The sequence below is a fragment of the Bufo gargarizans genome, chromosome 10 (assembly GCF_014858855.1).
Source record: "Bufo gargarizans isolate SCDJY-AF-19 chromosome 10, ASM1485885v1, whole genome shotgun sequence".
Classification (NCBI taxonomy): Eukaryota; Metazoa; Chordata; class Amphibia; order Anura; family Bufonidae; genus Bufo; species Bufo gargarizans.
The window spans coordinates 22,452,546-22,524,634 of NC_058089.1; the positions used below are offsets into that span (position 1 = coordinate 22,452,546).

General features: G+C 43.8%; 1 protein-coding gene across 2 annotated transcripts; it reads right to left on the bottom strand.

Moving 5' to 3' along the window:
- Positions 1-9,362: 9,362 nt before the first annotated feature.
- On the bottom strand, positions 9,363-59,633 carry LOC122920946 (PRKC apoptosis WT1 regulator protein-like). Of its 2 annotated transcripts, none has more exons than XM_044270786.1 (7): positions 59,515-59,633; positions 28,717-29,103; positions 24,822-24,890; positions 13,304-13,338; positions 11,279-11,369; positions 10,502-10,606; positions 9,363-10,274 (listed from the first exon to the last, which is right to left on the bottom strand). In XM_044270786.1, exons 2-7 carry the CDS (start codon positions 29,092-29,094, stop codon positions 10,170-10,172), a joined length of 783 nt encoding a protein of 260 aa, XP_044126721.1. In that variant the 5' UTR covers positions 29,095-29,103; positions 59,515-59,633; the 3' UTR covers positions 9,363-10,169. The 2 variants fall into 2 exon arrangements, with proteins under 2 accessions (XP_044126721.1, XP_044126720.1); XM_044270785.1 differs by lacking the exon at positions 59,515-59,633 and adding an exon at positions 46,229-46,365.
- Between the last annotated feature and the right edge of the window lie 12,456 nt (positions 59,634-72,089).

Sequence of the window (72,089 nt, forward strand, 5' to 3'; positions counted from 1 at the left end):
CCATGAACAAAAAAAACAAAAAGGATGTTAGAAAATTGTATAATGAAGCAGTGGCAGATTTTGTCCGTTTGAACATACCCTGACATGAATGACACCTTCAGTTCATCCAGACACCACATAAAGCTCACTCTTGGCAGCAGAACAGAAAACTGGCGCATGCACGGTGTGTGCGCTTGTGTGAACAGAGCAATCACTTTGCCCATGCTCCTCTCCCAAAATCACTTTTTTTCCTTATGTTTTATTCAGTATTTTTCTTTTGTTTATTTTTCATTGTTATGTTTTCTTATCTTTTTATCTAGTTGTGTCAATCTACTTACTTGTTATATCTTCCATACCTGTTCTTAAAAATAAAATACCAAACTAATATATATTATTTAAATATATTGTAATTATGATAGAACTTCACCACTAGGAATATTCTGCATTTGGAGGGAAGTATTTTACATCAATCACATTAACCCTTTAGTCCCCCATTTATCATGCCTTCAACACGGAATTCTGACTTCAAAAAGTAGCAAAATGGAACTTTTGAGACTTTTTGGGCTCACTTGCGAAAAACAATTTGTGACCTTTTGCATTTTTATACCACTCACTCCAGTTTTGAAATGTGGGCGGGCGTGGTTTGTTATGTTAATTACTCCAGTAAGGGTACTTTCACACTAACGTTAGAAGAATCCGGCAGGCAGTTCCGTTGCCTGCCGGATCCGGAAATCCATATGCAAATGGTTATTTTTTGTTTCTAGATCTGGATGCGGATCCGTCTGACAAATGCATTGCAATACCGGATCTGTCTCTCCGTGTCATCCGGAAAAAAGGATCCGGTATTTATCATTTTCACAGATTTAAAGGTCTGCGCATGCGCAGACTAGGAAAACAGATCAGTTTTTCCAGAACACCTGGTATCGGATCCGGCATTAATACATTTCAATAGAAATTGATGCCGGATCCGGCAATCCAGCAAGTGTTCCTGAATTTTGAAATACCGCAGCATGCTGCGGTATTTTCTCCGGCCGAATACCGTAAAAGGGACTGAACTGAGGACATCCTGATGCAGTCTGAACGGATGGCTTTCCATTTAGAATGCATTAGGGACAAAACTGAAGTATATTTTCTCGATATTGAGCCCCTATGACCAAACTCAATACCGGAAAACTTTAACGCTAGTGGGAAAGTACCCTTAAAGGGTGGATTTGTAAAACTGTAGTAGCTTTTCTAGACAAAAGTGTTTAAGGGTTTGCAGGATAAGATAAATATATCAAACATGCAACATTTGATAAATGTGGCATAAAGTAGGTCAATGCAGACTCAAGCAAAACTGACTGCAAATATTTCCCTCATGATAAATCCCCTCAATGTCTGCTTCTTTTATGTATATTCAGTCCTTAGTTTCATAAATCTGAAAAAATTCAGCATCCAGTGTCAACAATCTTAAGCAAGTATGATTACATGTACAGGTAAAACTCGAAAAATTAGAATATCGTGCAAAGTTACTTTATTTCAGTAATGCAACTTAAAAGGTGAAACTAACACATGAGACTCATTACAGGCAAAGCGAGATATTTCAAGCCTTTGTTATAATTTGGATGATTATGGCTTACAGCTTATGAAAACCCCAAAGTCACAATCTCAGGTCCCCTTTGCTCAGGGGGTATGGATTAGCTGACTAGAGTGTGACACTTTGAGCCTAGAATATTGAACCTTTTCATAATATTCTAATTTTAAGTTGCATTATTGAAATAAATGAACTTTTGCACGATATTCTAATTTTTCGAGTTTCACCTGTAGTTATTACTCACAGCTCAGGGCTAAGGAACGGCTACATTTAGCTCAAAATGTATGACGGGTGTTCTCTCCCTGCAATGGATTTTAACTGGTATCAATAAAGCCTAAGAAGTTTCTATTTATGTTGGATGCTAGATTTTTTCTGTGAGAAGGTGCCTGAACAATAGGTTCTAGTATTCCTGCAGAAGTGTGCTAATTCCTTTTCTATGAGATTTGACCCTTTGCTGCCTGAGAAGACTCCTGACAGACTTTTGTATTGATATGGTGCTGCCTGCCATGACCCTGAGCCACATTTTCGGAAATAATTCGCTTTGCCTGCCTTGATTTCAGCTTGTTCGAGGACTATGGTTTTTCCTGATCTCTTGGTGCTCTACACTGGTGTCTCTTGACCCCTGTGGGTCAGCAGCCACTGAACTGAGACTACTCTAGGAGGTAGCATATTGGTGGTTCCCTGCAGCAGAGCCCAGATCCCTGACCAGGGGTTAAAGGATGAAAACCAGGGGGCTGTCAGGGTAACACTCTCAAGAGTAGTCCCAAGCCAAATCAGTGGCACAGCAGACCTACTGTACATTCGCTTCCATAGAACATAAGAGGACACCAGTATTACAAAAGCCAAAGGTAATAGGACATAGGAGCTTTAAGTTTTTTGTCTGGTTTTATAATTATTATTCAAAAATGCAGTAACAGACTGAAAAACTACACTGAGCAGAAACAAGCTGCTCCCCTAGTCTAAATACTATATAAAATCCTCATGGAACTGGTATTATAAGGGAGGGGTGACATCTATACAGCATCTTACTCATCACTAATTTAGGAAAAACTTGGAACCGCCAGCATCAATTATGCAACTACTAATTGTTAATTACAGGTACTTCCACATAATTGAACATTTATTTTCATACATAATTATAACATATTAATACATAAACTAATAAAAAGTTCCGCAACTTTCTAATATACTTAGGGGCACATTTATTAAGACCAGCGTTTAGGTGCCAGTCTGAATAAACCACTAAGCTGGGGGTAGTTCCGCCTAAGGCTATTTTAACACCTGCGCTTTCCCTTTCCGTTATTAAGATCCGTAACACACAAAAGCGCGGCAAGCAGCTTTTCTGAGGGCATCCTGGGATGCGGAGAAACACAGATCCATCATGACTCACATGTCTCTGACACAAAAGAAAACGGATCTGTCCCCCATTGACTTACAATGGTTTTAGAGATGGATCCGTCATGGCTATTTTAGAGATAAAACAACTGGATTCGTTCAGAACCGATGCAGACGGTTGTATTATTAGGACGGAAGCGTTTTTGCTGATCCATGACGGATCTAGCAAAAACGCAGATGTGAAAGTAGCCTAAGGTGAGTCCTCCACCAGTTCTAAATGTAAGACTGCTTCCGAGCTGTCTTACATTTTGACCTTTTTCTAAGCCTGAAACAGGCGTAGAAAATGGTAAATGAGACGGGCCTACTGGCGCGTCCCCTTCCCCGCCCTCGCTACACCCACTTTTTTAGACTTGGCGTGAGCAGGGAAGAACTAATATAGGCGTATTTCAGCGTCATAAATGATCCCCTTAGTTTTAATTGTGCACAATTTCAGTATCTCAGTTTACTGGCAGTGAATGAGAAGTTCCCTGTTTACATAAAGTACATACCTAGCACTATGTAAAAGATACTTTGTTACAATTGTATCCAGTCCAGTAACTCGTCTGAATACATTTTACCTTAGGCTAGTTTCACACTAGCGGCAGGGAACTCCGGCAGGCTGTTCGGGCGGGTGAACAGCCTGTCGGATCCGTGCTGCCGCTAGTGCACGCGTACCTCCGGACTACCGCTTCAGCCCCATTGACTATAATGGGGGCGGAGTTCCGGCGGCAGCAAGGCAAACATGCCAAGAGGCGGACGGAATAAAACTACGATATGCACACGTGCACTAGCGGCAGCACGGATCCGACAGGTTGTTCACCCGCTGGAACAGCCTGCCGGAGTTCCCTGCCGCTAGTGTGAAAGTATCCTTAGATGTTCACTTTATGGCAATTAATTGCAAAGTTTCTTGGACATCCCATGTCTGTATGGCACATTAGGCACTGGGTCTCCTCTATGAGCCACAGTGAAGAAACACCCAGGACACCCAATACATAGGTTAATGGGGATTCCCAGGAGTTCAGTCTGGATGATCTATCCTCAGGAAGGGTCATTAGGTATCTGATCAGTGGGGGTCTTACTCCCAGCACTCTCACTCAGCTGTTTGAAGAGACTGTGGTGCTCCTAAGTGTCTCTTCTTAGGCCAGTGATGCTACGTTTATCAGTCACATGGCCTATTTTCAGCTCTGCTCCATTCAAGTGAATGGACCTGGGCTGCAATACCAAGCACAGCCACTATACAATAGATGGCGCTGTGCTTGGTTTGCTTTGAGGAGGCTCACCAAAGCATCGCATCCTCCTCTAACAGCTGATTGGTGGGGATGCTGGGAGCCAGACCTCCATCAGATATTAATGACCTATCCTGAGATTATTATTATCATTATTGTTATTTTGCTCACTTATATAGCGCTGACAAATTCTGCAGAGCTTTACAGACATTATTATCACTCACTGTCTCCTATGGGGCTCACAATCTAAGGTCCCTATCAGTATGTCTATGGAGGAAACCGGAGAACCCGGAGGAAACCCATGCAAACACGAGGAGAACATAAAAACTCCATGCACATGTTGTCCAAGGCACCATTGCTAACCAATGAGCCACCATGCTGTCCAGGCCATCAATATTAAACTTTAAGAAAACCCCTTTTATGACTGTACATATCAGGAAATGACTGTATATTACATATGATCGAACACTGAAATTGCATCAAAATCCTCCAGAACGATGCGTCTGCTCCTTGCCTTTGCTACTTAGGACCTGTAGTAGACGGCATCTTTGAGACCAACAGATCGATGAATTCTGAAGTCCACCCGCAAAATGGTAGAGTATTATTGGTGGACCTGGCCCATCTATGATACTACATTTCCCGCAACTGCTGGACGGAACGTTGAGAGAAATAGGCAAAGTTTACCTCCAACCCCATAACCAAGGTGTGGCATGCCCATACATATATTTAGCTAATATTCGCCAAGGAAGAATAGACTTCTTTCCCAGCAAATATTACCATTCATATGAGAAACTAACTATATTTTATATAACTCATTGGTAGAGCCACGGAGGTATTGTGCTGTGGTACTGAAGTAGCCAGGAGCGTAGCTAAAGGCTCATGGGCCCTGGTGCAAGAGTCAAGCTTGGACCCCCCTTCCCTCAGTGCTTTGTGGCCAGGGGCAGGGAAGCACATAGCCTTCATGTTGCCTGGGGCAAAAACTGAAACGACCCCCCCTCCCCCCCATGTCAAATAATTCTCAACCTAACATCTTCCCTCCAACCAGAGGTGTAACTTGACCAGCATGCACTTTCTATAATACTGGTGTCTTCGTATGCGGCACAAGGGTCTTTGGCTCCTGGCTACCTCCGCACCCCCTATAGCTACACCCCTGTAAGTAGCTATATGACAATTTTTCGGTAAACATAACGTTTTTAGTGACTGAGAAGAGTGAACAATCAGGCGCATTAATAGTCTTTAAGGCCGTAACAGCGGCTCAGAACCCTCTACTCTATGAGACTCATTTAGGTCTAGTAATGGACACCATCTGAAGCTACCAGTAGAGTAGAGTAGATTACTTTTTACTCCATTAGCAGCTGTCAACACTCACATTAGGTGGTCTCACTGTATCTGCACGATGGTGACACTAATCCGTACCCTAGGACCGCTGTTTGCTTGCTGTGTAGACATATGAAACATGCTTACAGGGCAACAAGGCAATAAGAATATGTTCATTCTAGTTAGGTTTTGAGATATAGTCAAATATTTTATTGCCTATTAGGAATTAGGGTATGTCCACGAGGGATATAAAATACACAATGGCATAGGCAGCAGCAAAAACCACCACAATAAAAAACATGAACTGCATGTACTTTTTGCTGCAAAAAAAGTCTAGGTAAAATCCATGGAGGAGTTTCAAATCCGCTCCGGAGGTCAATTTACACTGCTGATTTTTTACTCAGCGTGTGGATGAGATCCTCTACAGCATCCATAGTGTATCCATCCACCCTTATACATGCACCCATATGTAGGTCAGCACTCAATGCATTTCTGAGAAAAGGGAATCAAAACAACCTATTTTACTAGATAAAAAAAATGGGTGAATTGTTTTCTGTATATAATTTTTTTTAATCACTCCATATCTACTAATGTATTCTGCACTCCAAAAGACGCGTCTTATAGAGCGAATACTAAGAGAGCTACCATTATGGAAGAACTCATTAGTACAGTAGGACTGGGGGGCGGTGAATACAGCGCCCCTGCTGCTGGCTTTACTCAGCACTCCCTTGTCTTCTGCTGGCGCCACGGTTTGTCTTGACTACGTAAAGAGTCAGGACGTAGTGTGCGTAAGGACACTGTGCAAGGTCAGGTCACAGTGCAGGGCTGCAGGGACAGCATGCTGGATCTCCCAAGGTGGTGCTGTCCGGAGCAGGAAAGGTAAGTTCCTTTATTTATTTTATGTCTGATCTAAGGTCTGATGAAGATTGTGGGTCTGATGTGGGTGTCTGATCTTAGGTAGGATAAGGATTGAGGATCTGATTTTGGGGTCTGATGATAACTGGTCGTCTGATTTTAGATCTATGATTTTAATTTTTTTTCTCTTTTCCTCCTCTAAGTTCCTATTATGGTCGGGTGCATCTTATAGAGTGAAAAAATACAGTAGTTCCTGTCTATAGTTTATAACTTCATGTTTGTCTGGACAGAGAGACTCACTGAACACTTTGTCAGACCATCAGTCAGACCAAAGATGAGTAAGAGGTGGTGACTCAGTTAGAGCACCCTACCTCGCTTATGCTATCCCAGTGGTGTGACTGGTCAAGGCTTCTCACATTACACTTATTTATGCACTGCTCCTCTGTTAGGCCTATCAGGAGCAGAATAGAGCTATCATACTATCAGTCATTACACGTCTTCACCTACTACTGTAATGAACTAAACAGCTAAAAAATTCTAGCAAATATACACTCACCTAAAGAATTATTAGGAACACCTGTTCTATTTCTCATTAATGCGATTATCTAGTCAACCAATCACATGGCAGTTGCTTCAATGCATGTAGGGTTGTGGTCCTGGTCAAGACAATCTCCTGAACTCCATCCACTCCAACTGAATGTCAGAATGGGAAAGAAAGATGGGCTACAACAGCAGAAGACCCCACCGGGTACCACTCATCTCCACTACAAATAGGAAAAAGAGGCTACAATTTGCACGAGCTCACCAAAATTGACTGTTGAAGACTGGAAAAATGTTGCCTGGTCTGATGAGTCTCGATTTCTGTTAAGACATTCAAATGGTAGAGTCCGAATTTGGCGTAAACAGAATGAGAACATGTATCCATCATGCCTTGTTACCACTGTGCAGGCTGGTGGTGGTGGTGTAATGGTGTGGGGCATGTTTTCTGGGCACACTTTAGGCCCCTTAGTGCCAATTGGCCATCGTTTAAATGCCACAGGCTACCTGAGCATTGTTTCCGACCATGTCCATCCCTTCATGACCACCATGTACCCATCCTCTGATGGCTACTTCCAGCAGGATAATGCACCATGTCACAAAGCTTGAATCATTTCAAATTGGTTTCTTGAACATGACAATGAGTTCACTGTACTAAAATGGCCCCACAGTCACCAGATCTCAACCCAATAGAGCATCTTTGGGATGTGGTGGAACGGGAGCTTCGTGCCCTGGATGTGCATCCCTCAAATCTCCATCAACTGCAAGATGCTATCCTATCAATATGGGCTAACATTTCTAAAGAATGCTATCAGCACCTTGTTGAAGCAATGCCATGTAGAATTAAGGCAGTTCTGAAGGCAAAAGGGGGTCCAACACCGTATTAGTATGGTGTTCCTAATAATTCTTTAGCTGAGTGCATATTCTACATATATTTGGGCTCATGTATGAAAGACCAAAGTTATATGCCTATCTTTGATATCCACCACAACATAGGAGGATGTGCTTAATTTATGACGAGGCAGAGGCTGTGTGTCTAGACTGAAATAAACTCCAGCTATTAGCTGGAGATGACTTCAATTATCATTTACACCAATAAACTGGCCTAAGTGGTGTGACACCATGGTCCTGCCACTCTTTCTATTCAGAAGGTGATGTAGAAATGGCTACTAAACTTAGATGCAATGGCATAGGGGGGTCATAATAAATAAACCCCATTGAGTTAAAAAAAAAATGTCCTTGAAATCCAACAAAGACTTTCTCTGCTAAAACCTCTATTTTTCCTGCACCAAAGTACGGTAGTAGACACAATAAAGCACTTGGCTCATCCTAAGTGCAATGTTCCATCTTTCCTGACAGTGGCGCCACAGTCCCAGTGTAATACTACAGTTGTACAACTACGGTGTAGAAGTTGGATACCCATATGCAAAATGTTTGAAGTCCCCTGATATTTACTAGCGCTTCCCTCTACACTTGCCAAGTAACAATTAAAAAACTATGCACAAGCGTGACAAGATGCCAAATCCATCAGATCCACTAAAATGTTTGCTATTCTAATAAACGGTCTTGGGTCATTTGAGGGACATGATTACTTTCAGAACTTTTTCAAGTACCCTATTAAATATGTCTGCCGCGAGTTCATATTTCAAATTGTGACTTATAACAGGCTCACCTTCTGTTTCCATTCAATTTTCTGCATTGTATGACTTTTCATATTAAACAAGACAGACCTGCAGGAATAGACATAGTCCCCCACACATCAACACTATTGTGGAGGTAGGATATTTATAAAGAACATTGGGCCGTCGAAAGCGTCAAATTAGGACCGGCCTTGTTTGCTATTTTAAGTCAGTTTTCAGTCCAAATGAAAACTATAGTGTCAAGACAATATTGCCATACATACACGCCACATGTACCTATGACACTGGTTGACTATGTGCCCTTGGCATCAGAAGGCATCTGTGTTGGTCCCATATTCATATTTGCCCGCATTGCTGATAAAAATTATATTTTAATATATGCAAACGAGACTCTAGGAGCAATGGGGGCGTTACTGTTACACCTAGAGGCTCTTCTCTCTACTGCTGCGCCCTCTGTACTTTGATTGACAGGGCCAGGCAGTGTATGTGTGTTCACGCTTGCTTAGCGCTGTAAAGCAAATTTGAAGAGGACGTGACAGTTGCAGAGAGAGCAGAGCCTCTAGGTGTAATGGCAACGCCCCCGTTGCTCCTAGAGGCTCATTTGCATATATTACAACTTCATTTTTCTCAGTAATGCGGGCACATATGAACATGGGACCAACACAGATGGCTTCAGCTGCCAAGTGCACATGTAACAGGTCAGCCAGTGTCATAGGGACAAATCTACTGACAGATGCCCCTAAGTCCAGTAGAGCTCTCCAAACTAATAGATGGTAATTCTCCTACTAGGGTATTAGGAATTTTAGATCATTGGGCGCAAGAAAACCCCTTTAAGCCCTAAACCTCTCTTACAATTACAGGCAAAATTAGCCTTTTAATCATCAGTGAAGGTGAAAGACTACATGAAGACACAACTCATACTATATGCTTAAGCAGCCAAGCATGCACAGTAATTCCAGAGTCCTAGGTTAATAAATACAAACTAAGAGCGGTGTGGAGCAGTATTTTAAAGTTTACAAAAAAATGCATTTAAGTGGTATTCCCTTCTTGTAATGTTACAGCATATCACTAGGATGGTATGCTACTAACATTATGATTGGTGGGATCTGGCTTCTGAAACCTTTGCCAATCACAACAACTAAGGGCCCAGGGTCCCTTCGGCTAATTCACTACACAGTGGCTCTCTCTGTCACCTGCTGTGCAAAGAACTGCAACACTGCCTTATTCAAGTGAATGGAGATGCTTTGTCGTTCTCTTCATAGCGGGTGGCCGGGAGCGGACAATCTGTGAAGGAGCACCAGCGCCTTTAACTTTGAGGATTGAGAGGGTCCCAGCAGTCATATTCTCTCCAATACGTTAGTGAGGGCATATCCTAATAATATGCCATCAGTTAGTAATTGTGGGAATACCCCTTTAACTTTGCATCCTCATTCACATATTACTCACACCTACATGGACCAGAAATGTTCCAATCTTCTCCTTCATCACATTTAAAACCTGTTTCTTACCCCAGCTTCTAGCTTCATCATTGTGTTACAGTCCCTGGTAAATGGCTTTGTAGCAAGTAACTTGTGGATAAATAACTTATTAATCAGTCAATAATTTAACCGATTATTTTAGTGAGAAAATATCAGTCAATTGATGAGAAAGCATCAAGAAGTTGAGTAGCTATGATAGTCTTGAGTCTTGGCTGCTCAACTGGCCCATCATCTTCAGCAGCATCTGGTTCTCATCCTTCAGCCTCTTGTTTTCATCTTCAGCTCTCTTCATTTTCTGCAACAGACATCAGAAGATCATCAGAAAATGTTCCTGATGAGTACTTCTCCAAAATTTGTCTATAGTTCCTCATGACTGATCATCACAGGTTCTTGACCATAAAGAAGACAAAGCTACAGAGTGGGCAATATCTACTGTATCTATCAGATGTGAAGTGCCCTCTTCATATGTTAATGACATCTTCAAACTATGTTCCAACACTTACCCTTGTGTGTAAGACTTACCTGATTTAAGGTCTTCATCTCCTTTTGGTGTAGTAGCATAGACCCCTCCTTGTCATTGAGTTGAATGGTCAGTTTGTGATTGTCTTGTCTCTTTTCTCTAACTGCCTAATAAAAACACAAATACAGTTCACAGTACCAATCACCAGTACCATCAAGCACTTGGAGAGTCCTTTTCTATACTTGGAGTTGACTTGCCTGTAGGCTTTGGCGCTTAGGTCAATGGTGTATCATAATTACTAAATCACGATTAAAGCTGGCATACATTTGATGTATGTCAGCCGAACAGATTTTGGTGGGACTGGCAGACCATTTAATGTGTAGTGGGACCTCCTGACTCTCCAGGAGAGAGTCAGGATTTCAACATGCCTGATCCTTTTGTTCTCTGAAAAATGACCGTCAGAGGAGTCTAGTGGCTATCTAATCTCCCCTTCTTACTGTATGCTCAGCCAAGTCGAGCATGCTGGAGAGATAATGCAGTTGTCAGGTGAACAACCATTTTCCAGCAGCTTTCTTAACGGGTCTAAAGGCGGCCATAAACATTCAATAGCGATAGTTCGTCCAACAGCTATCTCTCCTGACTCCCTTATACACAAATGTGTACGGGTGTTCAATGGGAAGAGGAAAGAAAGCTGCTGCCAGACATTTCTGGAAACTTATCTCCTGATTCTTCTCTCCCCTGACATCATCTCTCAGGGAATATTCGGCAGCCCCCCATACACATTATTGGCCAGTCTTAGTATTGTCCAAGTTAAGACAGCTGTCCAGCAGTGGCCTTACCTTTTGAAGTTCTTCCATCCATGATTGCCTTGTTTTCAAGCTTCCATCCGTACTTTCTGAAGTAGAATCATTCAAATGGGCCTCCGAATTTCTGTAAAGTAATGAAAAATACAAAAAAGGGATATGCACGCACCCTTTTGTAACCATGCTTTGCATTGCTCTAATGCAGGGATGCCCAACTTGCAGCCCTCCAGCTGTTGCCAAACTACAACTTCCATCATGCTCTGCTGTAGGCTGGCAGCTGTAGGCTGTCTGGGCATGCTGGGAGTTGTAGTTTGGCAACAGCTGGAGGGCCGCAGGTTGAGCATCACTACTCTGATGCATATAAAACAAAAAATAAAGTATCCTTGTAAATGGTCTATATAAAAAAAAAATACACAACTTTCATTTACAGATCTTTTGCAAATGTATTTGTCTCCATGGTTACAGACTACAACTAAACCCTGTGTTGTCTGATTCTGCAGTCATACTCCTTTCCACCTGTCCCCTAAATTTTTTGCATTCAGTAGGTTAGCAAGATGTACAGGGCAAATGGGAGGTGTAGACACAAAATACTAGGAAGTTTTAGAACAAGGCTAATTGCAAAATTGTTTCTTCCAGTAAAAGACGTTAAAAACCTGAAATGAAAAATTCACTGAGAAGCTCAACCCAAAAGATAGGCTTTAAAACAGCAGGTCGTCAGACAGGAGAAGCATTACTTACCTCACTATTCCACTGCCGTGGCCTTTCAAATGCTTTCTGGGTCCCCACTAATCTCTGTTCCTGGTCCCATCTCAAAATTTAGGAAATGGCAGGAGATGCCTGCTCAGCCAATCAGTGGCCGCAGCGGTAATCTCCAAGCAAAGTAAGGGTCGGAACAGCAGCAGCTGGAGATCAGTGAGGTGAGTAATGTTTCTTTTTACTAACCGATTATTTTCCTTATACTGCTGGAAAACCACTTTAAGCAGGAGCGCAGCTATAGTGGAAGCAGAGGGGCCCGAACTTAGAAGTGTCATGGCCCCCTCTACAGTATTATAACAATGACATACAGTATATACATGTAGGAAAAAGGACGGAGCGGCTGCCGGGCATGGTCTGAGAGAACAATCTCGACTAGCCACAGGAGTGGGGGTTGCACGGGAAGAGGGAGTTGTCAAGAAGTTGCTGGGGGGGGGGGGGGGGTTAAAAATTAGCTGTGGGGCTCAGTCATTTCTAATTACACCACTGGCTTTAAAGAGGTTGTCTTATTTTGGACATTGGCACTAGGATATGCCCCCAGTGCCTGATAGGTGTGGATACCACCTCTTGGACCTGCACGTATCCTTAGAACGGAGCCTGGTGACAGAATGCACACCACACATGCGCAGCTGCCCTCCACTTATTTCTTTGGGAGTGCCAAAAGTAGCCGAAGTGCTTGTCTCAGTTATTTCGGTAAGCCCTATAGAAATTAATGGAGCGGTGGGCGCACTTGTGCTGTGCACTTCCCATTCATTTCAATGGGACTTCCGAAAATAGCCGAGCGTGGTTTGCTCGGCTATTTTCGGCACTCCCATAATAAATGGAGGGCAGCCGTGCATGCGTGGCGCACCCTCCGTCACTTTGCGGGCTCAGTTTTAAGTAGAGATGCGGGTTCCAGAGGTAGGATCCAATACCTATCAGACATTGGGGGCTTATCCTAGCCATATGACCCCAATCGTTAAGATGAGACACCCTCTTTAAGCATGGATCAGGAGAAGTCACACAATCCATTATGTGTATGATGTTTCTGTGATGATGACTGATAATAATAATCTTTATTCATATAGCTCTGATATTTTCTGCGGCACTTGACAACTCAAATTCAAAGGGAACATGTGGAGACAAAATCTTACATAATGCAGTAACAAACTAATAAACAATTCAAACAAGATGCATGAGGGCCCTGCTCGCGAGAGCTATACTACCACATTTACTTTAGGATCCTTTACAACTACCCTGTGGGCCACTTTGAGAGACACGAATGTGCAAATTTTACAGAGAAAGCATAAAACCTAAAGTAATACAAACCGGTTGGTGCAAGGTCCATCTGATATCCACTTTTCCTGCAAGGCAAAAGACATATTGAGAAAAACCAAGAGGCAAATCATGTAAAGTTCTTGTAAATTCATTAATTTATCATGTGAAACCACTGACTACCGGTATATTGTGAGGGGTACATGTATCACGCATTCTGGGGAAGGGGGCATCCTAGGAGGAAGCAATGTATGGGAGGCATTCCTGGAACATACGACTGGTACTCCATGCGGCATCTCTGTGTCCTCTAGAGAGGCATTAGAGGCTGAAACACTGCATGGGAGCCTCTGGTACCCACTTATTGAGCTGGCACATACCGTTAAATGAGGCTACTTTCACATCTGCATTTTTGCTGGATCCGACAGGGTTCATCATAAGCGCTTCCGTTAGGATAATACAACCGGCTGCATCCGTTCTGAACGGATCTGGTTGTATTATCTCTAAAATGTCCAAGACGGATCTGGCACTAAAACCATTGTAAGTCAATGGGCGCCGGTTGCGTTTTCTTTTGTGTCCAAGAAAACAGATCCGGCAACATTGACTTACATTGTGTTTCATGCCGGATCCGTCTTGCTCCGTATGCCATGACGCACTCAGAAACACTGCTTGCAGCGTTTTTGTTTGCGTCATGGGAACGCAACGGAACCCATTGCATTCCGGTACACTCCGTTCCGTTCAGTTTTGTCTCCATTGACAATGAATGGGGACAAAACTGAAGCGTTTTCCTCCGGTTTTGAGACCCTGTGACAGATTTCAATACCGGAAAGGGAAACGCTGATGCGAAAGTAGCCTGAGTTATCCAGCTTGGTAAAATTGATGGCCTCTCCTTAATAACGGCCATGAGCATTAGATCAGTTACAACTCTCGGCACCCCCACTATCAACCATTTGAAGCACTGGGTCACTTGTTCAAGTGCTGCAGCCTCTTCAGTGATCTCATCAGGTTGCTGATTGGTTGGCACCCGGAGCGTGCGTTCCAAGTGTCACAGCCTTTTCCCATTCACTTGAATAGGCTAACCATATTCTTTTGTAAAAAATGGCATATACATCTTATGACCTGGCTCTGGTTGTTTATTAGAGGTTTTCCAGGAATCTCATATTCATGGCCCATCCTCAGGAAAGGTCATTAATATGACATTGGCGGTGGTCCGACTCCCCGCATCCCTGCCGAACAGTTGTTTGAGGAAGTCGGAGCCCTGGTTAGGCGCCACGGCCTCCTTGCAGCTTGCCAAGCACAGCACTGTACAGTTGATAGTGGCTGTGCTTGGCATCACAGCTCAGCACATTCACTTTTAAGGGTCTGAGCAGCGCCCAGACCAGGTGACAAGCTACTGCGAGCTCCGTGGCCTTCTCAGACAGCTGATCAGGAGGGGTCCCGGGTGTCGGACCCCCACCAATGAGATTCTGATGACCTATCCAAAGGATAGATCATCAGTAATAAAAAGGCGGACAACCCTTAAAATTTTTCGTGGGTATATATCTAAGCAGCGTACTTAGGGTACGTAGGGTTACTTAGGGTACTTAGGGTTACTTAGGGTACTTAGGGTTACTTAAGGGTTACTTAGGGTTACTTAAGGGTTACTTAGGGTTACTTAAGGTTACTTAGGGTACTAAGGTCAAATTTCATTGTGATATAGGTGAGCCACTCATGTTTCTATTAGGCCAGGTTCACATCATCGTTTTATTTTCCATTCTTTAATCCTGTGATGGCCAACCTCCGGCACTCCAGCTGTGGTAAAACTACAACTCCCAAGATGCACACTTGTTTGGCTGTTCTCAGAACTCCATAGAAATGAATGGAGCATGCTGGGAGTCGAAGTTTCACCACAGCTGGAGTGCCGGAGGTTAGCCCAAAAATGTTTTTTAAAAATCTTAACCATCAAAAGAACAGAAAACAACAATAAAAGAATCCTGTATTTTAGGCATACATTATGCTCAGGCACATTTTGCATCCGTTTTATTAGCCTTTTCCGTCTGACATCCTATATTTTAGACGGAAAAAAGTCACAGAATATTTTTTTTTCCTTCTAAAATAACGGATCTCAGACAGAAATGGCTAAAACGGATGCAAAATGTGCCTAACTGAGCAAAACGTATGCTTAAAATACAGGATCCGTTTTTTTTTTGTGTGTGTGTTTTCTGTTCTTCTGACGGATCAGAGGAGTGGAAAATGAAACAGTGATGTGAACCCGGCCTTATTTAGCATTATGGAAAAATATCTGCAGGCCGCATAACTTGTCGTTTTATATTTTAGTGCTCCAGTGCTATATTTGGTATGCAACTCAACAGTGGCGTTGCTGGGCATGCTACCAGACGTACAGCATCTCCTGGCGGATGTGGCATTAGGTTTTACTATGTTATTGTATTAACGTCAGATGAACTTCAAATCTTGCCCTCCCTGACTGCATTTAGCAGCAGAAGCAGTTTAAAGGGATACTTCCATCCAAAAAAATATTCAGGTTTGGAAGCCAAAATCAGGAGTGGATTATAAAAGGAGAGAAATTATACAGGACAGATACGACTTGTGAAGCCGAAACTGCATCAGGAAACCTGTTTGGCCGTACACTTAGGTTCACACGTTACATCTGCCGCATTTCTGCCTCTAATCTGCAGCAGAAAAAAGTCACCAAATGTGTGTGCACACGCTGCGGATTTTGTTGCAGAAAACCTGCAGATTAGACGCAATGTCATTCTTTGCATTGAAAAGGGTGGAATCCGCAATGAAATCTGCTGCATAGATTGACATGCTATCACAAAATTGTGGAACGGATGAGGACTCATTCATACGGTCGTGTGAATGTAGCTTTAGGATACGGCCACGCAGAGTTGTTTAAAGGATGTCTTGAGGCAGATCTGCATGCAGAATTTTCAGCCAAAGCCAGAAGTGGATCCACCAGGAAGGAGAAGTATAAATCTTTTCTTTATATTTCCTTTCCTATATATTTCTTTCAAATGCACTTCTGACTTCAGCAAAAAATCCAGCAGGAAGACCTCCTCAAAAAACTCTGTGGTAGATTTATCAATTTGTGGTGCGTCAAAGTAGGACCCCTATATATGAAACAACCTGATCTCAGCTAACCAAACCTCCAACCACCCCATATCCTACTCCATTGGTATTCATTTTCCCTCTGTCTATATAGAATTTTTTCATAGTTCTTTACTTTATCAATTAAATTTATCCATGTGTTTATGTCTGGAGTGGATCGGGCAAACCAAGTCCGGCTGATCAAAACTCTAGCCAGCATCAATATTCTGCTCAGAAAAATCTTTTGATGGTTATGGTTTTTTAGTTTGGAGAGATCATTAAGAACAAATACTTGTGGTTCAAAAGGAATTCGAATTTTTAGTTTACAGATAATACAGTTATTGATACCATTCCAGTAGTTTATAAGTTCTGGACAGGTCCATATCATATGGAGGAAATCTGCTCCAACAGTATCACATTTGGGACAGTTGGACGTGTCTCTTAACCCACATTTATTCATCCATAATGGAGTAATATATAATCTGTTGCAGATATAAAATTGTATTAGAACATGGTTAAAGTTCTGGGATAGTGAAGTTAAATTCCCAAAAATATTCTCCCACCCTTCTATTTGTAAATTCGGACAATCCACCTCCCACAATTTTTGTCCTGGTGAGTGTATATCACTAAACCGTACCTTAAGTAATAACTTATATATATTTGAAATTTTTATTCTAGAAAGTGTACCCCCTACCCAATCATTCACAAAGGATAAATTATCTATATGCAACATCCGCTTATCATCCAAACTTGATAATACAGAACGCAATTGGAAATACCTAAACCATGAAAAAAATTTATATTTTGTGTCATTTCTATATAAGGTTTAATTTCTCTATCTTTAACTACCTGTGAAATATATAAAATTTTATTTTTCTGCCAAAATGTGTCGGCTGCAATTTCATCCAGCCTTTGTAAATACAAATTATGCCAAAGAGGCGTAAATGTGAGTGAACCCCTAACCTTCAACCATGTCCTAGTTGTAGCCCACACCTTAAGGAGTAGTTTTATAGTCTCTCTATAGCCTTGCTCATAACTCTTCAATAGGCCAGATTCCAACAAGGAAAAAATATTATTGTGAGCGTGGCTAGTTACCAACTTCCCCAGTAGTGCACTATGCTCTGATTCGTAGCATCTCAATAGCTGGGCTGCAATAAAGTACCCCTTAAAATAGGGGAGATTTAAACCCCCGCACTCCACTGATCTATACAGGTACTCCAGCTTAATTCGAACTCGCTTTCTTCCCCATATTAGATCATTAATTAGTCTCTCCATAAGTTTAAAATGTTTATCTTGTATCCAAATAGGTGTATTCCTGAGCACATAAAGAAATTGTGGTAGTATCACCATTTTAACTAGTGAAACTCGATCAGCTCTAGATAAGGGAAGTTTCAACCAGATTCCTATTTTAGCTCTGATCTTTACCATTATGGGGATCAGATTGAGTTCTACAAAATTTTCGACCCGAGGCGATATAGTCAAACCCAAATATTGAAAAGTATCAACAATATCCAACTGTGTAGCAGGAACCTCTTTCTGTGGCAGGGGGTCTATTGGGAGCAAGCTGGTCTTAGCCCAGTTTATAAGAAGACCAGACACCTCACCAAATAATTTAACCATTTGAATAATCCTAGGGAGAGTGGTTTCCGTATGATCTATAAAAAACAGAACATCATCTGCATATAATGAGATACGGTCTTGTGTTCCTAGCGTACCAAATCCTTTGACCTGATCGTCCTGCCTGATGGCCATCGCAAGGGGTTCGATATATATATCAAATAATAAGGGAGATAATGGGCAACCCTGACGGGTGCCTCTGTTTAACTCGATACTACCACTCAAGATTCCATTAAGACTCAATTTAGCCCGGTGGAATCTGATTGGTTGCTATGGGCAACTAAGCCAGTTTTCCTTTACACCAGTTTGAACAATCTCCCCCTCTGTGTAGTTACACCCTTAGGCCTCTTGCACATGGCCGTAGCTCGGCCGTTCAGTGCATTGCAGACCAAAAATACAGTTGTGTGAATTCCCCCTTAGGCCTAATGCACATGGCCGTGGAACACAGCCGTGAGCGGTCCGTGGTATCCCGGCCTAACATCCTGCTGACAGCAGGAGCACACGGCTTCATTGGTTGCTATGACGCCGTGCGCTTCATGCCGCCGCTGCACTACAGTAATACACTCGTATGATCTTAACAAGTGTATTACTGTAGTGCAGCGGCGGCATGAAGCGCACGGCGTCATAGCAACCAATGAAGCCGTGTGCTCCTGCTGTCAGCAGGATGTTAGGCCGGGATACCACGGACCGCTCACGGCTGTGTTCAACGGACGTGTGCATTCGGCCTTAGGCTGAGGTTAGACCTGGACTTTTTTTATCATGCTACAGAAAATCGCTGTGAAATTACTGGGGGTAGATTTATCAAAACTGATATAAAGGAAAACTGGTTTAGATGCGCATAGCAACCAATCCGATTCCAGATTTCATTTTTCAGAGCTTCTTTGGAAAATGAAAGCCGAAATCTGATTGGTTGCTATGGACAACAAAGCCAGTTTTCCTTGGCATCAGTTCGAGAAATCTCCCCCACTGTCCGTAGGGAACACATTGTGGCACATTTGTTAAGCTCACCTGTGGCTTTAAAAGTAGACAGGCGTATTTCATTCGTCTTTCTTTTGCTGAGTATTTTTTTAAAGTCAGACAGCTGTTCATGAAGTAGACTTTATGACAGAGATTTATCAAAACTGGTGCAAAAGAAAACTGGCTTAGTTGCTTATGGCAACCAATCAGATTCCATCTTTCATTTTCATATGCAGCTCTGAACAATGGAAGGTGGAATCTGATTGGCTGCTGTGGGCAACTGAGCCAGTTTTCATTTGCACTAGTTCTGATAAATCTCCCTTGGTATATTTTTATTAATTTGACCTCTGGTGGTTGTCTTTCAGTTAGACAAGTTCATAGCGACTTAGGGGGTCATTTATCAAACTGGTGTAAAGTAAAACTGGCTTAGTTGCCCATAGCAACCAATCAGTTTCCACCTTTCATTTTGGACAGCTCCTTTGGAAAATGAAAGGAGGAATCTGATTGGTTTCTGTGGGCAACTAGGCCAGTTCTACTTTACACCAGTTTGATAAATGACCCCCTTTCACATGTCTCCTGGAAAGTGCTACTATTAATGCTCAAAAAGTTGCACTTCAACACTGAAAACAGACAAAGAAAAGTATGTCAGAACTGAGGTGAAGTAAAAATTTGACTGTTTTGCCACAAATTCAGGCGGAAAAAAAGATGCACCTACATAAATAGGTAAGTGAAAGGTAGCAAAAGTTAGAAAACTTCTGAATTAGTCTAAAAAAAAAAAAAAGACGAACAAGGGGGCACATTTATCATAAGAATTTGCGCCTGTTTTTATCATATTTTATGTGTGTTGGGCAATCATTTCAACATAGTTGCATTTATTGTTATGTTTGCACCTTGTCTAAGATTTTACATCGTAATCAGGGGCGTAGCTATAGGGGGGGTAGAGGTGGCAGTTGCCTACCGGGCCCAGGAGCCTGAGGGGGAGACCCTTGTGCCACATAAGAAGACACCGGTATTATAGAACGTGCACGCAAGTCAAGTTACACCTCTGGCTAGAGGAAAGGGATTAGGTCAAGAATTTGGCATGAGGGGGGAAGGTGCTGTGTCAGTTTTTGCCTCAGGCAGCACGAAGGCTAAAAGCTCCCCTGCCCCTGGCCACAAAGCACTAAGGCAAGGGGGGTCCAAGCTGAAGGGCTCATGCACACGACAGTATGCCCTCCGAGACATACAGTCCGTGGGTGGGCCATATGTCCCGGAGTGGCATATATCGTGCGGGACAATAGTCCCGCGGGCGGCCCGATGCGCATAGTATCATAGTAACCTATGATGCTGTGCGCTCCCATGCGCACGATGTATGCCACTCCGGGACATATGGCCCGCTTACAGACCGTATGTCTCGTGGGCATGAGCCCGAACTCTTAGGCCTCTTTCACACGGGCGTCCCGAATTTGCTCCGGTTGTGCCGCGTGTGCATTGCGGGAAACCCGCACCAGTAGGCACGCAATTGCAGTCAGTTTTGACTGCGATTGCGTTCCGATGTTCAGTTTTTTCCACGCGAGTGCAATGCGTTTTGCATGCGTGAGAGAAAAAACGGAATGTGGTACCCAGACCCGAACCCGGACTTCTTCACTGAAGTTCGGGTTTGGGTTAGGTGTTCTATTCATTTTATTATTTTCCCTTATAACATGAGGGAAAATAATAGCATTCTTAATACAGAATGCTTACTAAAGTGTGGATTGAGGGAGGGGTAAAAAAAAAAAATATTAACTCACCTTATCCTCTTGTTCATGTAGCCAGCATGTCTTCTTTCTTCTTCTTTCAGGACCTGCAAAAAGACCTTTGATGACGTAATCGTGCTCACCACGTGGTGATCGCGGTGACGTCAGCGCAGGTCCTGCCGAATGAAGATAGAAGATCCTTCTCTCTTCATTCAGCAGGACCTGCGCTGACGTCACCGCGCTCACCACTTGGACAGCGTGATTACGTCATCAAAGGTTCTTTTGCAGGTCCTGAAAGAAGAAGAAAGAAGACATGCTGGCTACACGAACAAGAGGATGAGGTGAGTTAATATTATTATTTTTTTTTAACCCCTCAAGCCACATTTTAGTAAGCATTCTGTATTAAGAATGCTATTATTTTACTTTATAACCATGTTATAAGCAAAAATAATACAGTAAATCGACTTTTATCAATTTACTAACATCATCTCCTAGCAACCATGCGTGAAAATTGCATTGCTTGCGGATGCTATGAGATTTTCACGCATCCCTATTCATTTCTATATGGCCTGCATTGCGTGAAAAACACAGAATATACAACATGTTGCGATTTTCACGCAACGCACAAGTGATGGGTAAAAATCAGCACTCATCTGAACAGCCCCATTGAAGTGAATGGGTCCAGATTCAGTGCGGGTGCAGTGCGTTCACCTCACGCATTGCACCCGCGCAGAATTCTCACCCAGGTGAAAGGGGCCCATGATCCTTTAGCTACGCCCCTGATCGTATTTGCATTTTTTTTTTTTTTTTTCATCTGTTTCAGGGATAGGTCTAAGTGTTTTGTCAGTTGGATTTATGCATTTGTGACTTTTTAAAGTACAAGTTTGATTTGTAATAAACATGCGCAAAACTCTGCCAGACCGTGGCTGGCGTATGTTGCTGCGTCTAGTCGGATCTTTTGCGACTCTGATGATAGTGAAAGCCACATAATAAATAGGAGAAACTGAAACTTTCAACCCACAGAAGAACAGGTGCAAAAATAGGTGTAAAATTGTACTAGCATGGTAAATGTGCTCCCAAAAGCCTTCAAGACAGACTTCATTTTATTAGTAAATGCAGCTAAGGCCTCATGCACACGACCGTTGTGTTCCGTTCCGCAAAATGTTGTTCCGTGATCCGTTTCCAGTTTGTCTTCCTTTATTTTTGGAGGATCACCAGACATAAAGGAAAGATAAAAAAAATCTAAGTCAGGTTTGCCATGCAAATGATAGGAAAAAAACGGACACGGACGCACGCATGCGGATGACAATCTTATGTGCCTCCGCTGTTTTTTGTGGTCCTATTGACTTGAATGGGGCCGCAAACCGTGTTCCGCGAAAATAATAGGACAGGTTATATTCTTTTGATGGACTGGAACCACGGATCACGGACGCGGATGACAAACGGTGCATTAGCCGAGTTTTCAACAGACCCATTGAAAGTCAATGGTTCTGCAGAAAATCACGAAAAACTGAATAACGGACATGGAATAAAACAACGGTCGTGTGCATGAGGCCTAAAAAAAATAAGACTATCTAAAACAGCATTTTTTGGACTAAAAACAGACGCAAACTCTTTAGTAAGTGTGCCCCAGTGTGCTGTCCGCTTATTTTGCGGCAGCATTGAAATGAATGCAAACTGAAAATATGGTTGTTAATTTATCTGACCCCTTGACAGGAGACATGGGGGCACATTTATCAAGCTTGCCTGTTTTTAGGCTGTCAATTAGACAAGCGTATTTTCTTCCCCTGTCTTTCCTTTTTCAGCTATATGTCAAGCACTTCATAAATTAGACCTAGGAGTTATTGCCTAGGTATTGCAATTAGTCTGACCTCTAGTGGTTCTTTTAAGGCCTGCTGCACACGACCGTAGGTGTCCCGTTGCCGTATTGCGGACCGCATTTGCAGATCTGCAATACACACCCACCATTCCGCGTGCGCTCCGCATCACGGATGCGGACCCATTCACTTCAATGAGTCCGCAAATCTGGAGATGCGGAATGGTGCGGAACGGAAGCACGAAACGGAACCCTGCGGAAGCACTACGGAGTGCTTCTGTGGGGTTTCATCCCGTACAAAGATAGAACATGTCCTATCTTTTTGCAGAATGGGTGGATTGCGGACCCATTAAAGCGAATGGGTCCGCGATCCGCTACGGCTGCCCCATGGTCGGTGTTCGTGCATTGCGGCCCGCATTTTCGTGTGCAGAAGTTCTAAGACTGGTCTAATTAGTATGTGGATGAAAATGTGGCACAAGTGAGCTGAAATTAGGCGCACTTCTCCATGAAAGTAGTCAAAATGTGGCACAACTCACTACTCAAAGCAGAAGCAGAAAAATATGCCAGCCCTGGAGTGGAGTAGAAATTAGACTGTTTTGACAACTAAATCAGGTGAAAATAAGATGCTCCTAGATCAGGGATGGGCAAACTGCGGCTCTCCAGCTGTTGTAAGACTACAAATCCCATCATGCCCTGCTGTAGGCTAATAGCTGTAAGCAGACTGTGCATACTGGGATTTGTAGTTTTACAACAGCTGAAGAGCCACAGTTTGCCCATCCCTGTCCTAGATGCATAGGTCAGACAATAGGCAGAAAAGTTTGAAAACTTCTGAATTAGGGCTCGTTCACACGACCGTGTGAAGCCTGTGCCTGTGCTGAGGACAGCAAATTGTCCGCAATGCATAGGCACCGTCCGTGGGGCAGGCGCATAGGGATCGCAGACCCATTCACTTGAATGGGTCCGTGATCCTTCCGTTCCACAAAAATATAGAGCAAGTTCTATCTTTTTGTGGTGCGGAAGCACGGAACGGAAGCCCAGAAAGCACTCCGTAGTGCTTCTGTAGTGTTCCGTTCAGCTCTTCCAGATTTGCAGACCCATTGAAATGAATGGGTCCGCATCCGTGAAGCGGAATGGCCACGGAACGGTGCCCGTGTATTGCGGATCCACAAATGCGGTCCGCAATACGGCAACGGGCATCACACTTTCATGTGAACGAGCCCTTAGTCTAAAAAATCTAAATAGGCAAACGAGGCACAAATGCCTCCAAAACAGGCACATTAGTAAATGAGACAAAAAAAATGTGACAGTGTAAGGCTACATGCACACAAACGTTGTTTGTTTCCGTGTTCGTTCATTTTTTTTTGCGGATAGGATGCGGACCCATTCATTTCAATGGGTCCACAATAAATGCTGACAGCACACGGTGTCTGCATCAGTATGTCCGTTCCGTAGCCCCGCCAAAAAAATAGAACATGTCCTATTCTTGTCCGTTTTAGGCATTGCTACAATGGATCCGCAAAAAAAAACTGATGCCATCCGTTTTTTGTTTTTTTTTTGCAGATCCGTAATTTGCGGACCACAAAACACATACGGTCGTCTGCATGTAGCCTAAAACAGCATTTTTATGCCTAAAAACAGATACAGACACTATAGTAAATGTGCCCCGTTGTTATTAGGATTAATATTATTCACATCACATTCACGTCAGTGGTTTTAATTAGTGATGACCGAAGTTATGAAAAATTTGCAGCTTTGCCAAATTTCACAAAGAAATTCTATTTGTGATGAATTACTTCGTCGCAAAGCACATTTCTTTGCATGTAGCGAGCGCAATGATGGAGAACACCTGTCATTGAACCACTCAAATGCTGCGCTCATCGCTGATTGCGGCATCTAGGATTAAAATGAAAGCATTTCAGGGGTTAATCAAGTAAAAAAAAGAAATAGTCACCTCAACCATTGATCGCGGAGAGGCCGTCAGAGCCATCTTGATTGAAGACGCCGCACAAAATCTCGCACGGGGTGACTTAATGACATCATCACTGATGACATCACCGCGCCCGGCCAGCGCAGTGACGCACATATCACCTTGCGCAAGATTTCAAGTGGTTTCTGTAATTAAAATGGCCGGAACGGCCTCTTCATGCTCAAATGGATGAGGTGAGTATGAATTTTTTTTTTTACCGCCATTTCAAGAAAAATAGATTAATTCCCATGAAGCGTTAGGAAATTCGGCTTCGCAGCGAATTGAATCTTTCCTGAAATTCGAATCTAAGTCCACTTTGGTTACTTCGATTCGCTCAACGTTAGTTTTAATGTTATAACTGATGGTTTATATAGGACGGGGCAATAACTGTCCAGGTTCCAGGTACATTTTCCTCACCTGACTCTGTATAACAGTCTCTTGCTCTTTGTTCTCCTCATTTGCATTATCTTCATTTTCCTCAGGATCCTATAAATTTACAATGTGTTAGTCATGGAAAGCATTATTCATTATAGGCAAATGTTCATGAATTCGCAAAGGGGTATTATAAAAAGCACACAAGTTTTTTCAGAAACCGCACCACTCACGTCCATGGTGTTGTCTGGCATTGCGGCTCAGCTCAACTCAGGTGAACGGGGCTGAAATGCACCAATGGTGAAATACCAAGGGCTGTAAAATTACACATCTCTTATTAATTGATATCTAGATGAGTAATAGATCCAATATATCTACTAATACAGAGGCTGATAACTTAAAAAGGTTACCCCACCCTGTGGACAAGACATCATTTTCCAATAGGTGTGGTACCTACTTCTGGGACCTGCTCCTATCTCAACAGCGGGGCCCATCTCATACCAATGGAAATTGAGAGGTGGTTGTGGTTGTGCTTGTGTAACTCTCTCCTTCCACTTCTATGGGACTTTCAAAAATAACCAAGCGGGCTTAATGGAAGGTGCCGCACATGTGCAGCGCCTCTCTGCTCCCAGTGGCCCAAGAGAACCGCGTCTATAAGACATTTTGTTACAGCGGTGGCTGCAAGCTGCCGCTGCGCTGTCCCACTCGCCAACCCCTCCCGTCTTATTTCGGGCAGGCCCACTTTTTTCCTCTCTGCAAGCTGCAGCACAAGACCTCTCCTCCTGTAGCCATAGGGCGTGCCCCCTCCCTCTGGCTCTTAAAGAGCCAGTGCAAGCACTTCCTATTCTTCAACAACCGATAGTTGGCAACCCTAGGGTAATTCAGGCACCTTCCCCACTGGGAGGATGCCCCAGCAATAGGTCTCTTGGCTTGCTAAGTTCCTGCTTGGTGTGTTATATCTTGTTGTCTGCTCATGTACTGACCTCTGCCCATTTACCTGTTTGACCCTTTGCTGTCTGACCTGTGCCTTTCACATGTATTGATCATACGCTGTTTGCCCAACCTCGGACCTGTCACTGTATTGCAAGTACTCCGCCAGCCCTGACCTTGGCCTGTCCCTGACTACAATTCTACCGGACCACTTGGTGCTCTAACACTAATGGATTAGCTGGTAATCACACAGAGATTACTTCAGGAGGTAGCAGCCTGGTGGTTCCCCTGCAGCAAAGTCCAGATTCCTGTATAGGGGGTAAATATCAGAGGACTGCCAGGATAACGCCCTTAGGAATTGTCCTATGTCAAATATATTGGTTAACACAGTGGTTCCACACTGACCAACACATTTTTACTGTGGTGCTAGGACCTCATAAGTATGATGTTTGAATTAAATGGCATATTTTTTAATGTATTTTCTCCAAAAAGTTTCAGTAAATACATTGATAAATCAGCTCCACTGTGAACATTGGTGAATACATTCGGAGGTGCTGTAGAAGTGGAGTTACTGGAGCTCAACTACCTGCAGTCACCTTTGGCTTATTCACCTATGTGACATTTGATTAACGTTACATAGGGGGAAAAGATTTTGGATGTTTTCTAGCAGGTAATGGGTTAGTAATGTGAAATGGCAGACTTATATTTAGAAGAAAAAGGAATGTCCAGCAACCATGGTAGACTAATATTTGTATTTTTTTGTTTTTCGTCATGGTCTTTGTAACAGAACCCCTGTTATTGCCTGGCCCACAGACTGTAACCTTGTATAAACCCCCTGGATTCATTACTTTTATTCTGTTAATTGTGTCACAGACAATGTCTATTGTGTTGTTGAATGTGTCACAGGCAATGCCTATTGTATTGTTGATTGTGTCACAGGCAATGCCATTGTGTTGTTGATTGTGTCACAGGCAGAGGGGGGTTGTGTACATTTGTTGGGAATGTCTCCAGGCTGTAAATGAACAATGTGATTAGTTATTATGTTTGAATACTGTGGGAGGTCCTCTTGCAGGGGGACTTCCATAAAAGTCAGTGTGGCATCAATAAAGCTGTCTGCTACACCCTTCATCATGTTTCGGCTGGTGTTTGGGTAACTGATCGCTACTTAGGAGAATCTCAGCTACAGCATTTCACTTCTTTTGGATTAAACTGGTGAACAGAGAACTATAATCACTCTGGCGCTCGGTCGTTCGGTTCAAAACCGATGAACCCCCTGGCTACCACTTCCGGGGTTCGTTACAGTCTTTCCTATCTTATAAAGTGATGACATATCGCTAGGATATGTCATAACTTCATTATCGTGGGGACCCAACATTTAAGACCCCCTTGATCCTGAAAAGGAAGGGGAAGCACAGCTGGTATAGAGTGCGTCCCCTTCAATGTTGTCCCATGGGCAGTAGCACCAGAACAGCAGCATGGCCCCATTGAAGGGCGGGGTGAAAAACTAAACCAGTTTTGCATCCCTTCATTCTCAGGCTAGGCGGGGATCCCAGAGTTCAGAACCCCACAAGAATAGGACATGTTCCATTTTTTTTGCGGGGCCGTGGCACGGAGCAGCAAAATTGTGGAACAGATGTGGACTCATCATATGTTCGTGTGAATGTAGCTGTAGCCTGGATATAGAGCTACAGGTTTAATGTAGACTATTTGCAAGGTTTTATCATTATTTTACATGCATTGGACCAATAAAAATGGTTGCAAAGTTGGACATAACCTTTAACTTGATGTTAGTCAGCTGCAGATTCAGACCCCGAAATAAATAAGCTTGAATAAACAAGTTTAAAGAGATTTTCTGAGATATTTTAACTGGTGACCTATCCTATGGATAGCAAATGAAAAGAGGTAGCGGCAGCCTCTCCGGTAAATCCTTTATTTGGACGGACTTTACAGAAAGTGTGCCATAAAATTAAGCTGCTTAATATTATGGCACACTTTCTGTAAAGTCACTCCGAATAAAGGATTCACCGGAGAAGCTGCCACTACCTCTTTTCATTTGCTATATTGTTGACTACTGAGGATTTGCGGTCGTGGTTTGGCTGTTGCATTGCCGGTGTGCCGTTTGCGGCCGTGGGTGCTGCTCTACAAACACTTTTGTTTACTATCCTCTGGATAGGTCATCAGTATCTGATCAGTGGGGGTCCGACACCTGGGACCCCCAGCGAACAGCAGTAGCATTGTGGCCTTCTCACAGCTTTTCCCAGGCCATGGGACGTCACATTTATCAGTCACATGGCCTTGATGTAGCTCAGCCCCATTGAAGTGAATGAGGCTGAGCTTCGATACCAAGCACAGCCAGTATACAATGTACGGCGCTGTGCTTAGTGAGCTGAGAGAAGACTGCAGCCCTACTGCGAGCGCTAGTGCCTTCTCAAACAGCTGATTTCCGTAAATTTCGGTTGTCACACCCCCACCAATCAGATACTCATGACCTATCCTGAGAATAGGTCATTAGTTAAAATATCTCTGAAAATCCGTTTAATTTGTGATATATAACTCTAAAATGTAATTCCTCAGCCGTGGAAGAGATAAACTTAAAGGGGTATTCCCATCTCAAGCATTTACATCTTCAGGATATGTCATAAATACTGATAGGAGTCAGTAACTCTAACGTTTTGTGAAAACAGAGGTTCTGGGGATTCCTCTTTTTCTGATTCTCAGCCATCATACTTGTCACTTGCTTAATGGTCAACTGTTTTTGTAACTCCAACAGAGTTCAGTGGTGATGTACACATAAGTAGGTCCTCCTCTCTAATGAAGTGAATGGATTGTACAGCAGCCAAGGACCAGCCTATAAGGGTTACCAGTCTCCTGCTCACCATATAGGTGAGGGTCCCAAAGATAAAAAATACATGTTTAAAATGGGAATACCACTTTAACTAGAAAGCATCATCAGAATATGTTTCAGGGTAAACAAGTTGATGGGGAGCTGTTAGGTTGTATGAGGTCTTACCACTGTTTGAATCATATTAGCTACTCCTGTAGGTCTTCTTTTCTCCCTGAGTTTCCTTTTTTCAATCTGAGTACGATGCTTCTTCTGTGGACTGCCTTTTTTCTCCTTGGTTTTTGAAGTCACTGGATCATGGGCTTCAACATCTAAAGCAGATGGAGGCTGGACTTTGTTGGAAGCTGCATCTTTATCACATGCTTGTCCAATATTTGAGGACAAGGTATGTGTTTGGCGTTCCGCTTCTTGTTGAACCTGGATCTCTACAGACTTACTGCCAGCAAGACTAGAAGTTGACCGTAGCCTCATTCTTTCTCTCCGTGCTTTCCATTCTTCCATAAATGGCACTTGCTCTGTACTATTACCCTTCATATCTCTGGACATCTTTGGTTTCTAAAAAAAGATTTTTACAATAAATCTAAGAATCTCATGAGAAGTCCTAATATTGACCTTGTTGGTTAATCCACTAGTGTTCTATAATCCACAAAGTGTTCTATATCTGAAGGTTTTATTAAAGACGTATTCCCACCATATAATGTTATTATATTAAAACCATGGGGGGTTTTCACTGTACAGGTACCTCAGAGTGTCTGCAAATATGATGTAGCACCCAAAAATCATTCCAGCAAAATCCACGCTCCAAACACCAAAAGGTGCTCATTCCCTTCCAAGCCCTACCATGTGACCATACAGCAGTTTATGTCCACATTTATGGCATTTCCATACACAGTACACAGTAGTACCTGCCTATCAATTTAAGTGTGAGTCTCAGAGGACACAAGCTGGACATGGAACATTGGGCACTAAAATGTTATATCTGTGGAAAAATTGCAAATTTCATATTGAATCAATTTCTGTAAAATGCTCACTCCACCCCTTAATAACTTGAGAATCAGAGTTTCCAAGTTGGGGTCAATTCTCAGGGGTTCCATTTAGTATATCACCCCAGAGGCTCTACACTTCTCAACACAAACTGTGTTAATCACCACATTGGGCCTCAAAATGTGAGTTTTATATTCATGAGCCCTCTCATACATTTGTGCAAAAGAATAAAGCCACATGTAGGGTGTCTCTAAAACCAGGAAACACAGCATAATAAGAATTCCGACTTTTCACACTGGCACAAGATGTTGGGTACTGAAATGTGAATTTTCACTTTACACCATTTTGCTAAACACCTGTGGGGTCAAAATGCTCACAACACCCATTAATAAAAACCCTTTAGGGGTGTAGTTTCCAAAATGGGGTCACTTCTCGAGAGTTCAATTTATTATTTCACTGCAATGGGCTACAAATGCCCTTTTACTCCTAAACCCTGTTGTATGTCCAGGCAAAAGATTAGGGCCACATTTAGGGTGTCTCTAAAACCAGGAAGCACAACATAATAATAAGAGGTCTGACTTTTTATACTGGCACATGCTGGACACAAAATTGTCACTGTGCACCATCTACTGTCTATTAATTTATGCTAAAGACCTGTGGGGTCAAGGATAATACCCCTTGGTAAAATCTGTGAGGGGTGTGATTTCAAAAATGTGGTCACTTCCTTGGGGTTTTACACTGTACTGGTACCTCACAGGCTCTGCAAATGCGACAAGGCACTGAGAACCATTCCAGCAAAATCAGCCCTCCAAAAGCCAAAAAGCAGTCCTTCCCTTCTGAGCCTGTAGTGTGCCCCTACAGCAGTTTACAACCACTGTATTTGGGAAAAAAAACGTTTGACAAATTGTGGGTTTCTTTTTCTAGTTAACGCAAGTAAAAATTAAAAATCTAGGACTAAAAGGACATTTTATTGGAAGAAATTAAATTTTTCCGTGTTCATAGCCAAGTGTTTATAAATTCTATGAAATGCTTGTTGAGTAAAAATGTGCTCAATAAACCCCTTAAACAATTCCTTTCAAGGTGTATTTTCCAAAATGGGTTCATTTGAGGTTGTTTCTACTGTATAGGGGTAACTCTGGGTCTGTTCAAATGTGGAATGGCACCCTAAAACCATTCCAGCAAAATCTACCCTCCAAAAACCATATAGCACTCTTTCCCTTCTGAACCCTGCCGTGTTCCCATACAGAAGTTTATGACCAAATATGGGATGCTCCTGTAAACTTGCAGAATCAGGGTAATACCTTTTGAGGTTTGTTTTGCTGTTAAACCTTATTGTGTTACAGGAAAAATGTATTAAATTGGAAAATCTGCAGACATTTTAGATTTCAACTCCATTTTGCATTAATTCCTATGGAACACCTAAAGGGTTAACAAAGTTTCTAAAATCAGGTCTGAATAATTTGAGGGGTATCATTTTAAATGGAGTCATTTCTGGGTGGTTTCTAATATGTAAGAGCCTCAAAGTCACTACAGACCTGAGTTGGTCGTTGGTTTTGGAAATTTCCTTAAAAACTGCTTTTAAAATTCTAAGCCTTCTAATGTCCCAAAAATAAAATAACATTTCCCCCCAAAAAATGCCAACATAAAGTAGACATATGGTGAATGTTAATTAACAACTATTTTCTGAGGTATCACTTTTCTGAGGTATCATGTCTTAAAAACAAAGAAATTCCAATTTAGAAAACTGCAAATTTTTGAATAAAAAAAGGTAAAACATATTGACCAAAATTTACTGCCAATGTGAAGTACAATGTGTCACAAAAAACATCCTCAGAATCACTTGGATAAGTAAAAGTATTCCAATTATTCCTCAGGATAGGTCATTAATATCAGATTGGCGGGGGTCCAACACCCGACAATCAGCTGGATGAGGAGATGGCGCGCACCGTGCGCACATTGCCATCTCCCTTTTGCTTCCTGTTCACTGCTGTTGTCTATGGTCTTTGCCATAGACAGCAGCAGTGGACAGGAAGAGAGAATAGAGATGGCACAGTACGCACTGAGCGCGCCTTCTCCTGATACAGCTGATCGGAGGCGGTGTCGATTGTCGGACCCCCACCGATCTGATATTGATGACCTATCCTGGGGATTTGTCATCAATATTAAAAGCCCAGAAAACCTCTTTAAGAGGCACAGGCTGTGTGCCGGAAACTGAAACCCATATCAGCTACGAGTTGGTGTAGATTTAAGTTAATTTACGGCAGTTTCTGGTGTAAACTGTAGTAAATCTGGCGGGCCGTGGGAGGGTAGCTAAGTCCTGCTTCATGCCAACGCCCACTGCCTTTCTCACCACTTTAAAAAAGCACCGAAAAGCTAAAAATAGGTACAAATATAGCGTGCATAATCTGCGACTTTTTTTTATAAAACCTCCCCGCGGTTGGTCTATAGTACTATAGGTACATTAATGTCACAGACACTGCTGCAAATGTAGAGACACAGTGACATCACAATGTAGTTACACCCTAGAATGCAACCGGAACAGAATGTAAGACCTCATGCACACACCTTTTTGCGACCCACAAACCCGAGGATCTGAAAAACATACCGGCGGTGTGCGTCCTGCACTTTCCAGTTTCCACGGGTCCCTCACTATTGTAAAAATGCCTATTCTTGCATTTTCTTGCTAGCAAGAATCGGACATGGAAAAAATATGGAAGATTCAGCCCGCACAACCCCTAGCAGGTGCAGATTGCTATGGCGAAATACAGATACAAACGTAAAAACACAAAATGCAATCGCACACTGCAACCAGCACTCTGCCTTGCCTTTATGCTGGATGTTGAATAAGGCATTGGTGTACATTTTGGCCAAAGCGTAATAAGCCACTCACCACGTCAAGGTCGCCTTCATGAGTGGTCCCTAACACTAGTTCCTACCTGTTATGGGCCATGACAGCCACACAAAGTCCAGGGAGCACAGGTACAGCATGCACGCCAAGCACACTCTGCTTTTAACCCCGTCCGGTGCCATTACAGCTTTCATCGGATCCAGGGATGCAAGTACCAACATGCATGCTGAGCCCACTATATACTTCTCCTGGAGCCAAATGGCTACTGGTAGGTGCTATATAAGCAGACTCAGTTTTATACTGACTTTAAAACCAGCCTCCAGGGGGAAGATTAACTGGACAGGTGTGCTTGACTGCTTGGAGATCGCCACGCCTCCAATATATACTACAAAGAAAAAATATGGATTTTTGCTATGGCGAAATACAGATACAAACGTAAAAACACAAAATGCAATCGCACTCTGCCCTGCCTTTATGCTGGATGTTGAATGAGGCATTGGTGTACATTTTGGCCAAAGCGTAATAAGCCACTCACCACGTCAAGGTCGCCTTCATGAGTGGTCCCTAACACTAGTTCCTACCTTTTATGGGCCATGACAGCCACATAAAGTCCAGGGAGCGCAGGTACAGCATGCTGCTAGGGGTTGTGCGGGCTGAATCTTCCATATTTTTTCTTTGTAGTACGTATTGGAGGCGTGGCGATCTCCAAGCAGTCAAGCACACCTGTTAAAGGGGTTGTCCAGGTTCAGAGCTGAACCTGGACATCCCTCTATTTTCACCCCGGCAGCCCCCCTGACATGAGCATCGGAGCAGTTCATGCTCCGATGCTCTCCTTTGCCCTGCGCTAAATCGCGCAGGGCAAAGGCATTTTTCTGAGTTCCGGTGACGTACCGGGGCTCTCTATGGGGCTGACAGGAACCCCGGTGACGTCACCGGCACTGATGGGCTTGATTTGGCTCTGCCCTAGCCAGTAAAACGGCTAGGGCAGAGCTAAAGCCCGCCCCTCAGAGCCGGTGACGTCACCGAACACACTGCTAGGCGGAAGTTACCGCCCGGCAGTGTGTTATTGTAAACACAAGAGCCTGTGCCCTGCGCGATCTAGCGCAGGGCACGGGAGCGCATCGGAGCATGAGATGCTCCGATGCCAGGCTCAGGAGGGCTGCCGGGGTGAAAATAAGGGTATGTCCGGGTTCAGCTCTGAACCTGGACAACCCCTTTAAGTTAATCTGCCCCCTGGAGGCTGGTTTTAAAGTCAGTATAAAACTGAGTCTGCTTATATAGCACCTACCAGTAGCCATTAGGCTCCAGGAGAAGTATATAGTGGGCTCAGCATGCATGTTGGTACTTGCATCCCTGGATCCGATGAAAGCTGTAATGGCACCGGACGGGGTTAAAAGCAGAGTGTGCTTGGCGTGCATGCTGTACCTGCGCTCCCTGGACTTTATGTGGCTGTCATGGCCCATAACAGGTAGGAACTAGTGTCAAGAATCGGACATGCTCTATATTTTTTGTGCGACAGTGGAACGGGCATAAGGATGTGGACAGCACACGGTGTGCTGTCCACATTTCTTGCGGCCCCATTGAAATTAAAGGGTCCGCATCCGATCTGTAAAAAATGCAGATCGGAAGTGGAGCAAGAATACAGTCATCTGCATAAGGCCTTATTGTGTAGATAACATGGTCGGAATGCAGTTGCATGCTGTCAGAAAACACATCCAATAATATCAAGTACAATTATGTCATAGTATAGTCACAGGGCTGTTAGTACCGTGATGTCATAATGTAACCACTATAAAAATAAATAAATAAATAAAAGAAAAACTGTGGCAAAAATGTTTACTTTCATAGCAGTGTCTCTTTTTTGCTCATCCCTCAGCCCCTTTTGAACAGTATCCCACCCTGTCAAAGCACTTTGGGCACCAGGCTGAATCTGATGACTCCTGGTGCCACATCCACCTCCAGTACATGGAGGAAGCAGCTCTCCATACTGTGCCTGGAGATTTAGCAACTCTTCTGGAAGTCCAGAAGATCTCTCCATTTTCCAGGGATGTTCCCGAAAATTTGGAAAGTGTGATCTTTCATAATGTTACCCCACTGGGATAAAACTTGGGTGGTCAGATGTCCGGCTTTAGGCCGGACAACCGGTTTCCTGGCACCTTGTTCAAGCGCTTGGGTGTCCTCCTTTTCTGTGGCTCCATCAGCATTGCGCTATCTGAGAGTGAGCTACAGCTACAAACTGACTGACTGAGGCTTCTCTCAGCCCCAGTCCATAGTTGCCAACTGTTCCGAATTTGACAGGAGTGTCCTTGATTTTCATATACAGTCCCGTAAAATTTGCACTGTCATGGGTTGAAAATGGGTGGGGCTAACACAAACCACACCCATAAGTGGGTGTTCCTGTGCGACCCGGGCGTTAATACATCATCATGCACATGGAAGAGTGTAAGCATGAAAGCAGAGCAGCAGCCAGACGTGTACAGGATGAGTGGTGAATAGACAGAGGTTTAGCGATGTACCTACAAATTACGTAAATGTTGTAGTCATACAGCAGTTTTTAAGTAACCATACATATACAGTGATTAGAGATGAGCAATGTTTTAAAAAATTCAATTTGGATGCTTCACCGAACTTTGTCAAGAATTTTGATTAGTTACAAATTACTTCATCATGAATTGTCTTCCATTGCATGGAGCGGCCACAATGACAGGGAACGGCGATGCCCCCCCCCGTCCCCCCCCCCCGTCACTTAACTCCTTAGATGCTGTGTTCAACCATGAACTGTGAGACTCACATTAAGGTGCTCAAAGGTTAATCCGGGTTAAAAAATATATATTAGACTCGCCTCATCCACTTGATCGCGGATAGGCCGTCCGCTTCGTCTTGATTGAAGAAAACCCGACAAAGGACCTACATCGAGCTTGAAGGTGTCACTATGTGATCACACTGGCCGCGCGCAGTGACGTGGTGACGTCTTCACGCTCCCCGCAGGTCCTTTGGCAGATTTTCTTCAATCAAGACAGGAGCAGATGGCCTCTCCGCGATCAAGTGGATGAGGCGACTGTAATTTTTTTATCCTTTTAGCCACTATTTTAGGAAAAATGTATTCATTACCACAAAGGGTGAGGAAATTCAGCTTCGTGGCTAATCAAATTTTTCCTGAAATTCGGATCGAAGTCCACTTTCGATACTTCGATTCACTCAACACTAACACTGATGAAACAGTAATAATCATAGCAACCTTTATTTATATTGTATCAGCGTATTCAGAAAATCTAAAAACAAATACTGCAAAGCATAAATGGTACAGTCATGCAATATGAGGCATGGTAAAATAGGTACAGTGATGTAATCTCAGGCACAGTGATGTAGTAACACAGGTACAGTGATGTAATCTCAGGCACAGTGATGTAGTAACACAGGTACAGTGATGTCATCTCAGGCACAGTGATGTAGTAACACAGGTACAGTGATGTCATCTCAGGCACAGTGATGTAGTAACACAGGTACAGTGATGTAATCTCAGGCACAGTGATGTAGTAACACAGGTACAGTGATGTAATCTCAGGCACAGTGATGTAGTAACTAGAGATGAGAGAATTGTTCAAAAATTCGATTCGCTTGGTCGCCAAATTTTTCAGGAAAAATTTGGTTCGATCCGAATATATTTGTGGCGAATTACATTTAAAAAACTGCTATTTCCTGGCTGCAGAGAGCCTTTATAGTGGTGTAGAACACTGTGCCTTGCAGTAACACGCATAGGGAGTCTGCTGTGATAGTGAAATAATACTGTAAGTCCGTATGACATGCAGATGACTGGTGTCGCTCTTAGAATCACTGCACACTGATTTGGGCAGTCACGGGGCCAAAACTGACCAAATAACTCAAGTATGAACTCAGCCTTACAGGTCGATGTTGGCGCCAAGAAGAAGCGCACTCCTTTTACACCGTCGCCAGCTGATTCCACATAGATGTCTACAGAACCTGTTCTATTAAACGCTTATACAAGTAGAGCCCCCCTCCCCCCGACAGAGTGGAGAGGGTGTCAGCAGTAAGTTTGTGTCACTGATTAATTTGCCCTTACTCTGATCCGTCAGAACAATAACCCACAAAAAACGGATCCTGCCTGTGGAGCATCCACCTTCACTCGGTCAGCATTTGGTCAGTAATCCATCAGTATTGCTAATGCCAAAAAAAAACCAGGGGTGGAACTAAAACAGAGATGACACGTCAATGGAATATTTGCATGTCTTCTGTGTTTTGTACCCACTCCTGCTTTTGGCTACCAAATCATAAGCCAATTCTGATGGGACCATACAGGCCTTACAGACAGGATCCATTGTGTGTCTCATTTTTCCTTCCTTCTGACAGATCAGAAGAAAGGTAAAATAAATGATGATGTCAGCCAGGCGGAAAGGCAAAATAGTGGCATGGGGAGGGTGGGAACAGCATGAGAAGTCCACAGAGTGGACCTATGACATATTAATGAGGTGGAAGCAGCATGAGGAGACCACAGAGTGGCCAAATGACAGAGTGTGGATGTGGCAGCAGCATGAGGAGACCGCAGAGTAGCCCAATGACAGAGTGTGGAGGTGGTGGTAGCAGCAGCAGAATCAGAAGGATAACCTAGGCTAGGTGACATAGTGTGAAGATAGCAGCAGCATCAGGATACCACAGAGTGGCAAGGTGACATAGTGTGGAGATGGCAGCAACAGCAGCATCAGGATACCACAGAGTGGCAAGGTGACATAGTGTGGGGATTGCAGTAGCAGCAGCATCAGGAGGATACCACAGAGTGGAAAGGTGACATAGTGCGGAGATGGCAGCAGCATTAGGATACCACACAGTGGCAAGGTGACATAGTGTGGAGATGGCAGCAGCAGCTGCATCAGGAGAGCACAAAGTGACCCGGTGACAGAGTGGGGCAGTGGGTGGCAATACCAGTACCCACTAACGAAGGTGGGTGAAAAAAGGAGCACTTGGCATCAGATGTGTGGCATCAGGCAGGTTGCAGCATCAGAGAAGTAGCTGAGGCAGGTAGTCAGAAGAAACCGGTCTCTTTTATCAAAGTGTTGGTGTGGCACCATGGATGATCTAGTCTGATGGATCAGGAATTGGTGGTTGGAAATCCTGGCTGATCCACACCTAATTCATCTTGACAATGGTCAGTTCTCTCCAAATTTTGGGTGGACAGGGAAGTTCTCCTTGGGGTAACTATGGCCCCTGCCGCACTTAACACCCGCTCTGATGCCACACTACTGGCCGGGCAGGACAGCTTTTCCAGGGCAAACTCTGCTAGTTGCGGCCACAAATCCTGTTTGGCTGCCCAGTAGTCCAGCGGATTTTCAATGTGGGTTGGCAGGGTGCTGTCCAAGTATGCCACCACCTGTTGGTTCAGGTCCTGCTCCAGGTCTACCTGCTGCTGGTGAGCAGTTTCTTCACTATGCAGGTGAAAAAAGCTACTCATCAGCGACTGTGGACTCAGGCTGCTGCTGATGGAGCTGGTACTGCTCCTGCCACCTCACCCCTCCCCAGCAGCCATGGCAGTGGAACATGAGCGCAGAGGGCCCCCCCGTTTAGACCTGCTAGAGGATGGATGATGGCGCAGATAGGCAGCGGCCAACTGACTACATACAGTAGGATGTCTCTGTAGTAGTTCAGTTTGTCCTCCCTCTTAGTGGGTGTAAAAAAGGCCCCTATTCTGGACAGGTAGTGAGGGTCCAACAAGGTGGAGAGCCAGAAGTCATCCCTCTGCCAAATGGTGACAGTTCGGCTGTCACTACGCAAGCATGTGAGCATGCATCGGGCCATTTGTGCAAGTTACTTGGAGGGACTCCCTGGCTCCATCTCCACTGCATACTGCCACGGTGTGTCTGGGTCCTCTGTCTCGTCTTCCTCATCGCCCTGTAGCTCCTCTGGCTGCTCCTGCTCCTCCCTTCGCCCGTCACCTGAGTAGAAAAACCACCCATTTCGCTACACATTGCCTGTGCTCCAATGTCCTCCTTTTCCAGTTCAGCCCCCACAGGGCTCATGTGTCTGTGAGATCTAGGCACCACGTCTCCAGTCCCCTGACCAGCCATTGTTACCACCTGTTAGTAGTTGAATACCAGCTCACCTGATAATAGTCATCAACCCCCAGTGCACGGAGCAAGTCAGGTAAGACCTTTGATAATAGAAGAAATAAACGTAGTTCCAGCACTTCAATTTCGTTGTGTTGCCTTCTTTTTATTTTGGTGACCAATTTACAGCATGTAGAAAAATCCAAACACTCCAACACCAGTTAACGCGTTTCGGACGAACCGTCCTTAATCATAACTGATAGAAAATGCCTAACTCAAAGGTATATATAGGTGGTGTCCACTTCCTCTAACCTAATCAAGGGAGGAGAAAAGCAAGGTGGATAGCCACCTGTTAAATTGAGGAAGGCTTTGTTTCTTACACCTCGTGACCAACATACTAAATACATGTATATTTAAAAACATGTATGCTGCTGAAAGCACCATGCGAATATTGTTGCACTCGTTGTATTCATATTATAAAAATGTATGTGGCAATGAATATCCCACAACATTTTCAACAAAAATCACAAGGTGTGAACATAGGCAAATAAAATCATGTTATCTAGGCGTATTATAACTGCAGAAGTACAAACCGGATTCCCAAAAAGTTGGGACACTAAACAAATTGTGAATAAAAACTGAATGCAATGATGTGTCGATGGCAAATGTCAATATTTTATTTGTAATAGAACGTAGATGACAGATCAAACGTTTAATCCGAGTAAATGTATCATTTTAAAGGAAAAATACGTTGATTCAAATTTTCACGGTGTCAACAAATCCCCAAAAAGTTGGGACAAGTAGCAATAAGAGGCTGGAAAAAGTAAATTTGAGCATAACGAAGAGCTGGAAGACCAATTAACACTAATTAGGTCAATTGACAACATGATTGGGTATAAAAAGAGCTTCTCAGAGTGGCAGTGTCTCCCAGAAGCCAAGATGGGTAGAGGATCACCAATTCCCACAATGTTGCGCAGAAAGATAGTGGAGCAATATCAGAAAGGTGTTACCCAGCGAAAAATTGCAAAGACTTTGCATCTATCATCATCAACTGTGCAGAACATCATCCGAAGATTCAGAGAATCTGGAACAATCTCTGTGCGTAAGGGTCAAGGCCGTAAAGCCATACTGGATGCCTGTGATCTCCGGGCCCTTAAACGACACTGCAGCACAAACAGGAATGCTACTGTAAAGGAAATCACAGAATGGGCTCAGGAATACTTCCAGAAACCATTGTCAGTGAACACAATCCACCGTGCCATCCGCCGTTTCCAGCTGAAACTCTACAGTGCAAAGAAGAAGCCATTTCTAAGCAAGATCCACAAGCTCAGGCGTTTTCACTGGGCCAGGGATCATTTAAAATGGAGTGTGGCAAAATGGAAGACTGTTCTGTGGTCAGACGAGTCACGTTTCAAAGTTCTTTTTGGAAATCTGGGACGCCATGTCACCCGGACCATAGAAGACAAGGACAACCCAAGTTGTTATCAATGCTCAGTTCAGAAGCCTGCATCTCTGATGGTATGGGGTTGCATGAGTGCGTGTGGCATGGGCAGCTTGCATGTCTGGAAAGGCACCATCAATGCAGAAAAATATATTCAGGTTCTAGAACAACATCTGCTCCCATCCAGACGTCATCTCTTTCAGGGAAGACCCTGCATTTTTCAACAAGATAATGCCAGACCACATTCTGCATCAATCACAACATCATGGCTGCGTAGGAGAAGGATCCGGGTACTGAAATGGCCGGTCTGCAGTCCAGATCTTTCACCTATAGAGAACATTTGGCGCATCATAAAGAGGAAGGTGCAACAAAGAAGGCCCAAGACGATTGAACAGTTAGAGGCCTGTATTAGACAGGAATGGGAGAGCATTCCTATTTCTAAACTTGAGAAACTGGTCTCCTCGGTCCCCAGACGTCTGTTGAGTGTTGTAAGAAGAAGGGGAGATGCCACACAGTGGTGAAAATGGCCTTGTCCCAACTTTTTGGGGATTTGTTGACACCATGAAATTCTGATTCAACATATTTTTCCCTTAAAATGGTACATTTTCTCAGTTTAAACTTTTGTTCCGTGATTTATGTTCTATTCTGAATAAAATATTAGAAGTTGGCACCTCCACATCATTGCATTCAGTTTTTATTCACGATATGTATAGTGTCCCAACTTTTTGGGAATCCCGTTTGTACAAAAGTAGACAGGCTGAAAAACCTACCAGTAAAAATACATTAGTTCTTTTCTAAGATTTAAGCCTGATGGATATCGGATATTTAGTCTGAATATCCAAAATGCTTCTCTTAATAATATCACTTTCTTTATGTCTCCACCTCTGGGGGTAGCTGTCACCTTTTCAATAGCATAGCTTTGGAAGCTTTTTAATGATCCGTGTTGTGGAATAAAGTGTCTGGCTGCATTTGAAATACCTGTGCAGGAGGGGTCAGATATATAATTTAAGTGTTCAAGAATTCTGGTTTTAAATTTTCTTGAGGTGCTGCCCACATATAATAAATTGCATTCAGTACATTTAATAATATAGATTACTCCCATTGAATTGCAATTGATATATGATTTGATGGGGAATAACTCTGTGTTGTCAGAATTACGAAAATTTTTTCACAGATATCACAAAGCCGCATGTTTTACAAGGGTGGCTTCCACATTTCGTGAAGCCGACATATCCCATCCAGGTATTAGGTGCGGCTTTGCTGACACGTGAAAAGAAAGAGGGCGAAAGGGAATTAGTTACCACCATGTGTTCCAGGACATGAAGCAGTGGAATGACGTCGTTTATCCTGTAGTCCTGGTGACTGACAAATAACGTAGCATCTTCAAAGGGCCTGAGCAAACGGCAGGTGTCACGCATGAGCTGCCACTGACTGACATTGAAGTTACACAGGGGAGTACTTCTATCTACTTGCATCATCAAGAAATCATTGATGGCCTTTCTCTGGTCCAACATATGGAGGGTAGAATTCCAACGGGTGGAAATGTCGCATATCAGCCTATGTTGGGGGATGCCGTTCTGCCGCTGCAGCTCAATGAGGGTGTGCTTTGCGGTGTACGAGTGGCTGAAGTGCATGCAAAGTTTCCTGGCCCTTTTTAGGATGTCTTGCAGTTGGATGGAAGACTTCAGGAACTGCTTGACAGCCAGATTGAACACGTGTGCCATGCAGGGCGCATGGCTCAGCCTTCCTTGACGCAGCGCCAACACAATATTCTTCCCGTTGTCGGTCACCATGGTTTCAATTTTGAGTTGTCGGGGAGAAAGACAGGATTTCTTGACGAAGAGCACGGAACAGTTCCTCCCTTGTGTGACTCAGTTCGCCCAGGGAAACGAGGTGCAGAACAGCGTGACACCGCCGTGCCCTGCACATGTGGTATGCTAGAGGGGCACTGTGACTTGTCCCTGCAGTGGAGGCTGAGGACATGGTGGAGGATGAGGAAGGCAGACATTGTCGCAGGACCAACTGCGTGACAACGTGGAGGCGTAATCGGCGTGACCTGGCCAAGTTGCTGGTGTGGCTTTGCAGGAACCATATTCACCCAGTGGGCCGTAAAGGACATGTACTGTCCCTAACCATAGTTACAGCTCCACACATCGGTGCTGACGTGCACTTTGGCAGACACCGACAGGCTCAAGGAGTGGCCCACCTTCTGTTCTACATATTTATGCAGGGCTGGCACTGCCTTTTTTGCAAAGAAATGACGGCTTGGAACTCTCCACCTCGGCATGGCACAAGCCATCAGTTCTCTGAAAGGTGCACCACTTGGAAAGGAAGGGACTGCAGCACCAGCAACTTGGACAGGAGCACGTTCAGCTTCTGCGCCGTTGGATGCGTGCACGCATACTGTTGTCTCTTGGCAATCACTTTGGTGATTGATTGCTGATGGAATGACTGACAAGGAGTAGGAGGAGGAGGAGCAGGAGCATCAGGACCAGCAGATGATGGGAATGACAGACAGCTCCTTTCGGCTGAGGTGGTGGAGCCTTGACTGCCTAAAACTGGGTGCTTGCCACTTGGTGATGCAGTGGTTGCTGCGGCAGGCTGGACCACCACATCTGAGCCAAGATTCTTTTTATGGTGACGCTGCATATGTTGACGCAGGGCCAACATTGGCACCCTGGCCCTGCTTCACCTTCTGTCCACAGATTCTACATATGGCCACATTCACCTCCTTCGACGGCTTAAAAAAAAAAAGATGCCACACCGCCTAGTAGGTGATTTTATCCCAACACTCCTCACTGACTGACTGCTACAGCCGCTGCCTCTGTGAACCCCTACACCGCTACTTCCCGGGCAGGTAGGCTGCTGCAAAGCAGGTAGTCTATCCCGGGCACGTTTGGCTCCCGACCTCCCACTGCTGCCACCCTGCTGACTCCCGGCCACCCTAGCGACTTGCTGGCTCATGGGCAAGCTGCCACCCTCTTCTCCTGATGATGATGAAGCCCCTTCTGCACCCGGCTCCCAAGTGAGATTGGCTTCATCATCATTGAGTAGTATCTGCACATCACTGATGTCCTCCTCAACGGTCTCTCGGTCAGGAGCCTGACAGCTCGCAACACCACCTCCCACACCACTCTCCTCATCACTACTTGCCCGCCTAGCGGAGGAAGCGGTGGATGTCTCCTCTAGATCTTGGCCGGGCAGTAGCTGCTGACCGCCCTCTAGTAGCTCTTCCTCGCTGAAAAGTGGAGCTGAGCCTACAGCATATAATACTTCTCTCGGTAAGGGAACAGAAAAGGACAGAGGCAGGTTGAGGACAGGGCCTGCCATGCCAACTAAGGGTTGTGTCTGACTAACCAACCGACTGTTGGCTGGGGGTGTCTGACGCCACTTGGGATGACGTGGATGACCGAGTTAACCAATCAAGAACAGCTGGGTTGCTGGTCAAAACACGACCACTAGATGACACCGGGAGCTCATGCCTCTCACTGCGACTCCTGCTGCCACGCTCCCTTCTGCTGCGACAGAAACATTTAGGCCTCTGCCACTCCTCTGTGCATGGCCTGGCACTTCTCTGTCTGACCTACTTTTAGCTGAACTAAATAAACTAAAAGCAAATTAAAACACCCCTAAAAATCAACAAAAATATTTTTCTTTTTGTACTGAAATAGGCCACTAAACACTTTCACCACAAATAGATGCACCAGTGAAGTGCGTAAATATTTTTCTTACTGTATTGAGCTAGGCGACTAAACGCTTTTGCCACAAATAAGTGCACCAGTGAAGTGCGTATATTTTTTCTTTCTTTAATGAAATAGGCCACTAAACACTTTTCCTACAAATAAGTGCACCAATGCAGTGCGTATATGTTTTTTTTTTCTGTACAATTTCAACACATATAACTGCAGAAGTGAACTGAGAATATACTTTTTTTTTGTACTGAAATAGGCCAGTAAACACTTTTAGCAGAAATTGCACCAGTGAAGTGCGTATATTTTTTTCTTTCTATATTGAAATAGGGCACTAAATGCTTTTGCCACAAATAAGTGCACCAGTGAAGTGCGTATATGTTTTTCTTTCTGTAAAATTTCAACACATATAACTGCAGAAGTGAACTGAGAAAATATTTTTCTTTTTGTACTGAAATAAGCCAGTAAACGCTTTTAGCAGAAATAAGTGCACCAGTGAAGTACGTATATTTTTTTCTTTCTGTACTGAAATAGGCCAATAAACGCTTTCACCACATATAACTGCAGAAGTAACATGCATATATTTATTTTTCCTTTTTTGTACTGAAATAGGCCACTAAACTCTTTTTACACAAATAACTGCAGAAGTGAAATGCGTATATATTTTTCTTTTTCCACAGATATAAGCCACTAAAGGCTCTTCAACTAAGATGCTTTGAAATGGCTCCTCCCTATACTTTCCCTGCACTTATAGCTATTTTTTTTAAAGTTTTTTTTTTCACAATGAGGTTTTTGCAATTGCTGTTCCTAGCGCCTTCTCACATCTGTACCTGCACTCAGAACGCTTGAAAATGGCTGGCTGTTGATTGGCTGCATGCATGGCATTATGGGTCAGCCCGCCTTCCCAGAGTTCCTTGCCCCATGTCCTGACACATGTAGCCGCCATTTTAGGAAAAATTGTGATTCGTTACCACGAAGCGCAAGGAAATTCGCATTCATTGCGAATCCAATTTTTCATGAAATTCGGATCGAATTCCACTTCGTCTGATTCAATTCGCTTATCTCTAGTAGTAACACAGGTGCAGTGATGTAATCTCAGGCACAGTAATGTAGTAACACAGGTACAGTGATGTAATCTCAGGCACAGTGATGTAGTAACACAGATATAGTGATATAATATGAGGTGCAGTGAGATAATAACATAGGTTCAGTGATGAATTATTAGTCACAAGCAAACAGTAACAAAGTAAAACAGTAACACAGGTTCAGTGATGTCATATAAGTAACAGTGATTTAGTACCACAGGTACAGTGATGTCATATCAGCATAGTGATATAGTAACACAGGTACAGTGATGTAATATGAGGCATAGTGATATACAAAAGCAGGTTAAGTGATGTAATATCAGGCACAGTGATATAGTAACACAGGTATAGTGATGTAACATCAGCTTGGTGAACAAACACAGGTTCAGTGATGTCATAGCATGCATAGTGATATAGTAACACAGGTACAGTGATGTAATATCAGGCACGGTGATATAGTAACACAGGTACAGTGATGTCATATCAGGCACGGTGATATAGTAACACAGGTACAGTGATGTGATATAAGGTGTAGTAATATACTAGCACAGGTACAGTTATGTAATATAAGGTGTAGTAATATACTAGCACAGGTACAGTAATGTCATATCAGGTATGGTGATATAGTAACAGGTACAGTGATGTAATATAAGGTGTAGTAATATACTAGCACAGTAATGTCATATCAGGCACAGTGATATAGTAACACAGGTACAGTGATGTCATATGAGGTGCAGTGATATAGTAGCACAGGTACAGTGATGTCATATGAGGTGCAGTGATATAGTAACACAGGTACAGTGATGTCATATGAGGTGCAGTGATATAGTAACACAGGTACAGTGATGTCATATGAGGTGCAGTGATATAGTAACACAGGTACAGTGATGTCATATGAGGTGCAGTGATATAGTAGCACAGGTACAGTGATGTCATATGAGGTGCAGTGATATAGTAACACAGGTACAGTGATGTCATATGAGGTGCAGTGATATAGTAGCACAGGTTACATGATAAAATAGCTCTTACAGTGATTCAGTAACACAGGTGACGTGATGTAATAGCAAGTACAATGATTAAGTAACACAGGTACTACAGTAATGTATAAACACAGGTAATGTAATAATAGTGACGTATAGATTGCAACCTCACATACAATAAAAAAAACAGGCACTGCCGTGTAATAGCGTAGGGGCAGTAATGGAATAACACAGGTACAATGATGTAATAAAAGAGATATAGAAATGTAACAGGAGAAAAGTGATAGAATGACATGTATCGCAGTGCAATAGCAGGTACAGCAGGGTATTAACACAGGTACAGTAATACAATAGGAGGTATACTGAGGTAATAACACAGGTACAGTATTGCAGCACAGTGAGGTAATAAGAGGATGATGATGTTATAAAAGGTACAATAAGACAGGTACAGGGATGCTATAACATTGGCATAGTGATGTAGCAGGCATAGCAAGCAACAAGTAGGTGGCATAAGCATACAGGTAGAGATTGTTAATAAGTGCTCAGTGGGCATTGCAGAGTCCAGTAATGGGGGGGAGATGACCCCATGCCTGATACCTCCTTGCTGGAGAGAGGATCCCTCTGCTTCCGCCTGCAGTGTGGGAACTCCCTGGGGGAGGAGTGAGACCCCCTGCCCGAAGCTGTGCAGATCAGACACTGCTTCCCAAAGGACCAGAAACCTCTGATCCTGACAGGAGGAGCCTCGCAAACCCTCTTCCCCCCTCCCGAACACCCCAGACTCCATATATAGGAACGTGCCTGGGACTTGGCATGCTTTACTTCCAAAAGGCAGTGAATCATTTCCTCCATTTAACAAAAAAGGGGGAAAGCTCCTCATGATTGATGGTTAAATTTAGATGGAATTTTTAATTTTTTTTTACGTTGCAAAAAAAAAAAGAAATATGAAAAAAATGAAATACATGAATTGTTGTGGTTACAGGAGCCAACAAGTGCATGGATGATGAGAAGTGCGATGTGAAGAGTATGCGTCTGGACGCTGCACAGAACATGATCTGTGAGCTCCCCCACCTGACACAATGAGGTAAACACCAGCCACCGAAGTTCTACGTGATCTGCTGCAAGGACCTCTGAACCTTCTAATACACGTCAACGGAAATTCTCCACTGACGTGTCTGTAAATAATATGACTGATGTCAGAGTGTGACGATTGTACTGAGATCAGCAGATGATGAACTCATTGATTCTAAACAAATTGAAATAGTTATGAATTTCCCAGAAACTTCAGTTTAACGAATCCGAAGTTTTGGGGATTTGTCGAGCATGAATCAATCGAAATGGCATCCACCATTTTACATATCATAATACAGGGAGGGTGAGAAGATGAAGAAGGAGGATCACATGACCTCATCCAGGCGGGTTTGTCCATAATGCCTTGCAGTCAGCCTCAGCCAATCAGGAAGGACTAGAGCTGTGATGTCAGTAGACGTGTCACAGGCGCTATGTGAGAAACCAATCAGAATCTGCCATGTTTTTCTGTTTTTCGCCTGTTAGATAAGAGGAAAGAGATCTTAATTCACAGAATACAGCTAGTTTAGGGTCAGAGAGGTTATTTCACAGTGAAGAGAAGACAATAGCTACACACTTACCAATATATAAGTTGGCAAATTCAGGGAATGTTAGCCCTGCCCCCGGCAACACCCCAAGCCCACCAGAGAATGCCCAGTCCTGGGTGGAGCTTACATTAGCTCTGCCCATTTTTGGCCTTGGACAGTGCGAATTTGTTTGGACTGTCTCTGAAAATTAGGGACAGTCCATGCAAATTCGGGATAATTGGCAAGTATGTAGCTATACTTGGAAAAAGAGAAACAAAAAGTGGGCCCAGCCAGACTCAAGGGCGCCAACCATGTAACGTAGTGTGTGAATAAAACTAAATAGGAGAATGTAGTAATGTCTAATAACAATCAAAATACATAGTGGGTATCAGATAACACCTTAAAACATATCAAAAGATAAGAACAAGGTAAAACCAAGAAAATCTGTGTTATGACTCACTTCACGAGGGGAGATAGTCTATGGGATATAGGTTCTCTGGGAAATGTTTAAAATGTCCGCTAGCAACCTAGAACATGAGGAGTACTGGTTGCCTCCCGTTGCAGAGATGCCTAGGGGGTGAGGGGGCCTCACGACACACTACACTGTGACAATTGCATAAACTACATATTGGTGAGTGTTGCTGTCAGGCTGCTCAGCAATGATGACATATCGTAGGCAGGATGACATCATTACCATCTATTGTTCAGCAGTGTAGTGAGGCCACACCCTCTCACCTCCCTAGGCAGCTCTGAAAGTGGAGGCAACTAGTCCTGCTCACATTCTAGGACAGGTTGCTGGTGGTCATTTTAAATCATTCCTTTAATGTAAATCACCCCCAACACCCCAATCTTCATCATATAATTCACAATTCAGTTAGGCTTTCTCAGGAAGGCTGTTGCAAACACGATGTTAATCAATGTTGCATACATTTATACAACTCAATTTATTATTAATGTGAACCACATCATCCAAAAGCACAATAAATCTTTCACAACATTAATCCAGGTACTGATAGTGTACCTCCTGACGTATTGGTGTGCGTTTCTCCACCGGAGCTTGTTTAGGGCAAGCTCGAGTGGTGAAGGTCCATGCCGATTTTTCACAAAATTGCTTGCCAACAAAACCACCTCAAGCTCTCTAGGCAGAGAATAGAACATGGGCATGAAGCATGGGAAAACAGAAATAGCCAGCAATGTGAGCAAAGCTACCACTTGGCCAAGTGGTTGGTGGTACATAGACTGCTGTACCACTTAATGGATTGCACTGCCTTTAGGCAACTTGTCAAAAAAAAGCCATCCTTGCCTTGCACTTTCACATAGCAGAGAATGTGGGCCGCTCCTTGGAATTGTTGCTGTGTGGCAAGGTGCATGCCACCATTGACATGTGGAGTAGTCCTTACAGCCAAGGACAGTACATGTCTTACAAAGCTCACTGAGTCAGTATTGTGCATGGCCATTTACAGCAGTAATGTTTGTGTAGGTCAGTTTCCCAAAACAGGTGCTTATCGACCTTCCATGTCCTTCTCAATGGACATCTACTGGATTTTATTTACGGGCTTCGTTGTGTTGGTCTATACAATTAAATAAACTTAAGTTTGTGGGTGTAACAGGAAAAATACATGGAAAAGTTCAAGGGGTGTGAATACTTTTGCAAGGTACTGTATCCTCAGGATAGGTCACCAGCATTTGATCTGGACCCCCCCACACACACGCGATCAGCTGTTTGAGAAGGCACTGGCGCTCGCAGTAGCACCGCAGCCTTCTCACAGATTCTCCTAGGCCAGTGATGACATGTTCATCGTTCACATGGCCTATAGTCAGCTCAGTCTTCTCAAACAGCTTATCGGGGGGGGGGGGGGATTCCGTTTGTCAGACCCCTATCGATCAGATACTGATGACCTATCCTCTGGATAGGTCCTCTGGATCTGCTTTAACCGGTGTGCCTGATCTTCACTTGCAAGTATCGTTTTATTGGTAAATCTGCCTCATCATTGCCTCCACGCTTCAGGGGACACCCCAACCAACACCAGGCAGAACCCCTGAACCATGGTGTGCCCTAAAGTGAAGAAAAGGTGCGCCCTTCTTATCACTGAACGGCCCTAGGGGAGTGACATAGCAAGAGAATTGCTGCTGTGAGTAGCTACTACTCAATTATTGCTACTACCATTCCTATTCTCTCCGCTCTCCCCTGCGGTTCTTTTTAATACCCCCACTGTTACCAAAAACTAGAAGCCCTAAGCTGGTGTAGAAATAGCTGATCATGCTCATACCGTGTGAGTCTTGCCCATGTGGCTGTGTCTGGTACTGCAGTTCAGTTCCAATCCCTTAAACAGGGCCGAGCTGCAGTACTAGATGTAGCCACATGGATACTGATTTTCTAATGTGGATTGTCTTTCTAACTTTATTATAGTATTTGATTTTGATTAAATTATAATTATGGTAGATTATGGCTGCTTTCAAATCACCGCTATTATTTTCTAATCTTCTGCTCTGTTATAGGAGCAGAAGAACAGAAAAAAATGAATTGTGGGATTTGGCACATAACTGACACAAATGGAACCTAACGGATCCTATTAACTATAATGGGATGGGATCTGTTCAGTTTCTGTTCCCGATTTTTTTTTTTTTTTTTTTTTTGCAGAGCAAAGATTCCTGCTTGGGGAACTTTTCTCTCCACTATTTTTGACAATTTCTTTGATGGAGGCTCCAACGCAGATGTGAACATACTGTATGGGTCAGACGCACCAGGCGAATGCATAAACCCCTAGCTGTTAGTTACTGCAACGAGCAGAACAAATATTTTGGCAAAAAATTAATTATTTTATACCTGACATTTATACCATACACTTGTATAAGTTGACATATGTTTCTAGGATATCAAACCTAGAGTATTTCCTTCCCCTGCTGGAGATTTTTAAATCTCTATAAAGCTTGTTGTATATGTTACATTTGAAGAAGGGTCTAGTAACTGGAAATGCATTATGTTTGGATTTAAATAAATACCTTATTAGATCAAATTTGGCAAGTATTCGTGTCCAGAACTTTTTTTGAGCTTTGTTTGTACTTCTATGCACACCAATTTGTCCTGACGTCCATAGCAGTCCAGTCACGATTTCTTGACACCTGTAGCTGACAATCTGTTAAGGACAATAGGTGTGGAACCACTGCACCAACTAGGGCTAGACTTGGGGATAATCTTAAGGCCGTTATCCTGGCAGTCCCCTGGTTTTCACCCTTTAAAGTATATACAGGGATCTGGCCTTTGCTGCAGGGAAGACAACAGGTGGATACCTCTAGGAATAGTTCCAGTGTAGTTGGCAGAGGATCATAAACACTGGTGCAAGGCACCGAACAGTAAGGCAATACTCATAGTCAGGAAACAGTCAGCAGGCAGCATTTGTACGAATCCGTGACACTAGACCAAGGTCAGAGCAGGCAGCAAAGCGTCAATACAGTAAACAGGCTAAGGTCAGGACAGACAGGGGAGGGTCAGAGTCTGTAAACAGGCAGAGGTCAGCACACAGGTAAACAAGTAGAACTGAACACCTTTACTGGTTACTAGCAACTAGGCAACCTAACGTTCAGGCACCTTCCTCAAGGGAAGGTTTTCACTGTAGTGACCAAGTTTGGGGTGGTCCCAATGCGCAGGGTCCCCTGAACACTGTCAAGGTGTCACCATATATTGCTGCTCTCCGGAGGGGAATGTAAGGTGTGGTGCACCCAATGGGAAATAATTCCAGAGAGCCAGAATTTGCAGTAAACCAGTGTGCTTATTTACTGGAGGAACTCAAGTGCAAAACAATACAAGCGAGGCATAAGGCTGGCTTACACAGTCTCCTCCCAGGCAGAAGAAGGTTCTGTGCTGAGAAAAGGCCTGATCTAACTGTCCCTCTATCTGAGAAGGCTTGTATCCTGGCAAGAGGGTTGGCTGCCCCGAGTCTGTGATTCAGTCATCTGGTTGGCCCTCTGGTTAAAGGGAAGGCACTGGCGCTCGCAGTAGCACCGCAGCCTTCTCACAGATTCTCCTAGGCCAGTAATGACACGTTCATCGTTCACATGGCCTATAAGCAGCTCAGTCTTCTCAAACAGCTTATCGGGAGGGGGGGGATCCCGTTTGTCAGACCCCTATCGATCTGTGGCAAAGTATCCCCATGTCAACGTCTTCTTCTGGTCACCTGTGCGTTCTGTCTAAACATTGGTCCCTATATGCAGACAACATGGGCTCTAACTTCTTCTAATGGGCTTTTCTAATAAGAGGGGTGGAGTGGAGATGCACAGCCTAAACAAAAACATTGTTGCAATTTCAGCCTGTCATAGACTTATATAGAGTTTCAATACGAGTCTATGGGAATAACTAAGCAGTTTTTCCAGACATAAACAAGAGAGTTAAACCAGACAGTCAAAACATCAGTGTGTCCGTTTTTTCCCTCTAAAACTTTGCATAGTCCTTTATAGTAACTGTGGAAGATCTCTAACTTATTAGTGCATAGATAGAAAGTCCCTATAGTTTCTCAGTATTAGCTGGCTGTGCATTAACCCTTTCAATACTGCAGTGCAGATATAGTGCAATAACAGTGCAAATGAACAGGATACGTACATTACAATAAACACACAAAAGCGGTTTAACAATACAGTAAAAGTGCAAACAATGGCACAAATCATAGTGCAAGTTAACCCTTCCAAGTGCACTAAAGTAGTGAGTTGATGTCTTTGAGCAGGAGCAATAGGGGCAAATGTCCACAAATGTCCATAGTCCAAAGTCAATGGAGGAAGAAAAAAAGAATGATCAACTTGCAGGATGACAGGCCGAACTGGATGGACAAATGTCTTTTTTCGGCCTTATGTACTATGTTACTATGTAACAGTGGATCGCCAGCGGCTGAAGGAAAGGTAAGATAGTGAAAAAGCCCCAATGGGGATATCAGGGGGACCTCTGATACACCTATTGGGGCTTTTTCACTATCTTACCTTTTCTTCAGCCGCTGGCGATCCACTGTTACATTCTTTTTTTCTTCCTCCATTGACATTAACTACGGCCTGCAAGTCAGGCCGGTCTGGACATTTGGTCCTATCTAGTGAGAGCTGCCTCTCTTGCCTTTGACGTTACTTTTTTCTAAGTTACCACATCCTGTGGTGCCCGTCTCACTACCCTCCCTTCCTCAGCACTTCACCCACCACCCCATTCCACTTTTTTCTCCTTTACCCTCCCCACTCCCCCTACCCTTTTCCTCCCCCTATTATTGATCCCCTTCTGATGCTTCTTTTTTGTTTGAATTTCTTGCATAGTCCAAAATACCCTTGCTCCAGGGCACTACATCTTATAAACCCACAGTTGGCTAGCCATAGGCTGGAATGGATCAGGACATGCACGCTGGCCCTTTTAAGAGTTGGCAAAAGCGCATGTGCTTTAGAAACAAAGGGAGGAACTATATCATCAGGAGCAGGCTGTGGCCTACAGGCAGGAGACACATGGGAATGGCCGCCTTGGAGCCTCGGGACCCCGGCAGCTTCAGCGCAGACGGAGAGTAAGAGATATGGCACTTCTTTCTACTCTAGTCAGCAGGTCGGCAGTGGGAGAGGAGTGCCACCATAACACAGTCCATTTGAATCATGTATGCAAGCCTAGTTGTTGTGGCTTATCCAACAACCCAAGGTAAGACCATGCCCTCAAGTTTATCTCTATTGGTCCATGTGCTTATCCTGGGTAGCGCCCAACGCTGTTTTCTCTTCTTTTCCTAAAAGCTAATATGGATATGGATGACAGTGCATGAGCTACCTTACATTTACTTTTGGTACTGTAACAATTTACTCACTCTCATAATTCTGACATGCTAAGGTTCCTCCATTTTCTGTATTTATATTAGAATGAGAGCCTCCCTTCCCTTCAAACCTTATGAACCCCCCTCCTCGCTTCACCGCTCCAACCTCCCCTCGCCCCCCGGCGATATTCAGTTATATTACGGTACAATTCTTATTTATATTACTTATCCCTGTAATCCTGTTTGCAATAAAGCCTAGTGGTCTGGATAATATAATCTCTAATAACACACTTTACCGAAAAGGGTCCTTAGTGGAAAAAAGTCTGAATTAACCCCCAACGGCTGCTGCACATAGTGCTCTTAATTCAGACTGATCTGTGAGGAGGTAAAACCCCAAAAAAGCTTTTTGGTTTTTTTGCAACTTATTTTCTTTTATCATCACAACCTACTTCCCGCTCTTCCTGACAACTTCAAACCTGCTCCGTTGGAAGAGGTTGTCTGACATTAGAAAAAAGGAAGATTTTTTTTTTCCTAAAACGCGCCACCCTTATCCATAGTCTGTGCCTAGCTGGTAGCTGGATAGGGATTTAACTAACCATACATTTAGGACACTGTTGCCTGGGCGAGGTTGCCCCCCATTTTATGTCAGAAGCCACCTGTGCTGTCAGGTTTCAGAGTAAAATGGGTTCCATTAACACATAGATATTATCGGCCAGTTAAAACTACATAGTAACACATATCCCTTTTTGTATGTGTTTTTATTTTCTGATTGTAGATTTTTTTTATTCTGTTTCCTGAACATGATTATGAGGCGGCCATCTTGCCTGAGCTGTTCTAAACAGCATTAAGAAGGCATTAAAGGGGTATTCCCATCTGAGACAATTGGTGCATATCGCTAGGATATGCCCCCATTGTCTGATAGGTGCGGGTCCCACCTATCTCGTAAACGCAGTCAGCAAAGTCCAGGAGGGTGCCCTGCACATCAGCACCTGCCCTTCATTCATTTCAACGGGGCTGGTTTGCTATTTCCGTCGGCCCCATAGAAATTTATGGGAGCGGTGGCCGCACAACAGCAGTGCGCTACCATTCAGTACTATGGAGAGAGCGCTTGGTGGTGGCCGGACCCAGAGAAACCCGGGGACTTCTGGCCATCACCTTCCCCGCTCGATTCTCAATGTAGGTGCGGTTCCCAGAGGGGACCCGCACCTATCAGACAGTAGGGGCATATCCTAGCGATAAGTCCCCATTGTCTCAGATCGGAATATCCCTTTAATTAAATTGCTTTATGGCAGCCCCATGGTCCATAGACACAGTGGTCAGGAGGAGACCTCATAGGCTTCTATGGGAGAGTTTTTTGGGCATGCTCTGTGACCTGTGCAGAGGTCATTGTACAAGGAAAGAATAGATGAGATCTGACAATCACCTATTGTGAATGGTGGATCCTGTCTTATCTATACACAGAGGTGATATCATTACAGGCAGGATTAGAACGACAGATAACTGATAACTATTAGGCAAGGTGGCCAGTGCGAAAACTGCAGGATTTTATGTTTTTTGTTTAAATATAGATAATGACATTGAAAATAAAAAATAACATCAAAAAATATTTTAAAAGAACGTTAAACATAAAAATGAGATTTAAACAATAGGTCATTTTCTGATATATAAAACTGTTGCATAATTTCCAACACAAATTAAAGGGGTATTCCGGGATCAGACTTTTTTGTAGTGATCAATCCACTATCCCATACATCACCTTTTGTAATGTATTCACGGTACCGATTCAGGTCCATTTTGGAGTTTGTTCGTGATATCACATAACCCTGCCAACAGCATTGTGCTCTTCAGCGGTGACGCCATGTCTACAGGCCACTTGGTGTTCAGACACCTCAGCAATGACGCATGCGCTGGCCCAGCACGCAGTAGGTGGATGCACACATGCATGCATGAAAAAAGCGTTACTGCCATAAAGAAGGAAAAGGAAGGGCAGAGCATTGTACCCGGCGCAGAACATTGACTGATGTGGCTCCTTGAGAAAACACTTCTCCAGTGGACAAAATTACCATCATTGGGATTGTTATGTCTACTCCATCCAACTGCTTTGCAGGTAAAACTTCAGCACTCTCTGTACAACTTAAAGGGGTGCTACTATAGTGTGCGGTCTCTTGAGACAATAACACTATAGTGTGTAGTCTCATCATCGGGACCGTTGCACTATAAGCAGCATTCGGCACAGCAATAGTACTGCAATAATACTGCACTGTGCAGTCTACTCACTGGGACCACACGCTACGGTAGCACAGTATCAGAACTGGGCATAAGGGCTCGTTCACACGACAGTTGGTGTCCCGTTCTGTGAACCGCAAATTGCGGTCCGAAATGCATGGGAACCTTCCGCGGGGCAGGTGCATGGGGATCGCAGACCGATTCTCTTGAATGGGTCTGCGATTCCCTCCATTCCGCAAAAAGATAGAACATGTGCTTCCATCACGCTATAGTAGCACCTTAAAGATCTTGCCCCATTTGGATAATCCCTTGCTAAATGACCACAAAAATCAACCGATGATCACAGGCCTGGTTTCTCAATAGTTAGTCTATGTGGCTGTAGTATTGCATGGTGCCTATTTAAATTAAAGGGGTTGTACCATGATTAAAAGGTATCCCATATCCACAGGACAGGGGATAACTGATTGATTGAGATCAGAACGATGGGACCTTGAAGAATCCCAAGAATGGGGGTCCTCTTCCCCCATCCCAATAGAGCATCAGATAAAGCATGCAGCTGCTCCATTTATTTGCTATGAGACTACCCGAAATAGGTAAGCATAGCACTTGACTATTTCCGGCAGTTCTATAGAGAATGATTGGAGCGGCAGGGTGCATGCTCGACCAGGGATCTAGGGATCAGTGTGGGTCCCAGCAGATGGACCTCCATTTAGTTAAAGCGGTTATCCCATGAATAATGTAAAAAATGAAAATCATACATAATCAAGTACAGGGCAACCTCCTTCTAACAAAGCTAGACCCAGCCCTGTACCTGACACGGATCCAGAGATCTCCCCCTTCATTGCTCCAATTGTTCTGCTAGATTTATTCTAAGCTGTCAGTTTAGGAGGTGTGTCCTTTCTCAGGGGGCGTGTCCTTTCTAATGCAGCTGGTGGCAGTTGAAGGATGGGACTGAGCATGTGCTTCCATCTCAGTGAGCAGGACAGGGACATTAGAGATAGAGCAAACAGCAGGTGGCGCTATACTGATAGAGTTCAGTGAATAACTCAGTAGCTATAATAACATTTTATTTACCTGCAGTTAGAAAACTAATCAGATCCAGGTGCTGGTTTCAAAACGGTAGAATATTTCTCATGAAACAATCCCTTTAATTTAACTTTTACTCATAGCACAACCAAGCACAACCAGTGGCGGATCCAGAGCCTGATCTCGGGAGGGGCACTTCCAGATTATTTTCTGTCCGCCGCCACAAAACAATGGTGCTTATAGAACAGACTACACAGTGTAGCGGTATACTGTATACTGTGTGGCACAGTGTAGAGGTATACTGTATATTGTGGGGCACAGTGTAGAGGTATACTGTATATTGTGGGGCACAGTGTAGAGGTATACTGTATATTGTGGGGCACAGTGTAGAGGTATACTGTATATTGTGGGGCACAGTGTAGAGGTATACTGTATATTGTGTGGCACAGTGTAGAGGTATACTGTATATTGTGGGGCACAGTGTAGAGGCATACTGTATATTGTGAGGCACAGTGTAGAGGTATACTGTACATTGTGTGGCACAGTGTAGCGGTATACTGTATATTGTGTGGCACACTGTAGAGGTATACTGTATATTGTGTGGCACAGTGTAGCGGTATACTGTATATTGTGTGGCACAGTGTAGCGGTATACTGTATATTGTGTGGCACACTGTAGAGGTATACTGTATATTGTGTGGCACAGTGTAGCGGTATACTGTACATTGTGTGGCACAGTAGAGGTATACTGTACATTGTGGGGCACTGTGTAGAGGTATACTGTATATTGTGTGGCACAGTATAGCGGTATACTGTACATTGTGTGGCACAGTGTAGAGGTATACTGTACATTGTGTGGCACACTGTAGAGGTATACTGTATATTGTGTGGCACAGTGTAGAGGTATACTGTATATTGTGTGGCACAGTGTAGCGGTATACTGTACATTGTGTGGCACAGTAGAGGTATACTGTAAATTGTGTGGCACAGTGTAGAGATATACTGTATATTGCGTAGCACAGTGTTTGCTATATGTGTATAAAATAAACATATTTCACATGAAAACTTACAGTTACTTGGCTTGGCCCTTGGGGATCTCGGACGCCACTTCCACACTTTGGCCGGGGGCTCGGCGGAGCTGATATTGTGTTTTATCCTAATGAGTAAGATTTCATAATAAGGATTTGGAGAAGGGGCAGAGGGATAGCAGAGCAGGGAGAGGCTGGTGCTGCTACTAGGGGGTCATACCATGGGGGAGTAATAAATCCCACCATAATGCCCCCCCCCAGTAGAAATAATTCCCCTTATAATGTGACAGTGCAAAAAATACCCCCTTGCAATGCCCCCAGTTGAGCTAATGTCCCCGTAGTGCCCCATAACGTGCCAGTATAAAATACCCCTATATAGTGCACCCAGTATTAGCCTCCATAGTGCTCCTCTCCCCCCTTACTCCTAGTGCCCCCCATAATGTACCAGTATAAAATGCCCCAGTAGATGCCCTCAGTGGCCCCCATAATTTGCATGTATAAAATACCCCTTCTTAGTGCCCCCCATAGATGACCCTATAGTACTCCTCTCCCCCCTTCCCCATAGTACCCACCATAATGTGTCCCAGTATAAAATTCTACTGTACAGAGCCCCCCATATAAAATACCCCTTCTTTGTGGCCTCAGTAGATGCCCCTATAGTGCCCCCAATAATGTGCCAGTAATAAGTGCCCCCAATAATGTGCCAGTAATAACAGCCCCCCAATGTGCCAGTAATAACAGCCCCCCATTATGTGCCAGTAATAACAGCCCCCCCCCAAATAATGTGCCAGTAATAACAGCCCCCCCCAATAATGTGCCAGTAATAACAGCCCCCCCAATGTGCCAGCAATAACAGCCCCCCATCATGTGCCAGTAATAACAGCCCCCCATTATGTGCCAGTAATAACAGCCCCCCCAATAATGTGCCAGTAATAACAGCCCCCCATTATGTGCCAGTAATAACAGCCCCCCCAATAATGTGCCAGTAATAACAGCCCCCCAATAATGTGCCAGTAATGACAGCCCCCCATTATGTGCCAGTAATGACAGCCCCCCATTATGTGCCAGTAATGACAGCCCCCCCATTATGTGCCAGTAATGACAGCCCCCCATGATGTGCCAGTAATGATAGCCCCCCATTATGTGCCAGTAATGACAGCCCCCCCATTATGTGCCAGTAATGACAGCCCCCCATTATGTGCTAGTAAAGGTATTGTGTATATATATATATAAAAAAATAAAAATAAACACTTATACTTACCTCCTTGGCAGTGATGCGATGCAGGCTTCTTCCAGCCTGTGTCCCGTGCTGTACGGCTCAGGCGGCGCGATGACGTCATCGCGCCGCCTGCGCCGGCCTCTGATAGGCTGCCGGCCTAGTGCCGGCAGCCTATCAGAGGAAGGGACACGCCTCTCCCTCCCCTGCCTCAGCACAGTCATCTGTATCGCTGTCCTGAGGACGGCGATACAGATGACTATGGAGATGAGCGCTTCCACACTGCCCCGTTGCCCCCCCCTCTGGATCCGCCAGTGAGCACAACCCCGTTAATCCTACAGAACAGGAGCTGCTGTTTTGGAGCTGATGTCCAATCTATGTAGTCCATTTGGACAACCCCTTTAAGGACATTGAAACAATGACCTAAAACGTGTATTGCACTGATTGAGGAACAGATTATTTGTGCAGGTGTCTTCTTTACAAAGCTTAACCTCTTAGTGACCACACACCTTTTTTAAAAATCGAATTCCAAGAGCTATAACTTTTATGTTTTTTCGTCAAAGCACTTGTATGAGGTCTTTTTTTTTTTTTTGCAGGACAAGTTATAGTTTTTAATGCGCCATTTAGGGTGCATGTAATGATTGATTAAAGCCAGTTGTTTAGCTAAAACCCCCTTTGTTTACGTCAGTAAAAAGGTGTATTAGTGCTCACTAAGGAGTTTTTAAAGGGGTCCTACACCTTTTATTACTAATGATCTATCATAGATTATAGCATCTGATCAGCGGGGGCCCGACACCCGGGACCCCCACCGATCAGCTGTTTGAGAAGACAGTGGCACTCGCAGTAGTGCCACAGCCTTCTCGCTGTTTCCTGCAGTCCAGTGATGTCACAACTATGTCACATGACCTAGGTGCAGGTCAGCCCCATTGAAGTGAACGGGGCTGAGCAACGCCCCGGCCAGTGAAATAGTCATGATGTCACTGACCTGCGGGAAATGGCGAGAAGGTCGTGGCACCTGTGACGAAATCTGTACTTACCTGCTTTTCGAAGCTTTATTCCAGCTCCATGGCTCCTGGGCTGCCTTCACTGGATTTCCGTCCCCTTCTGTCTTCTTCCACATGGACAGGTTCACGTACGCCGTTGCAGCCTGGCCTCCGTGGTGGCATGTCAGGATCTTCTAAGAGGCATGTGACAATGCAGTCAGAACAGTAGAACGGGAGTCTGTAAACAACATAGTATCACTGCTATTTAGTTTCCATTATATAATGGTTAGCACTGTTCTTGGTAATCGCATACTGATAATAAAGATTATTTTTTTGCATTCATTTGAGTAAAGAGTTTCTGCAGCAGCTGAAGTTTCGGTTTTCTAAATAAGTTCAATAGCTTTGTGCCAGTCAAGTGTCTTCTGTGAAGTGCCAGCATGTGAGTGGAGGCCAGACATCGGTATGCCTGAAATGTGCCAGCCTCGTGCACACACAGTTATCAGTCCATGTCACAGGACAGGTTGAGACTATTTTCTTGGTAACATGACCGTTGAGAAGAGCCCAGACCATTCTATGAAGAGAAAATATTACCATTAAAGGGCAAGAAGCCGGAGAAATATTTCTTTGATAAATACTAAATTAAAGAAAACGTGGAATAAATGTATCATTAGTAGGTGAGGCTGGTAATAGTCATCCTTTGGGTTCCTCCATGTTCAGGATGACTGAAGTCACATTGTACCCATAGGTGTATATGTAGATTAGTTTTCCTTGGAGTTGTAGTATACTGTATTTTAAAAAATAATGCACCAATAGCAAGCAGCATCTCGCAAGCTAAATATGGCAAATCCATGCAAGTGACAAAAGGGGACAGATACGCCTATGAATAGAGAAAATTGAGAAAAAGTATAAGGACAATTGACACCATGTAAAGAGAACAGGGGGCACAGGTGACACCGTGTATAGAGAACAGATAAAATAGATGAGACCATTCATGGAGAATAGAGAGGATAGATGAGACCATGTATAGAGAATAGAGTAGACAGGTGACACCATGTATGGAGAACAGAGAAACTAGATGAGACCATGTACGGAGAACAGAGAGGACAGGTGACAGTGTGTATAGAGAATGGAAGGGACAGGTGACAACATGTATGGAGAACAGAGAAAATAGATGAGACTATGTATGGAGAATAGAGAGGATAGATGAGACCATCTATGAAGAATAAAGAAGACAGTTGAGACCATAAATGTTGCTAGAGGAGAAAGGTGACACCATAAATGGAGAAGAAGAGGAGCCATGTGAGTCCATTCATGGAGAATAGAGAGGATCGATGAGCCCATGTAAAGAGAATAAAGGAGACAGTGAAACTATGTATGGAGAACAGAGAAAATAGATAAGACCATGTACAGAGAAAATAGAAAATAGATGAGACCATGTTTGGAGAACAGAGAGGACAGGTGACATTGTGTATAGAGAATGGAAGGAACAGGTGACACCATGTATGGAGAACAGAGAAAATAGGTGAGACCATGTCTGGAGAACAGAGAGGACAGGTGACACTGTGTATTAAGAATAGAAGGGACAGGTGACACCATGTATGGAAAACAGGAGGGTAGCGAGGAAGTAATGAAAAACTATAAGGAAAAAAATAGGATATGTAAAAAACGAATAAAAGCAGCCAAACTAGAGACCGAGAGATTAATTGCCAAAGAGAGCAAAAATAACCCTAAAATGTTCCTAAATTATATAAATGGTAAAAAGTATAAATCTGAAGGTGTCGGCCCTCTACAGAGTAATGAGGGGGGAGTTGCAAAAGCGATGAGGAGAAAGCAAAGCTATTAAATATTTTTTTCTCCACTGTATTCACTGAAAAAAATAAACTCTCAGATGAAATGCAGAATGTAAAAGTTAATTCCCCATTAAAAGTGCCCTGTCTGACGCAGAAAGAAGTACAGCGGAGTCTTAAAAAGACTAAAATAGACAAATCGCCAGGACCAGATGGCATACACTCCGTATCCTATTGGGAATTAAGTAATTTCATAGCCAGACCCTTATTTCTGACATTTAAGGACTCTATACTGAGAGGGAGTGTTCTACAGGATTGGCACATAGCAAATGCAGTGCCAATATTCAAAATGGTCCAAAAACAGAGCCTGGAAACTATAGGCCGGTAAGTTTAACATCTGTCGTGGGTAAACTGTTTGAAGGTTTTCTAAGAGATGCTATCTTGGAGTACCTCAATGTAAATAAGCAAATAACGCCATATCAGCATGGCTTCCTGAGGGATCGGTCATGTCAAACAAATGTAATCAGTTTCTATGAGGAGGTGAGTTCTAGACTTGACAGCAGCGAATCAATGGATGTCGTATATCTGAACTTCTCCAAAGCATTTGACACTGTACCGCATAAAAGGTTAGTATATAAAATGAGAATGCTCGGACTGGGAGAAAACGTCTGTATGTGGGTAAGTAACTGGCTCAGTGATAGAAAACAGGGTGGTTATTAACGGTACACACTCAGATTGGGTCACTGTCACTAGTGGAGTACCTTTAAGGGTCAGTATAAGGCCCTATTCTCTTCAATATATTTATTAATGATCTTGTAGAAGGCTTGCACAGTAGAAAAAAAATCAATTTTTGCAGATGACACTTAAACTGTGTAAAGTAATTAACACTGAAGAGGACAATATACAGCTACAGAGGGATCTGGATAGATTGGAGGCTTGGGCAGATAAGTGGCAGATGAGGTGTAACACTGACAAATGTAAGGTTATGCACATAGGAAGGAATAATGCAAGTCACCCGTACATACTAAATGGTAAAACACTCGGTAACACTGACATGGAAAAGAACTTAGGAATTGTAGTGAACAGTAAACTAAGCTGTAAAAACCAGTGTCAGGCAGCTGCTGCCAAGGACAATAAGATAATGGGTTGCATCAAAAGGGGCATAGATGCCCGTGATGAGAACATAGTCCTACCACATTACAAATCACTAGTCAGACCACACATGGAGTACTGTATACAGTTCTGGGCTCCTGTGAACTAGGCAGACATAGCAGAGCTGGAGAGGGTCCAGAGGAGGGCAACTAAAGTAATAACTGGAATGGGTGGGCTACAGTACCCTGAAAGATTATCAACATTAGGGTTATTCACTTTAGAAAAAAGATGACTGAGGGGAGCTCTAATTACTATGTATAAATATATCAGCGGTCAGTACAGAGATCTCTCCCATCATCTATTTATCCCCAGAACTGTTACTGTGACGAGGGGACATCCTCCGCGTCTGGAGGACAGAAGGTTTGTACACAAACATAGAAGAGGATTCTTTACGGTAAGAGCAGTGAGACTATGGAGCTCTCTGCCTGAGGAGGTGGTGATGGTGAGTTCACTAAAAGAGTTCAAAAGGGGCCTGGATGTATTTCTGGAGGGTAATAATATTACAGACTATAGCTACTAGAGAGGGGTTTTTGATCCAAGGAGTTATTCTGATTGCCTGATTGGAGTCGGGAACAAATTTTTTCCCGTTAAGTGGGGAAAATTGGCTTCTACCACACAGTTTTTCTTTTTGCCTTCCTCTGGATCAACTTGCAGGATAACAGGCCGAACTGGATGGACAGATGTCTTTTTTCGGCCTCATATACTATGTTACTATGTATGTGTGGAGAATAGAGAGGATAGATGAGACCACCTATGAAGAATAAAGGGGACAGTTGGGACCATATACGTTGATAGAGGAGAAAGGTCACACCATAAATAGAGAAGAAGAGGAACCATTCCAGACCCTTTATGGAAAATTGAGAGGATAGATGAGACTATGTAGAGAATAGAGGAGACAGGTGACACCATATATAAAGAACAGAGAAAATAGATGAGACCACGTACGGAGAACAGAGAGGACAGGTGACACTGTGTATAGAGAATGAAAGGGATAGGCGACAACATGTTATGGAGAACAGAGAAAATAGATGAGACTATGTATGGAGAATAGAGCAGACAGGTGACACCATGTATGGAGATTGTAGGGGAAGATTAAAGGGAACAGATGAGACCATGCATACAGAATAAAAGGGTCAGGTAAGACCATCTATGGAGAATAGAAGGGATAGGTCACAACATGCATAAAGAATAGAGAAGGCAGGTGAGTCCATGTAATAAGAATAGAGACAGTTCCAGTACCTGGGCAGACATTCTTCTCCTGTCAGAGGTCATCTTTTAGCTGTTTCCAAAGCCAGAGCTCCCTCTTGTGATTGTGTATGACACGACATGGCTTTCTGCAGTGGTCATGCTATACATGCCAGAGCTAATCTAATAGGACTGCCCATATAAACCTTATTATGAGCACCAACAGGTGCCAAAGATTGAGGTTCCATCCTTTCTCCAGCCTGGTACTTCTTCTATATACGTCAAGGGGCAGACCTGCAGGTTGTACTGTTTCGTGGTCTTTCATGTTGAAAACAGGAGACCTGTTAGTTACCATGCCTGGAGACTGTCACCACTAACCATAAACTGGTGAAAAGGAACCCTATACCAGGTGGGCAACAAGGATCAGGTCAGACCATGGGGCAAATTAACTAAGCCTGTGAGACCAGACAGTCTAGAAATGTTCCAGGTTTACCACAGTGGCTGATGTTGGATATTAAATCTGGCACTCCTTTAGGTTGCATTCACATGACCCTAAGTGGTTTGTAGTCACAGTGTGGACCGTGGTCTGCATGTTGTGGTGAAGTATAGGACATGTCCTATCTTTTGATGCAGAAGCACACAGGAGCCCTGGATGTTGGAGACTTTGTTCCTTAAATAAATGCAGCAATAATTCAAGAACTGTTCCACAACACATTAGTGAAATACCTATACTAAGCAGTGCAAAGCACATTACTCCTTCCCTGCTTTCCACAACCTGTCATAGAAGATACTTAGAGCAGCCACTAGGGGGAGATCACTGCATGCAGATTATTACAATTTCCACTGAGTTTAATAATATCTGTACAAATCCATATGCAGGGAGCTCCCCCTAGTGGTGAAAGCCAGTAAAAAAAAAAAAATACAGCCATTACTGTACACATATATACAAATAAATAATAAAACTAATCAGCACAAAATCGTTTCTTTTAAAAAGGAACATTGGACAGTAGCTTTTATAAAGTCAAAGTACATTTGACAGAACTTTCCGCAGGGAGGGGAGCAGGTACTGAGAAGTGCTATTGGATTCTCTGTCTTATGGCAGCAGCCGGTGCCCACTACCGCGCCTCTCCTGATGGTGGGCACAGCCACTGCCTTGCTCACTCGCTCCATAGCTGCAGGGCTCCTACAATACGGTCCCACCAGCACCAGCCACAAGAATAACACTGCAGCTGAGCTTAATTTGTTCTCATACAGGAATTACAAGAGCTGTCAAGACTGTGCCATAATGTCTGCACAGAAGCAAGTACACTTCTGTCTGTGGAGATCTCTCAGTCTCTCTATCTGCTGGCGATGCTGCTGTATCTAAGATGGCTGCTGTTCCTCTTCCTTACTTAGCCTTTCCCGCTGGCCCCTCTGCTATTTGCTGCAGGGAGGAGCAAGTGCTCATGGGATTTGTAGTCCACTTCACCTTAGAAGAATCAGCACTAGTACCTGCTGCTGCGAGTTCCCGATTGTAATTGAAACAAACACACACCATTTCCAGGCCATATAGGCACAGGGGAGAAATACGGCCACATGTTAATGAAATTTGGGTGTATCACTCTGGGGACCTTAGTAGCATTTCCCATTGTATCATAGGTTAGCATCATTTGGGGCCTAGGGTCTGAGATGAGCGTGTACTATAGAAGCATCCTCCTCGACCCCTGGCTCTTCACTTTCAGGTTCGGGCTCCATTATGGCTATTCCTTTATCTGGTGGCTCCATCTCCTCTGAATTCTCCCTCGACTGGGGTCAGAGAAAGCTGAATCCTGGACTAGATTATTTTGGATAGTCCACATCAAGCGACTGATCCACACTGTCCTGAACAAAGGGCCTGGGGTTGCTTGCCCATCCATAATCTATACCCCATTCATCACTTGAATCACGTTCACTTCCTTCAGGAGGAACACTTGGACTAATCCCTCAGTGGTGGCTGGGGGTGGTTGACTTAGATCCATCTGGTTGTGACCGTCTCCATCGGACAGTCTGACCCACAGGTAACAGGTGCTCACGATCATAGGTTTTGATGCTTCCCTCTGTATGCTTTTCTACCACCACACAGGGTTCCGGATTCCACAGATCAGCAAGCTTGTGCCTTCTGTGAAGGCCCAGCTTTTGAATGAGGACTCTATTCCAAGGCTGCAGAATCTGCTCTCTGACTCTGCGGTCATACCAGATCTTGTTTTGCCTTCCTGATCGACTGCAAACCCTGTCAGCCAATCTGTAAGCCTCCTTCATTCCCTCCTTTAACTGAAACTCACACTTCAGATAGGTCTTCCCAGATGATTGGTTAGGTGATGAAACTAATATCCACTGTTAGTCGAGCTTCCCTCCCGAACAACAGGATGAAAGGGGAGTACCCGGTCGACTCATTTTTGGTATAATTATAGGCATGAACTAACTGACTTATGTGCTGGCTCCAGCGTCCTTTCTACTTGGGGTCTAGAGTGCCCAACATGTTTGAAAGGGTATGGTTGAACTTTTCTGGTTGAGGATCCTCTTGAGGGTGAAATAGTGTGGTTCTAGACTTTTTGATCCTGCAGATCTCACACAACTCCTTAATCAGCCGGCTGTGGATGTGGGCTGGCAGTCCGTAAAGTACAAAGAACTTCTCCAACAATGTTTTGGCCACAGTGACTGCACTCTGATATTTGGTGGAGTAGGCTTGGGCATAACAGGTGAGGTGGTTAGTGAACACCAATACATTACTGACATTACCCTCGTCAGGCTCAATGGAGAGGAAACCAATTCCCACTAGATCTGGTGGGCCCTGACTGGTGATGTTGACAAGAGGGGCTGATCGATTGGGCAAAGTCTTTCTCAGAACACACAGTGCACAGACTGGGGAAGACGGGATACGGAGTCAGAATCAATGTTGGTGGATCCTGAATAGTACTTTAAGCTGAATCATATATCACCAAAGAGGCAAGCCACCGGTGTCCCATAGCATGTAGCTTGGCTGTGGTTCTCACGTAGGTCAGAGGATTGTTGTCGGTATGGACTTCAAAATGCACCCCATAGAGGTACTCATGCAGCTTTTCCACTACTGCCCACTTCAAGACTAGGAACTCCAGCTTATGCACTGGGTAGTTGCGCTCACTGGGAGTCAGAAAACCATTATGTTCCTGATACAGGATAGATCCGAGACCCTCACAGGAGGCAACTACATTCAGCACATATGGCTTGTTCTAGTCTGTATAAGCTAATACCGGGGCATGTGTTAGGCAGGACTTCAGCTTCTCAAACGCCTCATCGCAAGCAGGAGTCAACCTTTCTCCAAACGGCTCGTTAACCCTGAAATAGGTATGCCTAGCGGTCTTCTTGGAAAGAGTGGTCAATCTTGGGAGAGGATACCCCTGGGCGAGAGAAGTCAGAGGCTTCGCAATCTTCGAATTCGTTGGCACAAATCTTCGGTAGTACCTACAGAATCCAAGAAAAGACTTGAGCTCCCCCAACTTGGTAGGCTTGGGCCATTGGACTACAGCTTCCACTTTGTCTGGGTCTGTAGAGTTTCCTTCACTGCTGACGAAGTGTCCCACATATTTCACAGCCTTCTGGCAGAACCAACATTTGTCAAAGGATAACTTGAGCCCAGATTCTTTTTAACCAATCCAGCACCTTGAACAGTCTATGGTTTTGCTGTTCTACGGTTTGCCCAAACACGATCAGGTCATATAAGTAGACAAGTAGTTCCCGGAAGTTCATGTCTCCCATCACCTTTACTACTACTACTACTACTACTACTACACCTCTACTCCTAGCACTCAGCTTACTATACCCTACTGTCTAGCAATTAATCCAGTCCAAACATTGGGACCCGGTTGCAGAAAACGTTGGCACGCTAATGTTGGTGCACTCACGATTGTCCTGCCCAGGAACCAGCTGGGGGCTGCAGCATTCAGAAGCTTGGATGGCAGTGGAGTCTGAGGCAATATCCTCATGGGATGCAGGCTTGGCTGTAGGGGTAATGCAGCAGCTGAGCTTTCTCTTCTCATACAGGAATCACGGGAGCTGTCAGGATTGTGCTATAATGTCTGCACAGAAGCAGGGCTCACTTCTGTCTGTGGAGATCTTTCAGACTTACTATATGCTGGCGACCATGGTACTGTCTCTAAGATGGCTGCTGTTCCTCTTCCTTCCTTAGCCTTTCCCCCTGGTCCCACAGCTATTGGTGGCAGGGAGGAGCAAGTGCTCTAGTCCTCAGAATAATCAGCACTAATGCCTGCTGCTGTGAGTCCCTTTTGTAATTGACAGCCACGGCATCTACTAGACCCACTGCTTTCTCTGCAGGAGTTACATTCATTTTTGCATTTTTATTTTTTTTCCTCCCCACATTCTATTAGCCATAACTTTTTATTTTTCCATTCACACAGCCATATAAGGGCTTATTTTTGCAGAACAAGATGCATTGTTATCGGTACCGTTTAATTTACCATGTCTTCTATTGGAAAATGGGAGAAAAAAATCTTTGTCGGGTAAAACTGAAAAAAATAAATAAAAATTCTGCCAAGGTTTTTAGGGTTTTGACATTACAGCGTTCAATATGAGCTAAAAATGACATGACAACCCTTTTCTTCAGCTCAATACAATTACAGCAATACCAAACTTGTATAGTTTTTATTTTGTTCTATTACTTTTTTTTAAATAAAACCCTTTTGTTTTTATTTTGTTATATAACTTTTTTTTAAAATAAAACCCTTTGAAAAAATCTAAATTATCTTTGCATTGCCATTTTCTGACAGCGATAACTTTTATATTTTGGTTTACAAAGCTGTACGAGGGCTTGTTTTTTGCTGGATGAACTGTAGTTTTTACTGGTACCATTTTTGTGGTACATACAATTTTGAGATCACTGATATTAAATTTTTTGGGGGGATATGGTGACTAAAAAATGTCGAATCATGTGTTTTAAAAAAAAATTTCACTATGACATTTACCTCGCAGAATATTTTTTTAAATATTTTAATGAAGAAACCGAGGCCTTTATTGATCAGGATGGCTGAAGTTGTGTATGAAAGTAGCAGATTGTAAGTAGCCCCCAAAAATCAACTGTCTCAGTAAGTTGGTGTATCATGAAGGACGTGTCAGCGAGCGCTGAGATCTCTGAACCTGAAACCGTACCGAATCACGTGTGTGCAGGAACTGAAAGAGTCTGACAAAGCTAAACGTGTAAATTACTGGACTTGGTTTCTAACGATGATTGCTGGCAGACATTTGGACCCATTGCTGTACTTTATGACGGACATAGCTTGGTTTTATTTATCAGGTCACGTAAATTCCCAGAATACGAGGTAGGGTCCACTGAAAATCCACATTTGACTCACGAAACACCACTTCACGACCAGAAACTTGGAGTTTGGTGCGCAGTGTCAGGAACACAAATAGTGGGCCCAATTTTCTTCAAATCAATTGTGAATACCTCAATTTACCTGGACGTCTCTGAACAGTTTTACAACCAACTAACACCAGAAGAAAAAATGTCTGCTTTTTTCAAAAAGATGGGGCAACATGCTGCAGTTCACTGGCACGGGTTCATGAACTGTTTACGGAGGAGCGAACTGTGAGCAAGGGGTTATGGCCACCATGTTCTCCAGGCTTGTCCACATGCCATTTTTATATGTGGGGAAATTTGAAATAGAAAGTGTCCTCTAACAATCCACATCCCCTGGAGGAACTCAAGGAGAACATCACAAACACTATCTGCAGCATCACAAGCAGTATCAGCCAACATCATCCGACCTGCCAAAAGATGGAGAGACCAGAACGGGGACCACTTTCAGCATCTTTTGTGACTTGTGAGTAATTAAAAAAGACAGTCCACTTGCTCGTTCATCTTGTCATACTACCGCTGGAGGCGGGCTACTTTTTCGTGGGCCACCATGTATATGTATATACAAGCTACATCTAGCCCATCACAGTTTAAATCAGTTTATCACCTCCTTTTCTGTAAATAAAGAGTTAATCATAACCTAGTCTACGTCTGTTTGCCTATCCTCCAGCATAGTCCACAGTGATAGTGAAAGCCACCAATATTAGTGAACAGAATGAGTGCTCTGTAAAAAGCCCTGGTCCTTTCTTCTCTCAACAGCAGGCCACCCAGTCTGCACAGCGTCCTAGGATGCTGCCTAGATGCCGTTGTGCAATTGCAGCTCATACATGTGACATAATTAAATCACTGGCTGCACTATACTGTGGCGCCATAGACCACTGCAGACGTACACACAGCTAACAGAAGAAAAATTATGTTACACGCATTAAAGGGGTTGTCCCATGAAAAATATTTAGAATTTTTTAAACCAGCACCTGGCTGTTAATACTTTTGTAATTGCATGTAATTATACACCACTGAGTTATTCAGTAAAATGTATCAGTATAGCGCCACCTGCTGTTTGTTCTTTTTCTTATTTTTTTGTCCTGCTCACTGAGGTACATGCTCAATTTCATCCTTCAACTGCCTTCTGAGCTGTGATAGGGAGAGCTGAGACACGGCCTCTGAGCTGTGATAGGGAGAGCTGAGACATGCCCACTGAGTTGTGATAGGGAGAGCTGAGACACGGCCTCTGAGCTGTGATAGGGAGAGCTGAGACACGCCCTCTGAGCTATGACAGGGAGAGCTGAGACACGCCCTCTGAGCTGTGATAGGGAGAGCTGAGACAAACCCTCTGAGTTGTGATAGGGAGAGCTGAGACACGCCTCCTGAGCTGTGATAGTGAGAGCTGAGACACGCCCTCTGAGCTGTGATAGGGAGAGCTGAGACACGCCCTCTGAGCTGTGATAGGGAGAGCTGAGACAAACCCTCTGAGTTGTGATCGGGAGAGCTGAGACACACCTCCTGAGCTGTGATAGTGAGAGCTGAGACACGCCCCCTGAGCTGTGATAGGGAGAGCTGAGACACGCCCTCTGAGCTGTGATAGGGAGAGCTGAGACAAACCCTCTGAGTTGTGATAGGGAGAGCTGAGACACGCCTCCTGAGCTGTGATAGTGAGAGCTGAGACACGCCCCCTGAGCTGTGATAGGGAGAGCTGAGACACGCCCTCTGAGCTGTGATAGGGAGAGCTGAGACAAACCCTCTGAGTTGTGATAGGGAGAGCTGAGACACGCCCCCTGATATGTGATAGGGAGAGCTGAGACACGCCCTCTGAGCTGTGATAGGGAGAGCTGAGACAAACCCTCTGAGTTGTGATAGGGAGAGCTGAGACACGCCCCCTGAGCTGCCATTTTGATATAAATCTAGCAGAGCAAAAAATTAGATCTCTGGACCCATGTGAGGTACAGGGCTGGTTCTAGCTTTGTTACAAAGAGGTTTCATGCATGATGTCTGATTAAAAAAAATTACATTAATCATGGGATAACCTCTTTAATGCTTCTGGCATAGCAGTGAAGACATGAGAACAAGGCATGGGAGGTGGCCCAATTGTTGTATGTGGCAAAAGACCCCAAAAAGAAGAGATGTGCTGCCTTGGATTTTTTTTCAATGACTTCCATGAAAATCTATTTTTTCTTATTTTTTTTATATAAATTACAATGCAGACTGTATATTATGCCTACATGTAAAACAAAGTTAATTTATAAAAATTAAAGAAATCTGAAAAGCTGAAGAGAACACTTCAATATTTAGGCCATTCTAGCCATGCTCCATTTTTTACAGTATGTTTACGTTTCGTATCTTTGTGGGATTTTTTTCTCATTAAAGGGTTTGTGTCAAGTTTTTAAATTATCCTATAACCACAGGATAGGGGAGAAGTAGCTGATCGCTGATATCTTTGGTGCTCCCATAGACAATGAATGGAGTGGCAGTGCGCATGCACTCGTGATCAATGGTGGTCCAAGTGGTCGTACCCCCTGCAATCAGCTAGGATAGGGGATAACTTAAAAACTTGGCACAACCCCTTTAACTACACTGCCTAAAATGTCCTGCAAAAAATATGTTTAAAATACATACAGTATTTTTACATTTTCCACATATTTTTCCTATGTGTGATCAGAGTGCGAGTGCGTTGAAAGCTGCCGGTAGAATTCCTCCAGTGATTGCTGCCCTGGTAATTCAATCTTCCAAAGCTATTGATTCACAACCTTGTTACTATGGGTGAACTCCCCCAAAAATTCTCTTTTTGGAGAATCCCTATAATTATCCCCATTCTTCCTATTAAAAAGTGACAGCTCTTGCTGTTTCTTTTGAACCCCCAAGGGGATCTAAAAGGGAATTCCTGGACTGTATTTCTTTACATTACACCTACAGCTCATTGATTTCAGTGGGTACCATGCAATGTTTAATTTAGCTTTTGGTGGCGCTTAGGGTTGCCACCTTTCCCAACAAAAAATACCAGCCAAGTTAAAAGGGGGTGTGGTTGTGGGGGCATGGCTTAACAAGGGGTGTCGCTATGTCATAATGTGGCTCCCAGTATTAATAGTGGCCCCCAGTAATATTATTGCCTCCATTAGTGCCCCCAGAATTGATAATGCCTC

Bases quoted from the DNA above. Each gene is read 5' to 3' on its own strand.
- LOC122920946 (XM_044270786.1), bottom strand. From the start codon at position 29,094: ATGTCCAGAGATATGAAGGGTAATAGTACAGAGCAAGTGCCATTTATG. The intron at 11,370-13,303 runs GTTTGTATTACT...ATTACTTTACAG, and splicing joins GATGGACCTTGCACCAACCG to AAATTCGGAGGCCCATTTGA. The intron at 10,275-10,501 runs GTAAGTCTTACA...TGTCTGTTGCAG, and splicing joins AGATGAAGACCTTAAATCAG to AAAATGAAGAGAGCTGAAGA.